The sequence below is a fragment of the Coregonus lavaretus genome, assembly GCF_964263955.1.
Source record: "Coregonus lavaretus genome assembly, chromosome: 30".
NCBI classification, from domain to species: Eukaryota; Metazoa; Chordata; class Actinopteri; order Salmoniformes; family Salmonidae; genus Coregonus; species Coregonus lavaretus.
Genome location: NC_140017.1, coordinates 39507896 through 39579984, shown reverse-complemented (window position 1 = coordinate 39579984; position 72089 = coordinate 39507896). Strand labels below are relative to the sequence as shown.

The following is a 72089-nucleotide window of genomic DNA, read 5'->3' as shown; positions in this document are numbered from 1 at the left end:
TTGAGTTTAACCACAATATTTGTTGCAATATTTGTTCTGTCATTTCTGGAGGATTAAATTGAAATTGCAACCAACTTTCTATGGCTTGATTTAGAAATAGTGATATTTGGAAGATGATTTCCTTTTCAAATAACTGAAAGTGAGAGGTTGTATTCTGAATAAAGGGAAAAAGTCCCTTCTTGAACATTGGGTGAGACAATCTTACTAATTTGCTAGAGAACCAGTTCAGATTTAAGTATAATTTTGTATGACTGAAGCTTTTAGTGATAGGTCTAATGCTTTAATATTTAATTGTTTCTGTCCTCCGAATTCATATTCATTATATAAATAGGCCCGTTTTATTTTGTCTGGCTTGCCGTTCCAAATAAAATGGAATATTTTTTTCTCATATAATTTAAAGAACTGTTCGATTGGCGTAGACAAGACCATAAGAAAATAGGTAAACCGGGATAATACTAAATAGTTAATCAGGGTGATTTTTCTACAAATTGACAGGTATATACCTTTCCATGGTAGAAATATCTAATCTATTTTTGCTAACTTTCTATTAAAATGTATTGGAGTGAGATCATGTATTTCATTTGGGATATGTATTCCTAGTATATCCACATCACCATCAGTCCATTTTATTGGTAAACTACATGGTAATGTAGAAATTGTATTTTTTAGTGATCCAGTACGTAATATAGTACATTTATCATAATTTGGTTGTAATCCAGAGAGGTTAGAAAATGTATCTAGATCCTCTATGAGGCTGTGGAGTGATTCAAGTTGTGGGTTTAAAAGAAAACATGAATCATCAGCGTTCAATGACACCTTTGTTTTTAAGCCCTGGATTTCTAATCCCTTGATATTATTGTTGGATCTGATTGTAATAGCTAAAATCTCGATGGCCATAATAAATAGATATGCTGATAGTGGACAATGTTGTTTCAATCCCCTTGACAGTTTAAAACTTTCTGAGAAATAGCCATTTTTTAAAATTTTACACCTAGGGTTACTATACATGATTTTAACCCAGTTTATAAGAGATTGTCCAAAATTGAAATGCTCCAGGCATTTATACAGTGGGGAGAACAAGTATTTAATACACTGCCGATTTTGCAGGTTTTCCTACTTACAAAGCATGTAGAGGTCTGTAATTTTTTATCATAGGTACACTTCAACTGTGAGAGACGGAATCTAAAACAAAGATCCAGAAAATCACATTGTATGATTTTTAAGTAATTAATTTGCATTTTATTGCATGACATAAGTATTTGATACATCAGAAAAGCAGAATATTTGGTACAGAAACCTTTGTTTGCAATTACAGAGATCATACGTTTCCTGTAGGTCTTGACCAGGTTTGCACACACTGCAGCAGGGATTTTGGCCCACTCCTCCATACAGGGCAATAAGGACATTCAGCTCCCTCCAAAGATTTTCTATTGGGTTCAGGTCTGGAGACTGGCTAGGCCACTCCAGGACCTTGAGATGCTTCTTACGGAGCCACTCCTTAGTTGCCCTGTCTGTGTGTTTCGGGTCGTTGTCATGCTGGAAGACACAGCCACGACCCATCTTCAATGCTCTTACTGAGGGAAGGAGGTTGTTGGCCAAGATCTCGCGATACATGGCCCCATCCATCCTCCCCTCAATACGGTGCAGTCGTCCTGTCCCCTTTGCAGAAAAACATCCCCAAAGAATGATGTTTTCACCTCCATGCTTCACGGTTGGGATGGTGTTCTTGGGGTTGTACTCATCCTTCTTCTTCCTCCAAACATGTCGAGTGGAGTTTAGACCAAAAAGCTCTATTTTTGTCTCATCAGACCACATGACCTTCTCCCATTCCTCCTCTGGATCATCCAGATGGTCATTGGCAAACTTCAGACGTGCCTGGACATGCGCTGGCTTGAGCAGGGGGACCTTGCGTGCGCTGCAGGATTTTAATCCATGACTGCGTAGTGTGTTACTAATGGTTTTCTTTGAGACTGTGGTCCCAGCTCTCGTAAGGTCATTGACCAGGTCCTGCTGTGTAGTTCTGGGCTGATCCCTCACCTTCCTCATGATCATTGATGCCCCACGAGGTGAGATCTTGCATGGAGCCACAGACCGAGGGTGATTTTCCGTCATCTTGAACTCCTTCCATTTTCTAATAATTGCGCCAACAGTTGTTGCCTTCTTACCAAGCTGCTTGCCTATTGTCCTGTAGCCCATCACAGCCTTGTCCAGCTCTACAATTTTATCCCTGATGTCCTTACACAGCTCTATGGTCTTGGCCATTGTGGAGAGGTTGGAGTCTGTTTGATTGAGTGTGTGGACAGGTGTCTTTTATACAGGTAACGAGTTCAAACACGTGCAGTTAATACAGGTAATGAGTGGAGAACAGGAGGGGTTCTTAAAGAAAAACTAACAGGTCTGTAAGAGCCGGAATTCTTACTGGTTGGTAGGTGATCAAATACTTATGTCATGCAATAAAATTCAAATTAATTACTTAAAAATCATACAATGTGATTTTCTGGATTTTTGTTTTAGATTCCGTCTCTCACAGTTGAAGTGTACCCATGATAAAAAGTACAGACCTCTACATGCTTTGTAAGTAGGAAAACCTGCAAAATCGGCAGTGTATCAAAAACTTGTTCTCCCCACTGTATATAAACCCCAGTCGTACTTTATCAAATACCTTTTTGAAGTCTGCTATGAATAGCAGGCCTGGTTTCCCAGATTGTTCATGGTGTTCTATTGTTTCCAGTACTTGCCTTATATTATCTCCAAGGTATCGCCCATGTAAAAAAACATGTCTGATTTGAATGAATAATGTCTGACAATACATTATTAATTCTATGCGCTATACATTTTGCTAGAATTTTTGCATCACAACACTGAAGTGTAATGGGCCTCCAATTTTTTTAATGGATTGGATCTTTATATTTTCCACTTGTATCCTGTTTCAGTAATAATGAAATCAGACCTTCTTCTTGAGTGGCTGATTATCTACCATTGACATAGGAGTGGTTAAAACATGCTAATAACGGTCCTTTGAGTATATCAAGAAAGGTTTTCCCCGTGTCGCTCAGTTGGTGGAGCATGGCGTTTGCAACGCCAGGGTTGTGGGTTTGCTTCCCCTGGGAGGCCAGTATGAAAAAAAAAAATATGAACTGGATAAGAGTGTCTGCTAAATGACTAAAATGTAATGTAAAATGGTATGCCATCCAACCCTGGAGTTTTCCCGGACTTAAAGTCTTTAATTGCATCCAGAAGTTACTCCTCTGTAATTTCACCTTCACATGAGTCTTTTAGTATGGCTGTTATTTTTACATTATCAATAGAAAATAATGTCTACAATTTGCTTCAGTTAGAGGAGATGTAGGCGACTGAAACAAAAAACATATGCTTAAAGTACTTTGTTTCCTCATTCAAAATATCATTTGGTGAATCATGGGTTACTCCGTCATTTGTAACCAGTTTCAGTAAATTCTTTTTGGTAGCATTCTTATGTTGAAGATTAAAAAATAATTTGGTGCATTTTTCCCAATATTCCATCCAGTTTGCTTTATTTTTACTAATATATTACACTTGATCTTTCTTGAATAAGTTTCTCCATTTCTTTTAGTTTTTCCTCCAATTTATTCTGAGCCTCTGTGTTACAGTTTTTATTGCTGTCTATCTGTTCTGTTAGACCTTCTATTTCCTTTGTTAGTGTGGACTCTTTTAACCTAAATTGCTTTTGTTTTCGAGATGAGTACTGAATTGCATGGCCTCTAAAGGCACATTTAAAGGTGTCCCATACAATAAGAGGATTTGCTGTACCTATGTTATGTCGGAAAAAGTCAGTTATAAATTCCTCTGTCCTAGTTAAAGACAAGTTATCATCCAATAGGCTTTGATTAAATTTCCAATATCCTCGCCCACAAGGAAATCTAGTAATGGTAATGTATATGCCAATTATATGAATGTCCGAGCCCATTTTGTCCCCTTTCAACACTTTTTAAACTTTTGGTGCCAACGAGAATGACGTAAGAAAGAAGTCAAGACGACTAGCTTGATTGTGTCTCCGCCATGTATATCTCACTAGATCAGGATATTTAAGCCTCCATATATCTACTACTTCTAATGTATCCATGACATTCACGATTTCCTTAAGAGCATGAGGGTGATTGTTTGTAGTGTGATTTCCTTTACGGTCCATTTAGCTATTTAAAACGGTATTATAATCTCCCACCATAATAATAGAGTCTTGAATTGCTTGCAAGGTTGACAATTTATTATAAATATTTTCAAAGAAGTGTGGATCATCATTATTTGTCCGTAAAGGTTAATGAGCCATATCTGTTTATGGTCCAATAACATATTTAAAATAATCCATCTTCCTAGCGTATCTGTTTGGACAATTTGCACATTCGGATCGAAATTACTGTTAATTAATATCATCACCCCTTTTGAGTTTCTTAGCCCATGGGAGAAGTATATTTAGCCCCCCCCCCCCCCCCAGCCCCCCCCCCCATTCCCTTTTCCACGCAACTTCATCTAGAATTGTTGAATGGGTTTCCTGTAAACAATAGATATTATATTCCTTCTCTTTGAGCCATGTAAATATTGTTCTTATTTTGTTATTATCTACTAATCCATTACAATTATAACTGGCTATACTTATTTCACCATACACCATAATGAGATATAAGTTTCAAATATATTTGTCATTATATATGTTTGTAAATTTACCAATAAAAAATACCATAGTGATTGAGTGTCCATATAGCTATACCATGATATTTGCATTGTTACTAAGTAACCCTCCAATTGTTCTCCACTAATTGCCCCGCTAAAGTCCCTCCCCATCCCAAGTTGGGCCGTCATCCCAGTGATCGGGTGACCACCGCCGTCCCCCGGATCCCTATGCCCCCGAGAGGCCAGGACCCATCCATCTAAAACAGCACACACTGCCACCCACAAAACAGAAGCAGGCAAACCGCCAAAAGCATTTCCAATAATCTCACCTCTCTCTCTATATAGCTATTTAAAAAATATCTATCTATTCAAATATCTTGCATATCTTATTATCCATTATTATCAATTGTTTTGCGTAATAATGTCGGCAGTTCATGCATATTATTTTAACCTACAACCCGAATTGCCATTGTATTACATTACATTTTTAACAAGCAATTATTATTTTGGCAAAGAATTATTGTTATTCATCCTATATTCTCCCTAACATCCTTACCCCCTTGCAACATATGTGGGATACACACACACACACACACACACACACACACACACACACACACACACACACACACACACACACACACACACACACACACACACACACACACACACACACACACACACACACACACACACACACACACACACACATACACACACATACACTTACACACTCAACCCCTTTCCTCCACAATCAACCATAAGCTTAGATGCTCAATGGTTGTTACATCCCAGAGCCCAAATCAAGAAAGGACCTGATTTACGAATGCATATACAGTTACAGCCGTTTGAGAAAGCATGCAAGATTGAGCAAGAATGGACAACAATGTGAGATTTGATTAATCTATTTAATCTATGTCATGTCCTAGGTGATGGAGATCAGATCCACCCTCTTCACCTGAGACACAAACAATCTGGTCCCCCGTTGTAACCATTTTCCCCAAGCATCTATGTGCAGTCAGACCTTTGAATTGTAAAGTGTTACTCCTAACAAATAACTCATTATGGTTGCTGTCCACTACATTGCACTAGAATGCAGCAACCATTTGGCTTCTTGTACAGTGTGTGTCCTAATTACTAAATCAACTGTTCTAGTAGTTGACGTTTGCATGAGAAGACTGCCCCTTACTGGACACTGGGTGGAAGTGTTTGGAATAATGTGATAAAGTTGGTTGTATGTGATCTGTAATTAATAAAATATAATGAATATATAAAACAAGGTATCTAACAAATGTGGATTGAAAGGCCAAGCAAATCATTGACAAGACACAGATGTATCTGAACATGTTTATTGTAGTATACTGTTATAATACATCATATGATGAATTAAAATAGCAATTGAACACATGCACTTCAATGTTATATCAAATCATAAAGGAATACATCTTTTTTTACAAACAACATGGAAGTGGTTCCACTCTGTAGGCTACTGCTAACCACATCATTTAGCTGGTCAAATTAGATTGAACACTCTAGATTTGAACAATATCTCAAAACATTGCAATATCCAAAGTGACCCTGTGTCATGTTTCTAGTTACAATGTTACCAATGATTATCTGCTAAATTCATGGTAATCTCTGTCAGAGTAGTGCTACCTAACTGTTTGATATACCGTATCACTGAATGTTACAATGTGTTCTTCCCCATAAGGTGTTTCTTGGTGTTCTTCTCCGGCCTGAACAGAATAATAAAGCATTTTGGAACAAATAATAAAAAGAACAACCCAAAGCTAGAGGCGATGATAGCAAATATCTCCACAGCTACAGTGAACTTCCCAGGAGAGCTGACATAAGCTGGGATAAAGGTGATCCAGACTGCACAGAATATGAGCATGCTGAAGGTGATGAATCTGGCCTCATTGAAGTTATCAGGCAGCTTTCGAGCCAGAAAAGCCAGCACAAAGCACAAGAGAGCCAGGAGTCCTATATACCCCAACACAGCCCAGAAACCAAGAGCTGAACCCACATCACACTCTAGAATGATCTTTTCCTTGTAGGTAGTGAGGTTTTTAACGGGGAAGGGAGGGGACAGGACCAACCACAGAGTGCATATCAAAGCCTGGACAAACGTGAAGGACACCACAGTCAATCTCTGCTGTGGAGGCCCAAACCATTTCATGACATTACTGTCTGGAATTGTAGCCCTGAAGGCCATCAACACCACTATTGTTTTCCCCAGAACACAAGAGATGCAGAGGACGAAGGTGATCCCAAACGCTGTGTGGCGCAGCATACAGGACCACTCAGAGGGCCGGCCAATGAAAGTAAGAGAACACAGAAAACACAGAGTCAAGGAGAAGAGCAGCAGGAAGCTCAGCTCAGAGTTGTTGGCCCTGACGATGGCCGAAGTTCGGTGGCGGTAGAAGACTGTTGCCGTGGAGATGGCCAGAAAAGCCCCGCCCACAGAGAAGGCGGTCAGGACAATTCCGAGAACCTCGTGGAAGGACAGGAATTCCACAGGCTTGAGGATGCAGCGGTCTCTCTCAGTGTTGGGCCTGTGGTCCTCTGGACAGATCAGACAGTCTGAAGAATCTGACCAGGACAAAACAACAGACATCAAATGTTAATAATAGCAGGTTCAGGTTTTATATATTTACACATACAAATACATGTCCCACAATGCTGCACATGGGCAGTTTACCTTAAAGAATGTTGAATTGCTGTGCAGCTTACATAAGATATTAAGAACATGAACGTGATTGATAGACACTACCTTTGTAGTGCTATTAATATGAATAAACCACTATATAGTAAACAATGACAGAAATGACCACACATTTTCTGCCAACTATTCCTATAGGCCTACCTGTGTTATTGCTGATCTCTCCCTCTGCACATGGGATACAGTCATAACAGCAGACAGGCTTTCCTTTCTGTGCAGCCTTACGAGTGCCTGGGGGACAGCTCTCACTGCACACTGACACAGGCACCTGTGTACTGTTCTTTACCCAGGTGATTTCCCTCTCCATGTGAAACCTCTGGTCAGGGGGCAGGGATGCATCATAGCGCCCCATTGTCACAAATTCCATCTTCCCACTCTCCCCTATCTGCCAGTTGACCAGCTCATAGGTGGCCACTGGGTCCCCGTTGGCATCGAAAGACACCTGGTACCCGTTACGGGAGAAATTCACCCTCCTCAATCTCTCCAGGACCTGAGGGTTGGAAGGGCAAGGGAGAAAGTATGAAGGAAAAAGAGGGAGAGATAGATGGAGAGAGAGATGAAGAGAGATGGAGAGAGGGAGAGATCGATGGAGAGAGGGGAAGAGAGGTGGAGAGAGAGAGAGAGAGATGGAGAGAAGGGAATAGAGAGATGGAGAGAGAGATGGAGAGAGGGGAAGAGAGATGGAGAGAGGGAGAGATAGATGGAGATAGAGATGGAGAGAGGGAAAGAGAGATGGAGAGAGGGAAAGAGAGATGGAGAGAGGGAGAGATAGATGGAGAGAGGGGAAGAGAGATGGAGAGAGGGAGAGATAGATGGAGATAGAGATGGAGAGAGGGGAAGCAAGATGGAGAGAGGGAGAGATAGATGGAGAGAGGGGAAGAGAGGTGGAGAGAGAGAGAGAGATGGAGAGAGAGAGAGCGAGAGAGAGGAAGAGAGAGATGGAGAGAGGGGAAGAGAGAGATGGAGAGAGAGGGAGAGAGAGATGGAGAGAGGGAGAGAGAGATGAAGAGAGGGGATGAGGGACGGAGAGAGGTATAGAGAGGGAGAGAGGGAAAGAGAGGGATGAATTGAGAGAGAGAGAAACAGAACCCTCATTTACCTGATGTATTTATCAGAGGTGTTACTTCAGAACCAGCTGTAATGTATAGTGAGAACTCCTTCATACATGTAGTCTAAATAAACATATCTATCAGGACATTTTACTTTAATCTAGTCATTCACCTGTGTTGGTTTCACATTGAGGTTTTTGTCACAGTGCACAGTGGAGTTTGCTCTCTCTTCACAAACGATGCTGTGGATGGCGTGTGCTATGGCGTAAACAGCTTTATACACCATGTTAGTGACACGCAGCTGGGATGTATCTGTGTAGGGGGTCTGTAGCTGACGTATATCCTCACTACCATCACAAACCTTCTCCTTAACCCCAACACCTGTAGTAGTCCCTACAGACAGACAGACAGAATGTTAGATAAGTAGATATATAGATATATAGATAGATAGATAGATAGATAGATAGATAGATAGATAGATAGATAGATAGATAGATAGATAGATAGATAGATAGATAGATAGATAGATAGATAGATAGATAGATAGATAGATAGATAGATAGATAGATAGATAGATAGATAGATAGATAGATAGATAGATAGATAGATAGATAGATAGATAGATAGATAGATAGATAGATAGATAGATAGATAGATAGATAGATAGATAGATAGATAGATAGATAGATAGATAGATAGATAGATAGATAGATAGATAGATAGGACACTGTAGATACCTATCTCCAGCCGACAGCCAAAGGCTCCCTCCCAGAACTCAGTGAGCAGGGGAGAGCTGGACACCTTCTGGGGGGAGAGGTCCAGGAGGAAGTCCCTGAGGCCGGGGATGACAGAGCGCTGGATGCCAAATCCGATGGCCCCGGCACACAGGCTGAAGCGCAACATATATGGGTCGGTGATCCAGGTCTCACTCCCGATCCACTGACGGGGCGGAGAGGGCAGACGGTCCAACTCTTTCAGCAGGATCCTCATGTCCCCAGAGGCTACGAATGCAACCACCACCCGGGCTGTGGAGCTGGGGAACATGATTAAAACATAAAACATGCTTGTCATTTTTTGTCATTTTTTGGAATGTCTCAGTGAAGTGAACATGAAGATCAGTATTAATCAACACTTTTGTCATGCTTGAAATATGCAAATCGTGTTGGTCTCACAGGTCAGCTTTGGGAAAACAGAGAAATTAATAACAATAGAATATTTTACAAATATGGTTTTGTGTGAATGAAAAGTTCACAAGTAATCATGGATGACCTGCGGATCACGTCGGCCACCCGTTGCACTCTGCTGAGTGGGTTGGTACGGAAGAAGGCTTCAGAGTACTCCACACAGATGCCCTGCTCTTGTGCCTCCTGTAGGAACGCCGCCATCCCGTTATTACCGTAGTCGGAGTCGGAACGGACCGCCCCAATCCAGGTCCAGCCGAAGTATCTGATGAGGCGGGCCAGAGCGGCAGCCTGGAACTGGTCACTGGGGATGGTTCTGAAGAAGGTTGGAAACTGTTTCTTATCACTCAGACACGCACAGGTGGAATAGTGGCTCACCTAGGTAAAAACAGACAGTCGAAAACATGAGAAAGAACATAATGTCGGCCAAACAAGTCTCATTTATAGGCTACTTCCTTATTTTTTCCCTTTAGCTATGTAATATGATGTTAGGGATACATTACTAATAATAACCCAATTTATTGTTTTTCATTAGGACAGAATGAAAAGGATACACATTTCTACCCAAGACCTTGGTCATTCTACTCATGTTGAAAATAGTTTAATAAGACATACTGGTGCTGAGAAATACATGAGTAAAAAGTGTGACACCAATCCCTGGTCTCCCATAACAACCTAGCCTATGAAAGATAGTCCTCAGATTGTTTAAATGCCTCCAGACGTTCTCCACACTTTCTCCAGATAATTTCACACAGAAATGTCTATTTCTGAAGGAGAGGTGAATACAGTTGGAATAGAGTAAGTTAAAAGTAGATTTCTTTCCTGAAAGAGAGGAGATTAATGTTGGAATACAGTAAGTTAAAAGAAGCTGAATGATTTCTTTCCACAGGAGTTTACCTGAGGAATGCCAAAAGGGCCGATGATGCGCGACATGCTGATGGTAGGTGTGGAGGCAGACTCGCCCACAATAGCTGTCACCGTAGCCGACCCCGAGCACTGTTCTCCGGTATCAAACATGGGGTCCAGGCCGTTAGCCAGCTGGAAGGCCACTTTCACGGCCATCAGGACTGAGGAGCACGAGTCGTGCACTTGATAACCAAGCGTGACACCCGGTAGCAGGTCCGAACTGTTGTTTATTTCCTCAACTGCGAAGACCATGGCGCGCGAGAAGCGCAACTCACGGGAATCCATACTGTAAATAGAAGATGGGTGAGTGAGCACCTCTTGACTAAATGGTAAACTAGCACGTAGAATGTATTTTTATTGAATACAGTTACCAGGGCAAATAGCCTAATATCTATCCTTATATTCCACACTGTCAATAGGCCGACACATTTGTTATCTCCAATTGAGGACATTGTAGGATAGCCTCCATTTTGAAAATGTGATCCTTTGTAACAGTAGGCTTTATCTACTCTCTATGACACAAACACTCGGTTTCTTTGTCTTTAAAACACTTTATCTGTCTTTAAAACACTGTTTATCTGTTTATATGTCTTTAAAACACTCTTTATTTGTCTTTAAACACACTGTTTCTCTGTCTTTCAAACACAGTTTATCTGTCTCCCCACACAGCCACAGTCCCTGTCCCCCACTCCCTCTTGCGCTCACTGACCTCCCGGTGCACTGCAGGGGTTCAGGCAGGCTGGTGTAGCTGTGTTCCACAGTGTTCATGTAGTAGTGGATGGAGAAAACACCCCCGATGACAAAGTCCCCGTCCTGGGAGAACGCCGGAGGACAAGGGGTGCCCTGGAGCCTGCATCTGACAGACTCCAGCCCAGAGGCAGAGGCAGAGGCAGACCAGAGCAAGGAAAGCCCACCAGCCACCACAGCCAGATGTAGAAGACCCAGACTACCAGCCAGACTTGGATCCAGAGCAGGAGCCGGAGAGAGACTCATTCCCCTGATGTGTAGAAGGTATGGGGTAACACAGCGCCACACAGACCCATGTCGGTCAGGTTGTCTCTCTACTCTGAGTTAAATACTATCCCACTGGCTTCCTTTGTGGGGATTCCTCTGGGGATCACATTGTGGGTATGGCCATGTCAGGGAGGGAGGGGCTAGAGGCTGCTCTGCTCACCCAGTCAGGTCCTGCTTCTTTAAGCTATAGAGAGTTTATGCATCAGTGTAATGTAGTGGTTTATTTAGACATAAACATACAGTAGACACACAATAACAATCTGCCTCTCTTATATTTCCCCTACAGTCTAGTCCTCTTGGCATGCTGGCTCTACACAGTATTTCCCCTACAGTCTAGTCCTCTTGGCACGCTGGCTCTACACAGTATTTCCCCTACAGTCTAGTCCTCTTGGCATGATGGCTCTACATAGTATTTCCCCTACAGTCTAGTCCTCTTGGCATGCTGGCTCTACACAGTATTTCCCCTACAGTCTAGTCCTCTTGGCAATGCTGGCTCTACACAGTATTTCCCCTACAGTCTAGTCCTCTTGGTATGCTGGCTCTACACAGTATTTCCCCTACAGTCTAGTCCTCTTGGCAATGCTGGCTCTACACAGTATTTCCCCTACAGTCTAGTCTACAGCACTTCACCCCAGCTGCCGTTTGCCATTCTTTTTGTAGGTCACTTGATGTCATCCTACAGTTGTTGAGTGACATTCGAATGAGTTGGCGGTCATCCCGGTCAGTAGGGAGTAGTTTTTGCCCTCTGCCGGTCTGTAGCTTTGTTGTCCCCAATGTCTGCTGCTTGACCTTGTTCTTATGAACCGCTGTCTTTGAAATTTTAAGGATGGAAGCAACCTGACGCTCACTGTATCCCTCTGCCTGTAAAGCCAGAATTGAACCCTTCTTTTCCTCACTCAAACCTTTCATTTTCAACTCTTTTGGAATGGTCAATAGTTATTTTTTTATCAATATTACTTTTGAGGTACTATTAGCACTGTTTTTGCCATCCAGCTGGTCCTGTTGCAAGAGGATAGTGATGACCACAGAAGTGGTTTTTATACTTTTCCTCGTTAAATAAGATTTGGTTAGAAATTGATTTGCATTTTATTGAGGGAAATAAGTATTTGACCCCCTCTCAATCAGAAAGATTTCTGGCTCCCAGGTGTCTTTTATACAGGTAACGAGCTGAGATTAGGAGCACACTCTTAAAGGGAGTGTTCCTAATCTCAGTTTGTTACCTGCGTAAAAGACACCTGTCCACAGAAGCAATCAATCAATCAGATTCCAAACTCTCCACCATGGCCAAGACCAGAGAGCTCTCCAAGGATGTCAGGGACAAGATTGTAGACCTACACAAGGCTGGAATGGGCTACAAGACAGCTTGGTGAGAAGGTGACAACAGTTGGTGAGATTATTCGCAAATGGAAGAAACACAAAAGAACTTCTGAGATGTGTGCAAACCTGGGGGCCAACTACAATAAACGTCTGACCTCTGTGATTGCCAACAAGGGTTTTGCCACCAAGTACTAAGTCATGTTTTGCAGAGGGGTCAAATACTTATTTCCCTCATTAAAATGCAAATCAATTTATAACATTTCTGACATACGTTTTTCTGGATTTTTTGTTTGTTATTCTGTCTCTCACTGTTCAAATAAACCTACCATTAAAATTATAGACTGATCATGTCTTTGTCAGTGGGTAAACGTACAAAATCAGCAGGGGATCAAATACTTTTTTCCCTCACTGTACATATACACATATACATACATATCCTTTTTCTAAATATATATTTCCCTTCATTACTTTCCAACCCCACCATCCCTTCCCTAATTGGAGTAAACTAGTGAACAGCAATGCTTAGGCCTCTACTTCCAGCTTATACATACTATATACATTTTATGGACACAGTCAATAATTATATTTTGTTTGTTTTTACTCCTGAACTTCCTCTAATCATTTTCATAATGTCCATCTGGTTTGCTTCTATATGCCATATCTTTCCAACTGTGCTCTTTCACAAAAGTTCACAATATATAACCTATATACTTATTATGGACACAGCATGCCTTACACTAGTTATCTTGTTGTTATTAGTTGTTGTTATTAGTCCCATCCTTCAGCTCCATTCAACACCTCCCATCTATCTCTTAACACCATCCATATTGGATTTCTATTCGCCATATACTTTTCATCTGTACTGTGATATTTTACAAATGTTCTGAACCTTTCTATTTTCATTGTTTCTACAGATTGTAAATTGAAAATAAACATTTTTGCTAAAAGTATTATTATATTATTGATCGATTGACTATGACTTTTCAGATCACCCAGTAGTGCTATCTGCAGGGTCAGCTCCATGCAAATATTGCAATCCTTCAGCCATTCCTGGACCTGTGTCCAGAAACAAGCTACAAATGGACAGTACCAAAACAATTGATCTAATGATTCTGTCTCTTCGCAGCAAAATCTGCAGAGCTGGGAAGATTGTATCCCCCATACAAATAACATTCTATTGGTAGCAAGAATTTTATATAATAATTTAAATTGAAAAATTCTAAGTTTTGAATCTGGTGTCGTTTAGCGTATCAGTTCATAAACACTATGCCATGGGATCGGTACGTCAAAAATCTCTTCTCAACTATTTTGCAATCTATATGGGACGGCTGTTAATCTTTTGGTCCTGAAATGAAACTGGTAAACTTTTTTATTTATCACAATTTTCTTTAACCAATTTTGTTCTTTAATGCAAGGCCGACAGACAAGTTCCTTACTTTTTCCTTCTTCCACTTTCCTCTTCCATTTTTGTGGTAATGGTGCAATTATTTGGTTGTAATTGTCACGCCCTGGCTCTGGGGACAATGTTATGTTGAGCCAGGGTGTGTATTCTATGTTTGATTTTCTATGTTGGGCTGAGTGACTCCCAATCAGAGGCAACGAGTGACAGCTGGTTGTCTCTGATTGGGAGCCATATTTAACTATCGGTCTTTTCACTTTGTGTTGTGGTTTCTTGTTCCTTTTGGTTTGTGTATCGAAGGACTTCACGTTTCGTTCATTGTTTTGATCGTGTGATCTAGTTAATAAATATAAATATGTTCACCCGCAACGCTGCGCCTTGGTCCTCCTCATTAGACGATCGTGACAGAAGAAACCACCAAGACCAGACCAAGCAGCGTGTCCAGGAGCCATCGCTAATAGATCTCCGTGGCAGCTTCGACTGGGTCAAGCCCATTGAGGAGCTGAGTGACAAGGGTTGGAGACAGAGGAGCGAGAGGTGGGCGAGAATGATGGAGGCCTGGCCCACGGGGAGGAGAGACCCCCAGAAATTTTTTAGGGGGGGGCTCACGACGTCGGGGCAGCAGGAGGCCGCTATGGAGCGGTCCAGCGGGGTTGCAGAGGAGGCCGCCAGGTTACGGGGGCCACTGGTAGAAGAGGGGATGGAAGGTGTAGAGGCACGGCGAGAGGTACTGGCGTGTGTTGCCAGTCCGGTCCGGCCCGTTCCAGATCCCGGTGTAGAGCCAGTGGTGTGTGTCCCCAGTACGGTCCGGTCTATTCCTGCTCCCCGCACCAAACCTACGGTGTGCGTCGACAGCCCAGCCCGGCCCGTTCCTGCGCTCCGCACCGAGTCTGTGGTGCGCGTCGCCAGCCCAGTCCGGCCCATCCAAGCTTCCCGCACCAGGCCAGTGGTGTGCGTCGTCAGTCCGGCACGGCCCGTTCCTGCTCTCCGCACCAAGTCTGTGGTGCGCGTCGCCAGCCCAGTCCGGCCCATCCAAGCTTCCCGCACCAAGCCAGTGGTGTGCGTCGTCAGTCCGGCACGGCCCGTTCCTGCTCTCCGCACCAAGTCTGTGGTGCGCGTCGCCAGCCCAGTCCGGCCCATCCAAGCTTCCCGCACCAAGCCAGTGGTGTGCGTCGTCAGTCCGGCACGGCCCGTGCCTGCTCTCCGCACCAAGTCTAAGGTGCGTTTCGTCAGCCCTGTCCGGCCCGTTCCTGCTCTCCGCACCAAGTCTGTGGTGCGCGTCGCCAGCCCGGTCCGGCCCGTCCAAGCTCCCCGCACCGGGTCAGTGGTGCGCGTCGTCAGCCCGGTCCGGCTCATTCCTGCTCCCCGCACCAAGTCAGGGGTGCGCTTCGTCGGCCCGGTCCGGCCCGTTCCTCCTCCACGCATCAAGCCAGGGGTGTGCGTCGTCAGTCCAGCACAACCCGTGCCTGGGTCATGTCCGGAGCCGGATCCGCCGCCGAGGCGGAGTGCCCACCCGGTACCTCCCCTGTTGTGGTTGTTTGGCGCGGCCGGAGTCCGCGCCTTTGGGGGGGGGTACTGTCACGCCCTGGCTCTGGGGACAATGTTATGTTGAGCCAGGGTGTGTATTCTATGTTTGATTTTCTATGTTGGGCTGAGTGACTCCCAATCAGAGGCAACGAGTGACAGCTGGTTGTCTCTGATTGGGAGCCATATTTAACTATCGGTCTTTTCACTTTGTGTTGTGGTTTCTTGTTCCTTTTGGTTTGTGTATCGAAGGACTTCACGTTTCGTTCATTGTTTTGATCGTGTGATCTAGTTAATAAATATAAATATGTTCACCCGCAACGCTGCGCCTTGGTCCTCCTCATTAGACGATTGTGACAGTAATGTTGGGTAGAGCAGACATTTCCATATGTTTTTGTTAGTTACATGTGCGATATAACTCCACCAGTCCTACCGATAATATCATTTACGAAGATTATACATTTTTTAAAATGTTGTCAAATAAAAAGGTTTATTTGATCATTTAGTATATTTGAGTTTAACCACAATATTTGTTGCAATATTTGTTCTGTCATTTCTGGAGGATTAAATTGAAATTGCAACCAACTTTCTATGGCTTGTTTTAGAAATAGTGATATTTGGAAGATGATTTCCTTTTCAAATAACTGAAAGTGAGAGGTTGTATTCTGAATAAAGGGAAAAAGTCCCTTCTTGAACATTGGGTGAGACAATCTTACTAATTTGCTAGAGAACCAGTTCAGATTTAAGTATAATTTTGTATGACTGAAGCTTTTAGTGATAGGTCTAATGCTTTAATATTTAATAGTTTCTGTCCTCCAAATTCATATTCATTTCATAAATAGGCCCGTTTAATTTTGTCTGGCTTGCAGTTCCAAATAAAATGGAATATTTTTTTTCTCATATAATTTAAAGAACTGTTCGCTAGGCGTAGACAAGACCATAAGAAAATAGGTAAACCGGGATAATACTAAAGAGTTAATCAGGGTGATTTTTCTACAAATTGACAGGTATTTACCTTTCCAAGGTAGAAAGATCTAATCTATTTTTGCTAACTTTCTATTAAAATGTATTGGAGTGAGATCATTTATTTCATTTGGGATATGTATTCCTAGTATATCCACATCACCATCAGTCCATTTTATTGGTAAACTACATGGTAATGTAGAAATTGTATTTGTTAGTGATCCAATACGTAATATAGTACATTTATCATAATTTGGTTGTAATCCAGAGAGGTTAGAACATTTATCTAGATCCTCTATGAGGCTGTGGAGTGATTCAAGTTGTGGGTTTAAAAGAAAACATGAATCATCAGCGTTCAATGACACCTTTGTTTTTAAGCCCTGGATTTCTAATCCCTTGATATTATTGTTGGATCTGATTGTAATAGCTAACATCTCGATGGTCATAATAAATAGATATGCTGATAGTGGACAATCTTGTTTCACTCCCCTTGACAGTTTAAAACTTTCTGAGAAATAGCCATTTTTTTACAATTTTACACCTAGGGTTACTATACATGATTTTAACCCAGTTTATAAGAGATTGTCCAAAATTGAAATGCTCCAGGCATTTATACAGTGGGGAGAACAAGTATTTAATACACTGCCGATTTTGCAGGTTTTCCTACTTACAAAGCATGTAGAGGTCTGTAATTTTTTATCATAGGTACACTTCAACTGTGAGAGACGGAATCTAAAACAAAGATCCAGAAAATCACATTGAATGATTTATAAGTAATTAGTTTGCATTTTATCGCATGACATAAGTATTTGATACATCAGAAAAGCAGAACTTAATATTTGGTACAGAAACCTTTGTTTGCAATTACAGAGATCATACGTTTCCTGTAGGTCTTGACCAGGTTTGCACACACTGCAGCAGGGATTTTGGCCCACTCCTCCATCCAGGGCAATACGGACATTCAGCTCCCTCCAAAGAGTTTCTATTGGGTTCAGGTCTAGAGACTGGCTAGGCAACTCCAGGACCTTGAGATGCTTCTTACGGAGCTACTCCTTAGTTGCCCTGTCTGTGTGTTTTGGGTCGTTGTCATGCTGGAAGACACAGCCACGACCCATCTTCAATGCTCTTACTGAGGGAAGGAGGTTGTTGGCCAAGATCTCATGATACATGGCCCCATCCATCCTCCCCTCAATACGGTGCAGTCGTCCTGTCCCCTTTGCAGAAAAACATCCCCAAAGAATGATGTTTCCACCTCCATGCTTCACGGTTGGGATGGTGTTCTTGGGGTTGTACTCATCCTTCTTCTTCCTCCAAACATGTCGAGTGGAGTTTAGACCAAAAAGCTCTATTTTTGTCTCATCAGACCACATGACCTTCTCCCATTCCTCCTCTGGATCATCCAGATGGTCTTGGCAAACTTCAGACGGGCCTGGACATGCGCTGGCTTGAGCAGGGGGACCTTGCTTGCGCTGCAGGATTTTTATCCATGACGGCGTTGTGTGTTACTAATGGTTTTCTTTGAGACTGTGGTCCCAGCTCTCGTCAGGTCATTGACCAGGTCCTGCTGTGTAGTTCTGGGCTGATCCCTCACCTTCCTCATGATCATTGATGCCCCACGAGGTGAGATCTTGCATGGAGCCCCAGACCGAGGGTGATTTTCCGTCATCTTGAACTTCTTCCATTTTCTAATAATTGCGCCAACAGTTGTTGCCTTCTTACCAAGCTGCTTGCCTATTGTCCTGTAGCCCATCCCAGCCTTGTGCAGGTCTACCATTTTATCCCTGATGTCCTTACACAGCTCTATGGTCTTGGCCATTGTGGAGAGGTTGGAGTCTGTTTGATTGAGTGTGTGGACAGGTGTCTTTTATACAGGTAATGAGTGGAGAACTGGAGGGCTTCTTAAAGAAAAACTAACAGGTCTGTAAGAGCCGGAATTCTTACTGGTTGGTAGGTGATCAAATACTTATGTCATGCAATAAAATTCAAATTAATTACTTAAAAATCATAATAATCATACAATGTGATTTTCTGGATTTTTGTTTTAGATTCCGTCTCTCACAGTTGAAATGTACCTATGATAAAAAGTACAGACCTCTACATGCTTTGTAAGTAGGAAAACCTGCAAAATCGGCAGTGTATCAAATGCTTGTTCTCCCCATTGTATATAAACCCCAGTCATACTTTATCAAATGCCTTTTTGAAGTCTGCTATGAATAGCAGGCCTGGTTTCCCAGATTGTTCATAGTGTTCTATTGTTTCCAGTACTTGCCTTATATTATCTCCAAGGTATCGCCCATGTAAAAAACCTGTCTGATTAGAATGAATAATGTCTGACAATACATTATTAATTCTATGCGCTATACATTTTGCTAGAATTTTTGCATCACAACACTGAAGTGTAATGGGCCTCCAATTTTTTTAATGGACTGGATCTTTATATTTTCCACTTGTATCCTGTTTCAGTAATAATGAAATCAGACCTTCTTCCTGAGTGGCTGATAATCTACCATTTACATAGGAGTGGTTAAAACATGCAAAATGCAGTCCTTTGAGTATATCAAGAAAGGTATGCCATCCAACCCTGGAGTTTTCCCGGACTTAAAGTCTTTAATTGCATCCAGAAGTTCCTCCTCTGTAATTTCACCTTCACATGAGTCTTTTAGTATGGCTGTTATTTTTACATTATCAATAGAAAAAAATGTCCACAATTTGCTTCAGTTAGAGGAGATGGAGGCGACTGAAACAAAAACATATGCTTAAAGTACTTTGTTTCCTCATTCAAAATATCATTTGGTGAATCATGAGTGACTTCGTCAATTGTAACCAGTTTCAGTAAATTATTTTTGGTAGCATTCTTATAATATAATAATTTGATGCATTTTTCCCAATATTCCAACCAGTTTGCTTTATTTTTACTAATATATTACACTTGATCTTTCTTGAATAAGTTTCTCCATTTCTTTTAGTTTTTCCTCCAATTTATTCTGAGCCTCTGTGTTACAGTTTTTATTGCTATCTATCAGTTCTGTTAGACCTTCTATTTCCTTTGTTAGTGTGGACTCTTTTGACCTAAATTGCTTTTGTTTTCGAGATGAAAACTGAATTGCATGGCCTCTAAAGGCACATTTAAAGGTGTCCCATACAATAAGAGGATTTGCTGTACCTATGTTATGTCGGAAAAAGTCAGTTATACATTCCTCTGTCCTAGTTAAAGAAAAGTTATCATCCAATAGGCTTTGATTAAATGTTCAATATCCTCGCCCACATGGAAATCCAGTAAGAGTAATGTATATGCCAATTATATGATGGTCCGAGCGCATTCTGTCCCCTTTCAACACTTTTTAAACTTTTGGTGCCAACGAGAATGACATAAGAAAGAAGTCAAGACGACTAGCTTGATTGTGTCTCCGCCATGTATATCTCACTAGATCAGGATATTTAAGCCTCCATATATCTACTAGTTCTAATGTATCCATGTCATTCACGATTTCCTTAAGAGCATGAGGGTGATTGTTTGTAGTGTGATTTCCTTTACGGTCCATTGAGCTATTTAAAACAGTATTATAATCTCCCACCATAATAATAGAGTCTTGAATTGCTTGCAAGGTTGACAATTTATTATATATATTTTCAAAGAAGTGTGGATCATCATTATTTGTCCGTAAAGGTTAATGAGCCATATCTGTTTATGGTCCAATAACATATTTAAAATAATCCATCTACCTTGCGTATCTGTTTGGACAATTTGCACATTCGGATCGAATTTACTGTTAATTAATATCATCACCCCTTTTGAGTTTCTTAGCCGATGGGAGAAGTATATTTTGCCCCCCCCCCCCCCCCCCCCCCATCCCTTTTTCCACGCAACTTCATCTAGAATTGTTGAATGAGTTTCCTGTAAACAATAGCTATTATATTCCTTCTCTTTGAGCCATGTAAATATTGTTCTTCTTTTGTTATTATCTGCTAAGCCATTACAATTATAACTGGCTATACTTATTTCACCACATACCATAATGAGATATAATTTTCAAATCTATTTGTCATTATATATGTTTGTAGATTTACCAATAAAAAATATCATAGTGATTGAATGTCCATATAGCTATACCATAATATTTGCATTGTTACTAAGTAACCCTCCAATTGTTCTCCACTAATTGCCCCGCTAAAGTCCCTCCCCATCCCAAGTTGGGCCGTCTTCCCAGTAATCGGGTGACCACCCCCGTCCCCCGGATCCCTATGCCCCCGAGAGACCAGGACCCATCCATCGAAAACAGCACACACTGCCACCCACAAAACAGAAGCAGGTCAACCGCCAAAAGCATTTCCAATACTCTCACCTCTCTCTATATATAGCTATTTAAAAAATATATATCTATTCAAATATCTTGCATATCTTATTATCCATTATTATCAATTATTATGCGTAATAATGTCGGCAGTTCATACGTATTATTTGAACCTATAACCTGAATTTTTGCAAACAATTATTGTGATTCATCCTATATTCTCCCTAACATCCTTACCCCCTTGCAACAGATGTGGGATACACACACACACACACACACACACACACACACACACACACATACGCTTACACACTCAACCCCTTTCCTCCACAATCAACCATAAGATTAGATGCTCAATGGTTGTTACATCCCAGAGCCCAAATCAAGAAAGGACCTGATTTACGAATGCATATACAGTTACAGCCGTTTGAGAAAGCATGCAAGATTGAGCAAGAATGGACAACAATGTGAGATTTGATTAATCTATTTAATCTATGTCATGTCCTAGGTGATGGAGATCAGATCTACCCTCTTCACCTGAGACACAAACACTCTGGTCCCCCGTTGTAACCATTTTCCCCAAGCATCTCTGTGCAGTCAGACCTTTGAATTGTAAAGTGTTACTCCTAACAAATAACTCATTATGGTTGCTGTCCACTACATTGCACTAGAATGCAGCAACCATTTGGCTTCTGGTACAGTGTGTGTCCTAATTACTAAATCAACTGTTCTAGTAGTTGACGTTTGCATGAGAAGACTGCCCCTTACTGGACACTGGGTTGAAGTGTCTGGAATAATGTGATAAAGTTGGTTGTATGTGATCTGTAATTAATAAAATATAATGAATATAAAAAACAAGGTATCTAACAAATGTGGATTGACAGGCCAAGCAAATCATTGACAAGACACAGATGTATCTGAACATGTTTATTGTAGTATACTGTTATAATACATCATATGATGAATTAAAATAGCAATTGAACACATGCACTTCAATGTTATATCAAATCATAAAGGAATACATATTTTTTTACAATGGAAGTGGTTCCACTCTGTAGGCTACTCCTAACCACATCATTTAGCTGGTCAAATTAGATTGAACACTCTAGATTTGAACACTATCTCAAAACATTGCAATATCCAAAGTGACCCTGTGTCATGTTTCTAGTTACAATGTTACCAATGATTATCTGCTAAATTCATGGTAATCTCTGTCAGAGTAGTGCTACCTAACTGTTTGATATACCATATCACTGAATGTTACAATGTGTTCTTCCCCATAAGGTGTTTCTTGGTGTTCTTCTCCGGCCTGAACAGAATAATAAAGCATTTTGGAACAAATAATAAAAAGAACAACCCAAAGCTAGAGGCGATGATAGCAAATATCTCCACAGCTACAGTGAACTTCCCAGGAGAGCTGACATAAGCTGGGATAAAGGTGATCCAGACTGCACAGAATATGAGCATGCTGAAGGTGATGAATTTGGCCTCATTGAAGTTATCAGGCAGCTTTCGAGCCAGAAAAGCCAGCACAAAGCACAAGAGAGCCAGGAGTCCTATATACCCCAACACAGCCCAGAAACCAATGGCTGAACCCACATCACACTCTAGAATGATCTTTTCCTTGTAGGTAGTGAGGTTTTTAACAGGGAAGGGAGGGGACAGGACCAACCACAGAGTGCATATCAAAGCCTGGACAAACGTGAAGGACACCACAGTCAATCTCTGCTGTGGAGGCCCAAACCATTTCATGACATTACTGTCTGGAATTGTAGCCCTGAAGGCCATCAACACCACTATTGTTTTCCCCAGAACACAAGAGATGCAGAGGACGAAGGTGATCCCAAACGCTGTGTGGCGCAGCATACAGGACCACTCAGAGGGCCGGCCAATGAAAGTAAGAGAACACAGAAAACACAGAGTCAAGGAGAAGAGCAGCAGGAAGCTCAGCTCAGAGTTGTTGGCCCTGACGATGGCCGAAGTTCGGTGGTGGTAGAAGACGGTTGCCGTGGAGATGGCCAGACAAGCCCCGCCCACAGAGAAGGCGGTCAGGATTATTCCGAGAACCTCGTGGAAGGACAGGAACTCCACAGGCTTGAGGACGCAGCGGTCTCTCTCAGTGTTGGGCCAGTGGTCCTCAGGACAGATCAGACAGTCTGAAGAATCTGACCAGGACAAAACAACATACATCAAATGTTAATAATAGCAGGTTCAGGTTTTATTTATTTACACATACAAATACATGTCCCACAATGCTGCACATGGGCAGTTTACAATAAAGAATGTTGAATTGCTGTGCAGCTTACATAAGATAATAAGAACATGAACGTGATTGATAGACACTACCTTTGTAGTGCTATTAATATGAATAAACCACTATATAGTAAACAATGACAGAAATGACCACACATTTTCTGCCAACTATTCCTATAGGCCTACCTGTGTTATTGCTGATCTCTCCCTCTGCACATGGGATACAGTCATAACAGCAGACAGGCTTTCCTTTCTGTGCAGCCTTACGAGTGCCTGGGGGACAGCTCTCACTGCACACTGACACAGGCACCTGTGTACTGTTCTTTACCCAGGTGATTTCCTTCTCGATGTGAAACCTCTGGTCAGGGGGCAGGGATGCATCATAGCGCCCCACTGTCACAAATTTCATCTTCCCACTCTCCCCTATCTGCCAGTTGACCAGCTCATAGGTGGCCACTGGGTCCCCGTTGGCATCGAAAGACACCTGGTACCCGTTACGGGAGAAGTTCACCCTTCTCAATCTCTCCAGGACCTGAGGGTTGGAAGGGCAAGGGAGAAAGTATGGAGGAAAGAGAGGGAGAGATAGATGGAGAGAGAGATGGAGAGAGGGGAAGAGAGATGGAGAGAGGGAGAGATCGATGGAGAGAGGGGAAGAGAGGTGGAGAGAGAGAGAGAGAGATGGAGAGAAGGGAAGAGAGAGATGGAGAGAGAGATGGAGAGAGGGGAAGAGAGATGGAGAGAGGGAGAGATAGATGGAGATAGAGATGGAGAGAGGAAGAGAGATGGAGAGAGGGAAAGAGAGGTGGAGAGAGAGAGAGATGGAGAGAAGGTAAGAGAGATATGGAGAGATAGATGGAGAGAGGGAAGAGAGATGGAGAGAGAGAGAGCGAGAGAGAGGAAGAGAGAGATGGAGAGAGGGGAAGAGCGAAATGGAGAGAGAGATGAAGAGAGGGGATGAGGGACGGAGAGAGGGAAAGAGAGGGAGAGAGTGAAAGAGAGGGATGGATTGAGGGAGAGAGAAACAGAACCCTCATTTACCTGATGTATTTATCAGAGGTGTTACTTCAGAACCAGCTGTAATGTATAGTGAGAACTCCTTCATACATGTAGTCTAAATAAACATATCTATCAGGACATTTTACTTTAATCTAGTCATTCACCTGTGTTGGTTTCACATTGAGGTTTTTGTCACAGTGCACAGTGGAGTTTGCTCTCTCTTCACAAACAATGCTGTGGATGGCGTGTGCTATGGCGTAAACAGCTTTATACACCATGTTAGTGACACGCAGCTGGGATGTATCTGTGTAGGGGGTCTCTAGCTGATGTATATCCTCACTACCATCACACACCTTCTCCTTAACCCCTACACCTGTAGTAGTCCCTACAGACAGACAGACAGAACGTTAGATAGATAGATAGATAGATAGATAGATAGATAGATAGATAGATAGATAGATAGATAGATAGATAGATAGATAGATAGATAGATAGATAGATAGATAGATAGATAGATAGATAGATAGATAGATAGATAGATAGATAGATAGATAGATAGATAGATAGATAGATAGATAGATAGATAGATAGATAGATAGATAGATAGATAGATAGATAGATAGATAGATAGATAGATAGACAGACAGACAGACAGACAGACAGACAGACAGACAGACAGACAGACAGACAGACAGACAGACAGACAGACAGACAGACAGACAGACAGACAGACAGACAGACAGACAGACAGACAGACAGACAGACAGACAGACAGACAGACAGACAGACAGACAGACAGACAGACAGACAGACAGACAGACAGACAGACAGACAGACAGACAGACAGACAGACAGATAGATAGATAGATAGATAGATAGATAGATAGATAGATAGATAGATAGATAGATAGATAGATAGATAGATAGATAGATAGATAGATAGATAGATAGATAGATAGATAGATAGATAGATAGATAGATAGATAGATAGATAGATAGATAGATAGATAGATAGATAGATAGATAGATAGATAGATAGATAGATAGATAGATAGATAGATAGATAGATAGATAGATAGATAGATAGATAGATAGATAGATAGATAGATAGATAGATAGATAGATAGATAGATAGATAGATAGATAGCTAGGACACTGTAGATACCTATCTCCAGCCGACAGCCAAAGGCTCCCTCCCAGAACTCAGTGAGCAGGGGAGAGCTGGACACCTTCTGGGGGGAGAGGTCCAGGAGGAAGTCCCTGAGGCCGGGGATGACAGAGCGCTGGATGCCAAATCCGATGGCCCCGGCACACAGGCTGAAAACATATCTGGTTCGGCTATCCAGGTCTCACTCCCGATCCACTGGCGGGGCGGAGAGGGCAGACGGTCCAACTCCTTCAGCAGGATCCTCATGTCCCCAGAGGCTACGAATGCAACCACCACCCGGGCTGTGGAGCTGTGGGGAACATGATTAAAACATAAAACATGCTTGTCATGTTTGTCATTCATTGGAATGTCTCAGTGAAGTGAACATGAAGATCAGTATTAATCAACACTTTTGTCATGCTTGAAATATGCAAATCGTGTTGGTCTCACAGGTCAGCTTTGGGAAAAGAGAGAAATTAATAACAATAGCAGCTTTTATAAATAAGGTTTTGCTTTTGTGTGAATGAAAAGTTCACAAGTAATCATGGATGACCTGCGGATCACGTCGGCCACCCGTTGCACTCTGCTGAGTGGGTTGGTACGGTAGAAGGCTTCAGAGTACTCCACACAGATGCCCTGCTCTTGTGCCGCCTTTAGGAACGCCGCCATGCCGTTATTACCGTAGTCGGAGTCGGAACGGACCGCCCCAATCCAGGTCCAGCCGAAGTATCTGATGAGGCGGGCCAGAGCGGCAGCCTGGAACTGGTCACTGGGGATGGTTCTGAAGAAGGTTGGAAACTGTTTCTTATCACTCAGACACGCACAGGTGGATGAGTGGCTCACCTAGGTAAAAACAGACAGTCGAAAACATGAAAAAGAACATAATGTCGGCCAAACAAGTCTCATTTATAGGCTACTTCCTTATTTTATTCCCTTTAGCTATGTAGTATGATGTTAGGGATACATTAATAATAATAACCCAATTTATTGTTTTTCATTAGGACAGAATGAAAAGGATACACATTTCTACCCAAGACCTTGGTCATTCTACTCATGTTGGAAATAGTTTTATAAGACATACTGGTGCTGAGAAATACATGAGTAAAAAGTGTGACACCAATCCCTGGTCTCCCATAACAACCTAGCCTATGAAAGATAGTCCTCAGATTGTTTAAATGCCTACAGACGTTCTCCAGACTTTCTCCACATAATTTCACACAGAAATGTCTATTTCTGAAGGAGAGAAGAATACAGTTGGAATACAGTAAGTTAAAAGAAGCTGAATGATTTCTTTCCACAGGAGTTTACCTGAGGAATGCCAAAAGGGCCGATGATGCGCGACATGCTGATGGTAGGTGTGGAGGCAGACTCGCCCACAATAGCTGTCACCGTAGCCGACCCCGAGCACTGTTCTCCGGTATCAAACATGGGGTCCTGGCCGTTAGCCAGCTGGAAGGCCACTTTCACGGCCATCAGGACTGAGGAGCACGAGTCGTGCACTTGATAACCAAGCGTGACACCCGGTAGCAGGTCCGAACTGTTGTTTATTTCCTCAACAGCGAAGACCATGGCGCGCGAGAGGCGCAACTCACGGGAATCCATACTGTAAATAGAAGATGTGTGAGTGAGCACCTCTTGACTAAATGGTAAACTAGCACGTAGAATGTATTTTTATTTAATAGAGTTACCAGGGCAAACAGCCTAATATCTATCCTTATATTCCACACTGTCTATAGGCCTACACATTTGTATTCTGCAATTGAGGACATTGTAGGATAGCCTCCATTTTGAAAATGTGATCCTTTGTAACAGTAGGCTTTACCTACTCTCTATGACACAAACACTCGGTTTCTTTGTCTTTAAAACACTGTTTATCTGTCTTTAAAACACAGTTTATCTGTCTTTAAAACACTGTTTATCTGTCTTTAAAACACTTTATCTGTCTTTAAAACACACTGTTTCTCTGTCTTTAAACAGACTCTTTCTCTGTCTTTAAACACATTGTTTATATGTCTTTAAAACACAGTTTATCTGTCTTTAAAACACTGTTTATCTGTCTTTAAAACACTTTATCTGTATTTAAAACACACTGTTTCTCTGTCTTTAAACAGAATCTTTCTCTGTCTTTAAACACATTGTTTATCTGTCTTTAAAACACAGTTTATCTGTCTCCCCACACAGCCACAGTCCCTGTCCCCTGGTCCCTCTTGCGCTCACTGACCTCCCGGTGCACTGCAGGGGTTCAGGCAGGCTGGTGTAGCTGTGTTCCATAGTGTTCATGTAGTAGTGGATGGAGAAAACACCCCCGATGACAAAGTCCCCGTCCTGGGAGAACGCCGGAGGACAAGGGGTGCCCTGGAGCCTGCATATGACAGACTCCAGCCCAGAGGCAGACGCAGACCAGAGCAAGGAAAGCCCACCAGCCACCACAGCCAGATGTAGAAGACCCAGACTACCAGCCAGACTTGGATCCAGAGCAGGAGCCGGAGAGAGACTCATTCCCCTGATGTGTAGAAGGTATGGGGTAACACAGCGCCACACAGACCCATGTCGGTCAGGTTGTCTCTCTACTCTGAGTTAAATACTATCCCACTGGCTTTTTCTGTGGGGATTCCTCTGGGGATCACATTGTGGGTATGGCCATGTCAGGGAGGGAGGGGCTAGAGGCTGCTCTGCTCACCCATTCAGGTCCTGCTTCTTTAAGCTATAGAGAGTTTATGCACCAGTGTAAGCCCTATGTTGACTGTAGTGGTATATTTAGACATAAACATACAGTAGACACACAATAACAATCTGCCTCTCTTATATTTCCCCTACAGTCTAGTCCTCTTGGCATGCTGGCTCTACACAGTATTTCCCCTACAGTCTAGTCCTCATGGCATGCTGGCTCTACACAGTATTTCCCCTACAGTCTAGTCCTCATGGCATGCTGGCTCTACACAGTATTTCCCCTACAGTCTAGTCCTCTTCGCATGCTGGCTCTACACAGTATTTCCCCTACAGTCTAGTCCTCTTCGCATGCTGGCTCTACACAGTATTTCCTCTACAGTCTAGTCCTCTTGGCATGCTGGCTCTACACAATATTTCCCCTACAGTCTAGTCCTCTTGGCATGCTGGCTCTACACAGTATTTCCCCTACAGTCTAGTCCTCATGGCATGCTGGCTCTACACAGTATTTCCCCTACAGTCTAGTCCTCATGGCTTGCTGGCTCTACACAGTATTTCCCCTACAGTCTAGTCCTCTTCGCATGCTGGCTCTACACAGTATTTCCCCTACAGTCTAGTCCTCTTCGCATGCTGGCTCTACACAGTATTTCCTCTACAGTCTAGTCCTCTTGGCATGCTGGCTCTACACAATATTTCCCCTACAGTCTAGTCCTCTTGGCATGCTGGCTCTACACAGTATTTCGCCTACAGTCTAGTCCTCTTGGCATGCTGGCTCTACACAGTATTTCCCCTACAGTCTAGTCCTCTTGACAATGCTGGCTCTACACAGTATTTCCCCTACAGTCTAGTCCTCTTGGCAATGCTGGCTCTACACAGTATTTCCCCTACAGTCTAGTCTACAGCACTTCACCCCAGCTGCCGTTTGCCATTATTTTTGTAGGTCACTTGATGTCATCCTACGGTTGTTGAGTGACATTCGAATGAGTTGGCGGTCATCCCGGTCAGTAGGGAGTTGTTTTTGCCCTCTGCCGGTCTGTACCTTTGTTGTCCCCAATGTCTGCTGCTTGACCTTGTTTTATGAACCGCTGTCTTTGAAATTTTAAGGATGGAAGCAACCTGACGCTCACTATATCCCTCTGCCAGTAAAGGCAAAATTTAACTCTTCTTTTCCTCACTCAAAACTTTTCTTTTCAACTCTTTTGGCATGGTCAATAGTTATTTTTTGATTAATATAATTTTTGAGGTAATATTAGCACAGTTTTTGCCATCCAGCTGGTCCTATTGCAAGAGGATAGTGATGACCACAGAAGTGGTTTTTATACTTTTCCTCGTTAAATAAGATTTGGTTAAAAATGTATTTGCATTTTAATGAGGGAAATAAGTATTTGACCCCCTCTCAGTCAGAAAGATTTCAGGCTCCCAGGTGTCTTTTATACAGGTAACGAGCTGAGATTAGGAGCACACTCTTAAAGGGAGTGCTCCTAATCTCAGTTTGTTACCTGTATAAAAGACACCTGTCCACAGAAGCAATCAATCAATCAGATTCCAAACTCTCCACCATGGCCAAGACCAAAGAGCTCTCCAAGGATGTCAGGGACAAGATTGTAGACCTACAGAAGGCTGGAATGGGCTACAAGACAGCTTGGTGAGAAGGTGACAACAGTTGGTGCGATTATTCGCAAATGGAAGAAAAACAAAAGAACTGTCAATCTCCCTCGGCCTGGGGCTCCATGCAATATCTCACCTCGTGGAGTTGCAATGATCATGAGAACGGTGAGGAATCAGCCCAGAACTACATGGGAGGATCTTGTCAATGATCTCAAGGCAGCTGGGACCATAGTCACCAAGAAAACAATTGGTAACACATTACGCCGTGGAGGACTGAAATCCTGCTGCGCCCGCAATGTCCCCCTGCTCAAGATAGCACATATACAGGCCCGTCTGAAGTTTGCCAATGAACATCTGAATGATTCAGAGGAGAACTGGGTGAAAGTGTTGTGGTCAGATGAGACCAAAATCGAGCTCTTTGGCATCAACTCAACTCGCCGTGTTTGGAGGAGGAGGAATGCTGCCTATGACCCCAAGAACACCATCCCCACCATCAAACATGGAGGTGGAGATATTATGCTTTGGGGGTTGTTTTTCTACTAAGGGGACGGGACAACTTCACCGCATCAAAGGGATGATGGACGGCGCCATGTACCATCAAATCTTGGGTGAGAACCTCCTTCACTCAGCCAGGGCATTGAAAATGGGTCGTGGATGGGTATTCCAGCATGACAATGACCCAAAACACACGGCCAAGACAACAAAGGAGTGGCTCAAGAAGAAGCACATTAAGGTCCTGGAGTGGCCTAGCCAGTCTCCAGACCTTAATCCCATAGAAAATCTGTGGAGGGAGCTGAAGGTTCGAGTTGCCAAACGTCAGGCTCGAAACCTTAATGACTTGGAGAAGATCTGCAAAGAGGAGTGGGACAAAATCCCTCCTGAGATGTGTGCAAACCTGGTGGCCAACTACAAGAAATGTCTGACCTCTGTGATTGCCAACAAGGGTTTTACCACCAAGTACTAAGTCATGTTTTGCAGAGGGGTCAAATACTTATTTCCCTCATTAAAATGCAAATCAATTTATAACATTTTTTACATGCATTTTTCTGGATTTTTGTTTTGTTTTTCTGTCTCTCACTGTTCAAATAAACCTACCATTAAAATTATAGACTGATCATGTCTTTGTCAGTGGGCAAACGTAGAAAATCAGCAATGGATCAAATACTTTTTTCCCTCATTGTACATATACACATATACAGTGGGGGAAAAAAGTATTTTGTCAGCCACCAATTGTGCAAGTTCTCCCACTTAAAAAGATGAGATAGGCCTGTAATTTTCATCATAGGTACACATCAAACTATTACAGACAAAATGAGAATTTTTTTTCCAGAAAATCACATTGTAGGATTTTTTATGAATTTATTTGCAAATTATGGTGGAAAATAAGTATTTGGTCAATAACAAAAGTTTCTCAATACTTTGTTATATACCCTTTGTTGGCAATGACACAGGTCAAACGTTTTCTGTAAGTCTTCACAAGGTTTTCACACACTGTTGCTGGTATTTTGGCCCATTCCTCCATGCAGATCTCCTCTAGAGCAGTGATGTTTTGGGGCTGTCGCTGGGCAACACAGACTTTCAACTCCCTCCAAAGATTTTCTATGGGGTTGAGATCTGGAGACTGGCTAGGCCACTCCAGGACCTTGAAATGCTTCTTACGAAGCCACTCCTTCGTTGCCCGGGCGGTGTGTTTGGAATCATTGTCATGCTGAAAGACCCAGCCACGTTTCATCTTCAATGCCCTTGCTGATGGAAGTTTTCACTCAAAATCTCACGATACATGGCCCCATTCATTCTTTCCTTTACACGGATAAGTCGTCCTGGTCCCTTTGCAGAAAAACAGCCCCAAAGCATGATGTTTCCACCCCCATGCTTCACAGTAGGTATGGTGTTCTTTGGATGAAACTCAGCATTCTTTGTCCTCCAAACACGACGAGTTGAGTTTTTACCAAAAAGTTATATTTTGGTTTCATCTGACCATATGACATTCTCCCAATTCTCTTCTGGATCATCCAAATGCACTCTAGCAAACTTCAGACGGGCCTGGACATGTACTGGCTTAAGCAGGGGGACACGTCTGGCACTGCAGGATTTGAGTCCCTGGCGGCGTAGTGTGTTACTGATGGTAGGCTTTGTTACTTTGGTCCCAGCTCTCTGCAGGTCATTCACTAGGTCCCCCCGTGTGGTTCTGGGATTTTTGCTCACCGTTCTTGTGATCATTTTGACCCCACGGGGTGAGATCTTGCGTGGAGCCCCAGATCGAGGGAGATTATCAGTGGTCTTGTATGTCTTCCATTTCCTAATAATTGCTCCCACAGTTGATTTCTTCAAACCAAGCTGCTTACCTATTGCAGATTCAGTCTTCCCAGCCTGGTGCAGGTCTACAATTTTGTTTCTGGTGTCCTTTGACAGCTCTTTTGTCTTGGCCATAGTGGAGTTTGGAGTGTGACTGTTTGAGGTTGTGGACAGGTGTCTTTTATACTGATAACAAGTTCAAACAGGTGCCATTAATACAGGTAACGAGTGGAGGACAGAGGAGCCTCTTAAAGAAGAAGTTACAGGTCTGTGAGAGCCAGAAATCTTGCTTGTTTGTAGGTGACCAAATACTTATTTTCCACCATAATTTGCAAATAAATTCATTAAAAATCCTACAATGTGATTTTCTGGAAAAAAAAATCTCATTTTGTCTGTCATAGTTGACGTGTACCTATGATGAAAATTACAGGCCTCTCTCATCTTTTTAAGTGGGAGAACTTGCACAATTGGTGGCTGACTAAATACTTTTTTTCCCCACTGTACATACATATTCTTTTTTTAAATATATATTTCCCTTAATTACTTTCCAACCCCACCATCCCTTCCCTAATTGGAGTAAACAAAGTGAACAACAATGCTTAGGCCTCAACTTCCAGCTTATACATACTATATACATTTTATGGACACAGTCAATAATTATATTTTGTTTGTTTTTACTCCTGAACTTCCTCTAATCATTTTCATAATGTCCATCTGGTTTGCTTCTATATGCCATATCTTTCCAACTGTGCTCTTTCACAAAAGCTCACAATATATAACCTATATACTTATTATGGACACAGCATGCCTTACACTAGTTATCTTGTTGTTATTAGTTGTTGTTATTAGTCCCATCCTTCAGCTCCATTCAACACCTCCCATCTATCTCTTAACACCATCCATATTGGATTTCTATTTGCCATATACTTTTCAACTGTACTGTGATGTTTTACAAAAGTTCTGAACCTTTCTATTCTCATTGTTTCTACAGATTGTAAATTGAAAATATTTTTTTTTGCTAAAAGTATTATTATATTATTGATTGATTGACTATGACTTTTCAGATCACCCAGTAGTGCTATCTGCAGGGTCAGCTCCATGCAAATATTGCAATCCTTCAGCCATTCCTGGACCTGTGTCCAGAAACAAGCTACAAATGGACAGTACCAAAACAATTGATCTAATGGTTTTGTCTCTTCGCAGCAAAATCTGCAGAGCTGGGAAGATTGTATCCCCCATACAAATAACATTCTATTGGTAGCAAGAATTTTATATAATAATTTAAATTGAAAATTCTACGTTTTGAATCCGGTGTTGTTTTGCGTATCAGTTCATAAACACTATGCCATGGGATCGGTACGTCAAAAATCTCTTCCCAACTATTTTGCAATCTATATGGGTGTCATGGTGTCAGTGTAATGCGGTAGACGAAGTCAGGCGCAGGACACAGAACTCAATGAAAACGTAACTTTACTGAACACGTAAAGAAACAAGAAAACCTCCACACAGGGAGGAACAAACCCGCTCACTAACGACACCCAAAACAATAAACAAACACGCACAGAACACAATGGAAGCCTCAGGGTTAAATAGGGACGGAGTAATTACAAGATGGGAAACAGGTGTGAAACAATCTGACAACAACACGTAGAACATAGAAACATAGAACATTGATCGGCAGCAGCTAGTACTCCGGTGATGACGAACGCCGAAGCCTGCCCGAGCAAGGAGGAAGGGCAGTCTCGGCAGAATCCGTGACAGTATCCCCCCCCGACGCGCGGCTCCAGCCGTGCGTCGACACCGGCCTCAGGGACGGCCAGGAGGACGTGGCGTGGGGCGAGTGGGATGATTGCGGTGGAAATCCCTCAACATGGAGGGATCGAGGATGTCTCTCCTAGGAACCCAGCACCGTTCCTCCGGACCGTACCCCTCCCACTCCACGAGATACTGCATGCCCCCCATCCGACGCCTCGAATCCAATATGGAACGAACCGAGTACGCCGGTGCCCCCTCGATGTCCAGTGGGGGCGGAGGAACCTCCTATATCTCCGACTCCTGGAGTGGACCAGCTACCACCGGCCTGAGGAGAGACACATGGAACGAGGGGTTAATACGATAATTAGTAGGAAGTTGTAACCTATAACATACCTCGTACAATCTCCTCAGGACTTTGAATGGCCCCACAAACCACCGACCCAGCTTCCGGCAGGGCAGGCGAAGGGGCAGGTTTCGGGTCGAGAGCCAGACCCGGTCCCCCGGTGCATACACCGGGGCCTCACTGCGGTGGCGGTCGGCGCTCGCCTGATGGCCCGCTGCAGACGTAAATGAGCAGCGTTCCAGGTCTCCTGCGAGCGCCGAAACCACTCGTCCACCGCAGGTGCCTCGATCTGGCTCTGATGCCAAGGTGCCAGGACCGGCTGATAACCTAATACACATTGGAATGGAGAAAGGTTAGTGGAGGAGTGGCGGATGGAGTTCTTGGCTATCTCTGCCCAGTGGAGGAAAACCGACCACTCCCCCCGCTGGTCCTGGCAATACGACCTCAGAAACCTACCCACCTCCTGGTTGACTCTCTCCACCTGCCCGTTACTCTCGGGGTGAAACCCTGAGGTCAGACTGACCGTGACTCCCAGACGTTCCATGAACGCCCTCAAAACCCTTGAGGTGAACTGGGAACCCCGATCAGACGCTATATCCTCAGGTACCCCGTAGTGCCGGAAGACTTGTGTAAATAGGGCCTCAGCCGTCTGTAGGGCCGTAGGGAGGCCGGGCAGAGGAATGAGGCGGCAGGACTTAGAAAACTGATCCACAACGACCAGGATCGTGGTGTTCCCTTGTGAGGTGGGAAGATCCGTCACGAAGTCCACCGATAGGTGGGACCATGGTCGTGTGGAACGGGTAGGGGTTGCAATTTCCCTCTGGGCAGGTGTCTAGGAGCCTTACACTGGGCGCACACCGAGCAGGAGGAAACATAAACCCTCACGTCCTTAGCTAAGGTGGGACACCAGTACTTCCCACTAAGACAGTGCACTGTCCGACCTATGCCAGGATGCCCAGAGGAGGGTGACGTCTGAGCCCAATAGATCAAACGATCGCGGACATCCAGCGGTACGTACACACGACCCTCTGGACAGAGGGGAGGAATGGGTTCGTTACCCAACGCCCGCTCGATCTCCGCGTCAACCTCCCACACCACCGGTGCCACCAGACACGACGCCGGAAGTATGGGAGTGGGCTCCACGGAACTCCCCTCCGTGTCATACAGTCGGGACAGAGCATCTCCCTTAGCGTTCTGGGAACCTGGCCTGTAAGAAAGGGTGAAAAAAAAACGGGTGAGAAACATGGACCACCTTGCCTGGCGAGGGTTTAATCTCCTCGCTGCCCGGATGTAGTCCAGATTGAGGTTGTCAGTCAAAATGAGAAAAGGGTGTTTAGCCCCCTCAAGCCAATGTCTCCACGCTTTCAGAGCTTCGACCACAGCCAACAGTTCCCGGTCCCCCACATCATAGTTGCACTCCGCCGGGCTGAGCTTCTTCAAAAAGAAGGCACAGGGGCGGAGTTTAGGTGGTGTACCCGAGCGCTGAGACAGTACAGCGCCTATTCCAGCCTCGGAAGCGTCCACCTCAACCGTGAAGGCTAAGGAGGGGTCCGGATGAGCCAGCACTGGAGCCGAGGTAAACAGGTCCTTCAGATGACTAAAAGCCCTGTCCGCCTCAGCTGACCACCGCAGATGCACCGGCCCCCCCTTCAGAAATGAGGTAATGGGAGCTGCTACCTGACCAAAGCCCCAGATAAATCTCCGGTAGTAATTGGCAAAAAACAAAAATGGCTGCACCTCCTTTACCGTGGTTGGAGTCGCCCTATTAAGCACGGCCAAAATGCGGTCACACTCCATCCTCACCCCTGAGGTGGACATGTGGTACCCCAAGAAAGAGATGGACTCCTGGAAGAACAGGCATTTCTCTGCCTTAGCATACAGGTCATGCTCCAACAGTCGTCCAAGCACTTTACGCACCAGGGACACATGCTCGGCCCGTGTAGCAGAGTATATAAGGATGTCATCAATATACACCACTACCCCTTGTCCGTGCAGGTCCCTGAAAATCTCATCCACAAATGATTGGAAAACTGATGGAGCATTCATTAACCCGTATGGCATGACCAGATACTCATAATGTCCAGAGGTGGTACTAAATGCCGTCTTCCACTCATCTCCCTCACAGATACGCACTAGGTTGTACGCGCTCCTGAGATCCAATTTTGTGAAGAAGCGTGCCCCGTGCAATGATTCCGTTATACTAGCTATCAGGGGTAATGGATAGCTGTACTTGATGGTAATCTGATTTAGGCCACGGTAATCAATGCACGGGCGTAACCCACCATCTTTCTTCTTCACAAAAAAGAAACTCGAGGAGACAGGTGAAGTGGATGGCCGCATGTATCCCTGCCTCAGAGATTCGGTGACATATGTCTCCATAGCCGCCTTCTCCTCCTGAGACTAAGGATACACGTGACTCCGGGGAAGTGCAGCTCCTACCTGGAGATTTATCGCACAATCTCCCTGACGATGGGGTGGTAATTTAGTCGCCCTCTTTTTACTGAAGGCGATAGCCAAATCGGCATACTCGGAAGGAATGTGCATAGTGGAAACCTGGTTTGGACTTTCCACCGTAATTGCCCCCAAGGAAACTCCTAAACACCTCCCTGAACACTGACCGGACCATCCCTTGAGAGCACTCTGTTGCCATGAATTCGTGGGGTCATGAATGGTTAACCAGGGAAGTCCCAACATCACAGGATACGCAGGAGAATCAATCAGATAGAGGCTAATCCTCTCCTCATGACCCCCCTGCGTCATCATCAGCAGTGGAGCGGTGGTCTCCCTGATTATGCCTGACCCTAATGGGCGACTATCTAATGCGTGCACAGGGAAAGGTTTATCAACAGACACAGTAGGAATCCCTAAACTACGGGCATACTGGCGATCAATAAAATTCCCAGCCGCGCCTGAATCTACTAGCGCCTTATGCTGGGAATGGGGAGAAAATTCTGGAAACATAATATCAATACACATATTAGCAACAGGGAGCTCTGGGTTAGTCGGGTGCCTACTCACCTGAGACGGTCGACCAGTGCTCTGCCTGCTGCCTCGACCTCCTGAGAACCCTCCCCAGCATCGACCAGCAGTGTGTCCTCTGCGGCCACAGTTGGTGCAGGGGACGGTCCCTCTCCCAGTCTCCCTAACCGCAGCACCTCCGAGCTCCATGGGGGTAGGCTCGGAGGTGCTGGGGGATGGAATGGACGGCCCCCCATCAGAACGTCCGCGGGCTGCAAACAGGTTATCCAACCTGATGGACATGTCCACCAGTTGGTCCAGGTTGAGATTGGTGTCCTTGCAGGCCAGTTCACGACAGACGTCCTCCCTTAAGCTGCAACGATAGTGGTCGATCAGGGCCCGCTCATTCCATCCCACGCTGGCTGCTAAAGTTCTAAACTCCAGCGCAAAATCCTGCTTGCTCCTCATCTTCTGTCGTAGGTGGAACAGACGTTCTTCCGCCGCTCTCCCTTCAGGTGGATGATCGAATACCGCCCAAAAGCGGCGGGTGAAATCCTCGTAGCGGACAGTTCTCGAGTCTATTCCTCCCCACTCGTATCCCGAGGGCGCGGGGTGAATAGTGGTCAGGTAGAGCTCTACCTGGAGGAGAAATCCCTGGCACCCGGCAGGTGTACCGTCATATGCCCTCGGGAGCGAGAGCCGAATTCCACTGGACCCAGGTGGCGTAGTGGTAGCCAGTGTTGTAGGTGGTTGTGTGGTTGGAAATGGTGAAGGGATACCACCTCTCTCCAATCGTTCCATCATCTGGAACACTCGTTCCATTGTGGCACAGAGAGTCTGAATCATCGTCTCTTGACGTTGGACTCATTCCTCCATCGTCTCGGTAAATCCGGCTGTTCCTGCTGACTCCATATTGGTGCGTGTTTCTGTCACGGTGTCAGTGTAATGCGGTAGACGAAGTCAGGCGCAGGACACAGAACTCAATGAAAACGTAACTTTACTGAACACGTAAAGAAACAAGAAAACCTCCACGCAGGGAGGAACAAACCCGCTCACTAATGACACCCGAAACAATAAACAAACACGCACAGAACACAATGGGAGCCACAGGGTTAAATAGGGACGGAGTAATTACAAGATGGGAAACAGGTGTGAAACAATCTGACAACAACAGGTAGAACATAGAAACATAGAACATAGATCGGCAGCAGCTAGTACTCCAGTGATGACGAACACCGAAGCCTGCCTGAGCAAGGAGGAAGGGCAGCCTCGGCAGAATCTGTGACAATGGGACGGCTGTTAATCTTTTGGTCCTTAAATGAAACTGGTCAACTTTTTTATTTATCACAATTTTCTTTAACCAATTTTGTTCTTTAATTCAAGGCCGACAGACAGGTTCCTTACTTTTTTCCTTCTTCCTCTTTCCTCTTCCATTTTTGCGGTAATGGTGCAATTATTTGGTTGTAATTTTGGGTAGAGCAGAAATTTCCATATGTTTTTTTTAGTTACATGTGCGACATAACTCCACCAGTCCTACCGATAATATACTTTTTTCTCAAAGAAAAAGGTTTATTTGATCAATTAGTATATTTGAGTTTAACCACAATATTTTTTGCAATATTTGTTCTGTCATTTCTGGAGGATTAAATTGAAATTACAACCAACTTTCTATGGCTTCTTTTAGAAATAGTGATATTTGGAAGATGATTTCCTTATCAAATAACTGAAAGTGAGAGGTTGTAATCTGAATAAAGGGAAAAAGTCCCTTCTTGAACATTGGGTGAGACAATCTTACTAATTTGCTAGAGAACCAGTTTGGATTTAAGTATAACTTTTGTATGACTGAAGCTTTTAGTGATAGGTCTAATGCTTTAATATTTAATCATTTCTGTCCTCCGAATTCATATTCATTATATAAATAGGCCCGTTTAGTTTTGTCTGGCTTGCCGTTCCAAATAAAATTGAATATTTTTTTCTCATATAATTTAAAGAACTGTTCGCTAGGCGTAGACAAGACCATAAGCAAATAGGTAATTTGGGATAATACTAAAGAGTTAATCAGGGTGATTCTTCTACAAATTGACAGGTATTTACCTTTCCATGGTAGAAAGATCTAATCTATTTTTGCTAACTTTCTATTAAAAGTTATTGGAGAGAGATCATTTATTTCATTTGGGATATGTATTCCTAGTATAACCACATCACCATCAGTCCATTTTATTGGTAAACTACATGGTAATGTAAAAATTGTATTTTTTAGTGATCCAATACGTAATATAGTAAATTTATCATAATTAGGTTGTAATCCAGAGAGGTTAGAAAATGTATCTAGATCCTCTATGAGGCTGTGGAGTGATTCAAGTTGTGGGTTTAAAAGAAAACATGAATCATCAGCGTACAATGACACCTTTGTTTTTAAGCCCTGGATTTCTAATCCCTTGATATTATTGTTGGATCTGATTTTAATAGCTAACATCTCGATTGCCACAATAAATAGATATGCTGAAATTGGACAACCTTGTTTCACTCCCCTTGACAGTTTAACATTTTCTGAGAAATAGCCATTATTTACTATTTTACACCTAGGGTTACTATACATGATTTTAACCCAGTTTATAAGAGATTGTCCAAAATTGAAACGCTCCAGGCATTTATATATAAACCCCAGTTGTACTTTATCAAATGCCTTTTTGAAGTCTGCTATGAATAGCAGGCCTGGTTTCCCAGATTGTTCATGGTGTTCTATTGTTTCCAGTACTTGCCTTATATTATCTCCAAGGTATCGCCCATGTAAAAAACCTGTCTGATTTGAATGAATGATGTCTGACAATACATTTTTAATTCTATTCGCTATACATTTTGCTAGAATTTTTGCATCACAACACTGAAGTGTAATGGGCCTCCAATTTTTTTAATGGATTGGATCTTTATATTTTCCACTTTTATCCTGTTTCAGTAATAATGAAATCAGACCTTCTTCTTGAGTGGCTGATAATCTACCATTTACATAGGAGTGGTTAAAACATGCTAATAACGGTCCTCTTAGTATATCAAAAAAGGTATGCCATCCAACCCTGGAGTTTTCCCGGACTTAAAGTCTTTAATTGCATCCAGAAGTTCCTCCTCTGTAATTTCACCTTCACATGAGTCTTTCTGTATGGCTGTTCATTTTAAATTATCAATAGAATAAAATGTCTACAATTTGCTTCAGTTAGAGGAGATGGAGGCGACTGAAACGAAAACATATGCTTAAAGTACTTTGTTTCCTCCTTCAAAATATCATTTGGTGAATCATGGGTGACTCCGTCGTTTGTAACCAGTTTCAGTAAATTCTTTTTGGTAGCATTCTTATGTTGAAGATTAAAAGATAATTTGGTGCATTTTTCCCAATATTCCACCCAGTTTCCTTTTTTTTTACTAATATATTACACTTGATCTTTCTTGAATAAGTTTCTCAATTTCTTTTTGTTTTTCCTCCAATTTATTCTGAGCCTCTATGTTACAGTTTTTATTGCTGTCTATCTGTTCTGTTAGACCTTCTATTTCCTTTGTTAGTGTGGACTCTTTTGACCTAAATTGCTTTTGTTTTCGAGATGAGTACTGAATTGCATGGCCTCTAAAGGCACATTTAAAGGTGTCCCATATAATAAGAGGATTTGCTGTACCTATGTTATGTCGGAAAAAGTCAGTTAGAAATTCCTCTGTCCTAGTTAAAAACAAGTTATCATCCAATAGGCTTTGATAAAATGTCTAATATCCTCGCCCACGTGGTAATCCAGTAAGGGTAATGTATATGCCAATTACATGATGGTCCGAGTGCATTCTGTCCCCTTTCAACACTTTTTAAACTTTTGGTGCCAACGAGAATGACATAAGAAAGAAGTCAAGACGACTAGCTTGATTGATTCTCCGCCATGTATATCTCACTAGATCAGGATATTTAAGCCTCCATATATCTACTAGTTCTAATGTATCCATGACATTCACGATTTCCTTAAGAGCATGAGGGTGATTGTTTGTAGTGTGATTTCCTTTACGGTCCATTGAGCTATTTAAAACGATATTATCATCTTCCACCATAATAATAGAGTCTTGAATTGCTTGCAAGGTTGATAATTTATTATATATATTTCAAAGAAGTGTGGATCATCATTATTTGTCCTTAAAGGTTAATGAGCCATATCTGTTTATGGTCCAATAACATAGTTAAAATAATCCATCTACCTTGTGTATCTGTTAATTAATATCATCACCCCTTTTGAGTTTCTTAGCCGATGGGAGAAGTATATTCCCCCCCCCCCCCCATTCCATTTTCCACGCAACTTCATCTAGAATTGTTGAATGGGTTTCCTGTAAACAATAGATATTATATTCCTTCTCTTTGAGCCATGTAAATATTGTTCTTCTTTTGTTATTATCTACTAAGCCATTACAATTATGACTGGATATACTTATTTCACCACATACCATAATGAGATATAAGTTTCAAATCTATTTGTCATGATATATGTTTGTAAATTTACCAATAAAAAATACCATAGTGATTGAGTGTCCATATACAGTGAGGGAAAAAAGTATTTGATCCCCTGCTGATTCTGCTGATTCTGTACGTTTGCCCACTGACAAAGACATGATCAGTCTATAATTTTTATGGTAGGTTTATTTGAACAGTGAGAGAGAGAATAACAACAACAAAAAAATCCAGAAAAACGCATGTCAAAAATGTTATAAATTTATTTGCATTTTAATGAGGGAAATAAGTATTTGACCCCTCTGCAAAACATGACTTAGTACTTGGTGGCAAAACCCTTGTTGGCAATCACAGAGGTCGGACGTTTCTTGTAGTTGGCCACCAGGTTTGCACACATCTTAGGAGGGATTTTGTCCCACTCCTCTTTGCAGATCTTCTCCAAGTCATTAAGGTTTCGAGGCTGACGTTTGGCAACTCGAACCTTCAGCTCCCTACAACTGTTGTCACCTTCTCACCAAGCTGCTTGGCGATGGTCTTGTAGCCCATTCCAGCCTTGTGTAGGTCTACAATCTTGTCCCTGACATCCTTAGAGAGCTCTTTGGTCTTCGCCATGGTGGAGAGTTTGGAATCTGATTGATTGATTGCTTCTGTGGACGGGTGTCTTTTATACAGGTAACAAACTGAGATTAGGAGCACTCCCTTTAAGAGTGTGCTCCTAATCTCTGCTCGTTACCTGTATAAAAGACACCTGGGAGCCAGAAATCTTTCTGACTGAGAGGGGTTCAAATACTTATTTCCCTCATTAAAATGGAAATCAATTGATATCATTTTGACATGCGTTTTTCTGGATTTTGTTGTTGTTATTCTGTCTCTCACTGTGCAAATAAACCTACCATTAAAATTATAGACTGATCATTTCTTTGTCAGTGGGCAAATGTACAAAGTCAGCAGGGGATCAAATACTTTTTTCCCTCACTGTAGCTATACCATGATATTTGCATTGTTACTAAGTAATCCTCCAATTGTTCTCCACTAACTGCCCCGCTAAAGTCCCTCCCCATCCCAAGTTGGGACGTCATCCCAGTAATCGGGTGACCACCCCTGTCCCCCGGATCCCTATGCCCCCGAGAGGCAAGGACCCATCCATCTAAAACAGCGCACACTGCCACCCACAAAACAGAAGCAGGCAAACCGCCAAAAGCATTTCCAATGCTCTCACCTCTCTCTCTATATAGCTATTTAAAAAATATCTATCTATTCAAATATCTTGCATATCTTATTACCCATTATTATCAATTATTATGCGTAATAATGTCGGCAGTTCATGCGTATTATTTGAACCTATAACCCGAATTTTGGCAAACAATTATTGTGATTCATCCTATATTCTCCCTAACATCCTTACCCCCTTGCAACAGATGAGGGATACACACACACACACATACACGCACATACGCTTACACACTCAACCCCTTTCCTCCACAATCAACCATAAGATTAGATGCTCAATGGTTGTTACATCCCAGAGCCCAAATCAAGAAAGGAACTGATTTACGAATGCATATACAGTTACAGCCGTTTGAGAAAGCATGCAAAATTGAGCAAGAATGGACAACAATGTGAGATTTGATTAATCTATTTAATCTATGTCATGTCCTAGGTGATGGAGATCAGATCCACCCTCTTCACATGAGACACGAACGCTCTGGTCCCCCGTTGTAACCATTTTCCCCAAGCATCTATGTGCAGTCAGACCTTTGAATTGTAAAGTGTTACTCCTAACAAATAACTAATTATGGTTGCTGTCCACTACATTGCACTAGAATGCAGCAACCATTTGGCTTCTTGTACAGTGTGTGTCCTAATTACTAAATCAACTGTTCTAGTAGTTGACGTTTGCATGAGAAGACTGCCCCTCACTGGACACTGGGTTGAAGTGTTTGGAATAATGTGATAAAGTTGGTTGTATGTGATCTGTAATTAATAAAATATAATGAATATAAAAAACAAGGTATCTAACAAATGTGGATTGAAAGGCCAAGCAAATCATTGACAAGACACAGATGTATCTGAACATGTTTATTGTAGTATACTGTTATAATACATCATATGATGAATTAAAATAGCAATTGAACACATGCACTTCCATGTTATATCAATTCATAAAGGAATACATATTTTTTTACAATGGAAGTGGTTCCACTCTGTAGGCTACTTCTAACCACATCATTTAGCTGGTCAAATTAGATTGAACACTCTAGATTTGAACACTATCTCAAAACATTGCAATATCCAAAGTGACCCTGTGTCATGTTTCTAGTTACAATGTTACCAATGATTATCTGCTAAATTCATGGTAATCTCTGTCAGAGTAGTGCTACCTAACTGTTTGATATACCATATCACTGAATGTTACAATGTGTTCTTCCCCATAAGGTGTTTCTTGGTGTTCTTCTCCGGCCTGAACAGAATAATAAAGCATTTTGGAACAAATAATAAAAAGAACAACCCAAAGCTAGAGGCGATGATAGCAAATATCTCCACAGCTACAGTGAACTTCCCAGGAGAGCTGACATAAGCTGGGATAAAGGTGATCCAGACTGCACAGAATATGAGCATGCTGAAGGTGATGAATCTGGCCTCATTGAAGTTATCAGGCAGCTTTCGAGCCAGAAAAGCCAGCACAAAGCACAAGAGAGCCAGGAGTCCTATATACCCCAACACAGCCCAGAAACCAAGAGCTGAACCCACATCACACTCTAGAATGATCCTTTGCTTGTAGGTAGTGAGGTTTTTAACGGGGAAGGGAGGGGACAGGACCAACCACAGAGTGCATATCAAAGCCTGGACAAACGTGAAGGACACCACAGTCAATCTCTGCTGTGGAGGCCCAAACCATTTCATGACATTACTGTCTGGAATTGTAGCCCTGAAGGCCATCAACACCACTATTGTTTTCCCCAGAACACAAGAGATGCAGAGGACGAAGGTGATCCCAAACGCTGTGTGGCGCAGCATACAGGACCACTCAGAGGGCCGGCCAATGAAAGTAAGAGAACACAGAAAACACAGAGTCAAGGAGAAGAGCAGCAGGAAGCTCAGCTCAGAGTTGTTGGCCCTGACGATGGCCGAAGTTCGGTGGCGGTAGAAGACGGTTGCCGTGGAGATGGCCAGACAAGCCCCGCCCACAGAGAAGGCAGTCAGGATTATTCCGAGAACCTCGTGGAAGGACAGGAACTCCACAGGCTTGAGGACGCAGCGGTCTCTCTCAGTGTTGGGCCAGTGGTCCTCAGGACAGATCAGACAGTCTGAAGAATCTGACCAGGACAAAACAACAGACATCAAATGTTAATAATAGCAGGTTCAGGTTTCATTTATTTACACATACAAATACATGTCCCACAATGCTGCACATGGGCAGTTTACAATAAAGAATGGTGAATTGCTGTGCAGCTTACATAAGATATTAAGAACATGAACGTGATTGATAGACACTACCTTTGTAGTGCTAGTAATATGAATAAACCACTACGTAGTAAACAATAACAAAAATGACCACACATTTTCTGCCAACTATTCCTATAGGCCTACCTGTGTTATTGCTGATCTCTCCCTCTGCACATGGGATACAGTCATAACAGCAGACAGGCTTTCCTTTCTGTGCAGCCTTACGAGTGCCTGGGGGACAGCTCTCACTGCACACTGACACAGGCATCTGTGTACTGTTCTTTACCCAGGTGATTTCCTTCTCGATGTGAAACCTCTGGTCAGGGGGCAGGGATGCATCATAGCGCCCCACTGTCACAAAATCCATCTTCCCACTCTCCCCTATCTGCCAGTTGACCAGCTCATAGGTGGCCACTGGGTCCCCGTTGGCATCGAAAGACACCTGGTACCCGTTACGGGAGAAGTTCACCCTCCTCAATCTCTCCAGGACCTGGTGGTTGGAAGGGCAAGGGAGAAAGTATGGAGGAAAGAGAGGGAGAGAGGGAGAGATAGATGGAGAGAGAGATGGAGAGAGGGGAAGAGAGATGGAGAGAGGGAGAGAGGGAGAGAGAGAGTGAGAGAGAGAGAGAGAGAGAGAGAGAGAGAGAGAGAGAGAGAGAGAGAGATGGAGAGAAGGGAAAAGAGAGATGGAGAGAGAGATTGAGAGAGGGGAAGAGAGATGGAGAGAGGGAGAAATAGATGGAGATAGAGATGGAGAGAGGGGAAAAGAGATGGAGATAGATAGAGAGAGGGAAAGAGAGATGGAGAGAGGCAGAGATAAATGGAGAGAGGGGAAGAGAGGTGGAGAGAGAGAGAGATGGAGAGAAGGGAAGAGAGATATGGAGAGATAGATGGAGAGAGGAAGAGAGAGATGGAGAGAGAGGGAGAGAGAGATGAAGAGAGGGGATGAGGGACGGAGAGAGGGAAAGAGAGGGAGAGAGGGAAAGAGAGGGATGGATTGACGGAGAGAGAAACAGAACCCTCATTTACCTGATGTATTTATCAGAGGTGTTACTTCAGAACCAGCTATAATGTATAGTGAGAACTCTAAATAAACAGGACATAAAATATCAGGACATTTTACTTTTATCTAGTCATTCACCTGTGTTGGTTTCACATTGAGGTTTTTGTCACAGTGCACAGTGGAGTTTGCGCTCTCTTCACAAACAATGCTGTGGATGGCGTGTGCTATGGCGTAAACAGCTTTATACACCATGTTAGTGACACGCAGCTGGGATGTATCTGTGTAGGGTGTTTTCAGCTGATGTATATCCTCACTACCATCACACACCTTCTCCTTAACCCCTACACCTGTAGTAGTCCCTACAGACAGACAGACAGAATGTTAGATAAGTAGATATATAGATAGATAGATAGATAGATAGATAGATAGATAGATAGATAGATAGATAGATAGATAGATAGATAGATAGATAGATAGATAGATAGATAGATAGATAGATAGATAGATAGATAGATAGATAGATAGATAGATAGATAGATAGATAGATAGATAGATAGATAGATAGATAGATAGATAGATAGATAGATAGATAGATAGATAGATAGATAGATAGATAGATAGATAGATAGATAGATAGATAGATAGATAGATAGATAGATAGATAGATAGATAGATAGATAGATAGATAGATAGATAGATAGATAGATAGATAGATAGATAGATAGATAGATAGATAGATAGATAGATAGATAGATAGATAGATAGATAGATAGATAGATAGATAGATAGATAGATAGATAGATAGATAGATAGATAGATAGATAGATAGATAGATAGATAGATAGATAGATAGATAGATAGATAGATAGATAGATAGATAGATAGATAGATAGATAGCTAGGACACTGTAGATACCTATCTCCAGCCGACAGCCAAAGGCTCCCTCCCAGAACTCAGTGAGCAGGGGAGAGCTGGACACCTTCTGGGGGGAGAGGTCCAGGAGGAAGTCCCTGAGGCCGGGGATGACAGAGCGCTGGATGCCAAATCCGATGGCCCCGGCACACAGGCTGAAGTGCACCATATTTGGGTCGGTGATCCAGGCCTCACTCCCGATCCACTGGCGGGGCGGAGAGGGCAGACGGTCCAACTCCTTCAGCAGGATCCTCATGTCCGCAGTGGCTACGAATGCAACCACCACCCGGGCTGTGGAGCTGTGGGGAACATGATTAAAACATAAAACATGCTTGTCATGTTTGTCATTCATTGGAATGTCTCAGTGAAGTGAACATGAAGATCAGTATTAATCAACACTTTTGTCATGCTTGAAATATGCAAATCGTGTTGGTCTCACAGGTCAGCTTTGGGAAAACAGAGAAATTAATAACAATAGCAGCTTTTACAAATATGGTTTTGTGTGAATGAAAAGTTCACAAGTAATCATGGATGACCTGCGGATCACGTCGGCCACCCGTTGCACTCTGCTGAGTGGGTTGGTACGGTAGAAGGCTTCAGAGTACTCCACACAGATGCCCTGCTCTTGTGCCGCCTTTAGGAACGCCGCCATGCCGTTATTACCGTAGTCGGAGTCGGAACGGACCGCCCCAATCCAGGTCCAGCCGAAGTATCTGATGAGGCGGGCCAGAGCGGCAGCCTGGAACTGGTCACTGGGGATGGTTCTGAAGAAGGTTGGAAACTGTTTCTTATCACTCAGACACGCACAGGTGGAATAGTGGCTCACCTAGGTAAAAACAGACAGTCGAAAACATGAAAAAGAACATAATGTCGGCCAAACAAGTCTCATTTATAGGCTACTTCCTTATTTTTTCCCTTTAGCTATGTAGTATGATGTTAGGGATACATTAATAATAAAAAGTAAATGTATTGTTTTTCATTAGGCCAGAATGAAAAGGATACACATTTCTACCCAAGACCTTGGTCATTCTACTCATGTTGAAAATAGTTTAATAAGACATACTGGTGCTGAGAAATACATGAGTAAAAAGTGTGACACCAATCCCTGGTCTCCCATAACAACCTAGCCTATGAAAGATAGTCCTCAGATTGTTTAAATGCCTCCAGACGTTCTCCAGACTCATAGTCCTCAGTCTATGTTCAAATGCCTCCAAACGTTCTCCAGACTTCCTCCACATAATTTCACACAGAAATGTATATTCCTGAAGGAGAGGAGAATACAGTTGGAATACAATAAGTTAAAAGTAGATTTCTTTCCTGAAAGAGAGGAGATTAAAGTTGGAATAGAGTAAGTTAAAAGTTGAACTCTTTCCTGAAAGAGAGGAGATTAATGTTGGAATACAGTAAGTTAAAAGAAGCTGAATGATTTCTTTCCACAGGAGTTTACCTGAGGAATGCCAAAAGGGCCGATGATGCGCGACATGCTGATGGTAGGTGTGGAGGCAGACTCGCCCACAATAGCTGTCACCGTAGCCGACCCCGAGCACTGTTCTCCGGTATCAAACATGGGGTCCAGGCCGTTAGCCAGCTGGAAGGCCACTTTCACGGCCATCGGGACTGAGGCGCAAGAGTCGTGCACTTGATAACCAAGCGTGACACCCGGTAGCAGGTCCGAACTGTTGTTTATTTCCTCAACTGCGAAGACCATGGCGCGCGAGAAGCGCAACTCACGGGAATCCATACTGTAAATAGAAGATGGGTGAGTGAGCACCTCTTGACTAAATGGTAAACTAGCACGTAGAATGTATTTTTATTGAATAGAGTTACCAGGGCAAACAGCCTAATATCTATTCTCATATTCCACACTGTCTATAGGCCTACACATTTGTTATCTGCAATTGAGGACATTGTAGGATAGCCTCCATTTTGAAAATATGATCCTTTGTAACAGTAGGCTTCACCTACTCTCTATGACACAAACACATGGTTTCTCTGTCTTTAAACACACTGTTTATCTCTCTTTAAAACAAAGTTTATCTGTCTTTAAAACACTGTTCATCTGTCTTTAAAACACTTTATATGTCTTTAAAACACTGTTTATATGTTTATCTGTCTTTAAAACACTGTTTATCTGTCTTTAAAACACTCTTTATCTGTCTTTAAACCACTGTTTATTTGATTTTAAAACACCGTTTATCTGTAATTAAACACATTGTTTATCTGTCTTTAAAACACTTTATCTGTTTTTAAAACATTGTTTATCTGTTTATCTGTCTTTAAAACACTGTTTATCTATATTTTAAACACTCTTTATTTGTCTTTAAACACACTGTTTCTCTGTCTTTAAACAGACTCTTTCTCTGTCTTTAAACACACTGTTTCTCTGTCTTTCAACCAAGCGTGACACCCGGTAGCAGGTCCGAACTGTTGTTTATTTCCTCAACTGCGAAGACCATGGCGCGCGAGAAGCGCAACTCACGGGAATCCATACTGTAAATAGAAGATGGGTGAGTGAGCACCTCTTGACTAAATGGTAAACTAGCACGTAGAATGTATTTTTATTGAATAGAGTTACCAGGGCAAACAGCCTAATATCTATCCTTATATTCCACGCTGTCTATAGGCCTACACATTTGTATTCTGCAATTGAGGACATTGTAGGATAGCCTCCATTTTGAAAATGTGATCCTTTGTAACAGTAGGCTTTACCTACTCTCTATGACACAAACACTCGGTTTCTTTGTCTTTAAAACATTGTTTCTCTGTCTATCATAAACAGTTTATCTGTCTCCCCACACAGCCACAGTCCCTGTCCCCCACTCCCTCTTGCGCTCACTGACCTCCCGGTGCACTGCAGGGGTTCAGGCAGGCTGGTGTAGCTGTGTTCCACAGTGTTCATGTCGTAGTGGATGGAGAAAGCACCCCCGATGACAAAGTCCCCGTCCTGGGAGAACGCCGGAGGACGAGGGGTGCCCTGGAGCCTGCATCTGACAGACTCCAGCCCAGAGCCAGAGGCAGAGGCAGACCAGAGCAAGGAAAGCCCACCAGCCACCACAGCCAGATGTAGAAGACCCAGACTACCAGCCAGACTTGGATCCAGAGCAGGAGCCGGAGAGAGACTCATTCCCCTGATGTGTAGAAGGTATGGGGTAACACAGCGCCACACAGACCCATGTCGGTCAGGTTGTCTCTCTACTCCGAGTTAAATACTATCCCACTGGCTTCTTCTGTGGGGATTCCTCTGGGGATCACATTGTGGGTATGGCCATGTCAGGGAGGGAGGGGCTAGAGGCTGCTCTGCTCACCCAGTCAGGTCCTGCTTCTTTAAGCTATAGAGAGTTTATGCACCAGTGTAAGCCCTATGTTGACTGTAGTGGTTTATATAGACATAAACATACAGTAGACACACAATAACAATCTGCCTCTCTTATATTTCCCCTACAGTCTAGTCCTCTTGGCATGCTGGCTCTACACAGTATTTCCCCTACAGTCTAGTCCTCTTGGCATGCTGGCTCTACACAGTATTTCCCCTACAGTCTAGTCCTCTTGGCATGCTGGCTCTACACAGTATTTCCACTACAGTCTAGTCCTCTTGGCATGCTGGCTCTACACAGTATTTCCACTACAGTCTAGTCCTCATGGCATGCTGGCTCTACACAGTATTTCCCCTACAGTCTAGTCCTCTTTGCATGCTGGCCTACACAGTATTTCCCCTACAGTCTAGTCCTCTTGGCATGCTGGCTCTACACAGTATTTCCCCTACAGTCTAGTCCTCTTGGCATGCTGGCTCTACACAGTATTTCCCCTACAGTCTAGTCCTCTTGGCAATGCTGGCTCTACACAGTATTTCCCCTACAGTCTAGTCTACAGCACTTCACCCCAGCTGCCATTTGCCATTATTTTTGTAGGTCACTTGATGTCATCCTACGGATGTTGAGTGACATTCAAATGAGTTGGCGGTCATCCCGGTCAGTAGGGAGTCGTTTTCGCCCTCTGCCGGTCTGTACCTTTGTTGTCCCCAATGTCTGCTGCTTGACCTTGTTTTATGAACCGCCGTCTTTGAAATTTTAAGGATGGAAGCAACCTGACGCTCACTGTATCCCTCTGCCAGTAAAGCCAGAATTGAACCCTTCTTTTCCTCACTCAAAACTTTTCTTTTCAACTCTTTTGGCATGGTCAATAGTTATTTTTTGATTAATATTATTTTTGAGGTAATATTAGCACTGTTTTTGCCATCCAGCTGGTCCTATTGCAAGAGGATAGTGATGACCACAGAAGTGTTTTTTATACTTTTCCTCGTTAAATAAGATTTGGTTAAAAATTGATTTGCATTTTAATGAGGGAATTAAGTATTTGACCCCCTCTCAGTCAGAAAGATTTCAGGCTCCCAGGTGTCTTTTATACAGGTAACGAGCTGAGATTAGGAGCACACTCTTAAAGGGAGTGCTCCTAATCTCAGTTTGTTACCTGTATAAAAGACACCTGTCCACAGAAGCAATCAATCAATCAGATTCCAAACTCTCCACCATGGCCAAGACCAAAGAGCTTTCCATGGATGTCAGAGACATGATTGTAGACCTACACAAGGCTGGAATGGGCTACAAGACACTTGGTAAGAAGGTGACAACAGTTGGTGCGATTATTCGCAAATGGAAGAAAAACAAAAGAACTGTCAATCTCCCTCGGCCTGGGGCTCCATGCAAGATCTCACCTCGTGGAAATGCAATGATCATGAGAACGGTGAGGAATCAGCCCAGAACTACATGGGAGGATCTTGTCAATGATCTCAAGGCAGCTGGGAACATAGTCACCAATAAAACAATTGGTAACACATTACGCCGTGGAGGACTGAAATCCTGCTGCGCCCGCAATGTCCCCCTGCTCAAGAAAGCACATATACAGGCCCGTCTGAAGTTTGCCAATGAACATCTGAATGATTCAGAGGAGAACTGGGTGAAAGTGTTGTGGTCAGATGAGACCAAAATCGAGCTCTTTGGCATCAACTCAATTCGCCGTGTTTGGAGGAGGAGGAATGCTGCCTATGACCCCAAGAACACCATCCCCACCATCAAACATGGAGGTGGAAATATTATGCTTTGGGGGTGTTTTTCTGCTAAGGGGACAGGACAACTTCACCACATCAAAGGGATGATGGACGGCGCCATGTACCATCAAATCTTGGGTGAGAACCTCCTTCACTCAGCCAGGGCATTGAAAATGGGTCGTGGATGTGTATTCCAGCATGACAATGACCCAAAACACACGGCCAAGGCAACAAAGGAGTGGCTCAAGAAGAAGCACATTAAGGTGCTGGAGTGGCCTAGCCAGTCTCCAGACCTTAATCCCATAAAAAATCTGTGGAGGGAGCTGAAGGTTCGAGTTGCCAAACGTCAGGCTCGAAACCTTAATGACTTGGAGAAGATCTGCAAAGAGGAGTGGGACAAAATCCCACCTGAGATGTGTGCAAACCTGGTGGCCAACTACAAGAAACGTCTGACCTCTGTGATTGCCAACAAGGGTTTTGCCACCAAGTACTAAGTCATGTTTTGCAGAGGGGTCAAATACTTATTTCCCTCATTAAAATGCAAATCAATTTATAACATTTTTGACATGCGTTTTTCTGGATTTTTTTGTTGTTCTTCTGTCTCTCACTGTTCAAATAAACCTACCATTAAAATTATAGACTGATCATGTCTTTGTCAGTGGGCAAACGTACAAAATCAGCAGGGGATCAAATACTTTTTTCCCTCACTGTAGCTATACCATGATATTTGCATTGTTACTAAGTAATCCTCCATTTGTTCTCCACTAATTGCCCCGCTAAAGTCCCTCCCCATCCCAAGTTGGGACGTCATCCCAGTGATCGGGTGACCACCCCTGTCCCCCGGATCCCTATGCCCCCGAGAGGCAAGGACCCATCCATCTAAAACAGCACACACTGCCACCCACAAAACAGAAGCAGGCAAACCGCCAAAAGCATTTCCAATGCTCTCACCTCTCTCTCTATATAGCTATTTAAAAAATATATGTCACACCCTGGCTCTGGGACTCTATATGTTGAGCCAGGGTGTGTTCATTCTATGTGTTATATTTCTATGTTGGGGGTTCTAGTTCTTCTGTTTCTTTGTTGGCCTGAGTGACTCCCAATCAGAGGCAACGAGTGTCAGCTGTGGCTGGTTGTCTCTGATTGGGAGCCATATTTAAACTGTCTGTTTTCCCTTGGTGTTTGTGGGTTTTTGTTCCAGTTGGTCATTGTTACCTAGGACGTTACGAGTCGTTTTGTTGTTTTGTATCGTGTGTGCAATTTAACTAATTAAAGTATGTTCGCTCAACACGCTGCGCCTTGGTCCTCCTCTATTAACGACGATCGTGACAGAAAAACCCACCATACAAGGACCAAGCAGCGTGTCCAGGAGCAGGCAGCCTGGACATGGAAGGAGATACAGGCCGGGACAAATCGGCGTCCGTGGGAAGAGACGGTGGAGGCGCGCCGGAGAGAGGAGCAGCGGCGCCAAACGGGTCAACGTCGGACAGGCGAGAGGCAACCCCAGAAATTTTTTAGGGGGGGGCACACGGCATGGACGACGGGGCTGACGGAGGCAGACAAGGGGCGTATTCAGAGGGCCACCAGGTTACGGGGGTCACTGGTAAAGGAAGGGAAGGAAGGTTTAGAGGCACGGCGAGAGGTACTGGGGTGTGTTACCAGTCCGGTCCGGCCCGTTCCAGATCCCGGTATAGAGCCAGTGGTGTGTGTCCCCAGTACGGTCCGGCCTGTCCCTGCTCCACGCACTAAGCCTACGGTGTGCGTCGCCAGCCCAGTCCGGCCTGTCCCTGCTCCACGCACCAAGCCTACGGTGTGCGTCGCCAGCCCGGTCCGGCCTGTCCCTGCTCCACGCACCAAGCCTACGGTGTGCGTCGTCAGCCCGGTCCGGCCTGTCCCTGCTCCTCGCACCAAGCCTACGGTGTGCGTCGCCAGCCCGGTCCGGCCTGTCCCTGCTCCACGCACCAAGCCTACGGTGTGCGTCGCCAGCCCGGTCCGGCCTGTTCCTACTCCACGCACCAAGCCAGGGGTGCGCATCGTCAGCCCGGCCCGGCCTGTTCCTGCCACTCGCACCAAGTCTACGGTGCGCGTCGCCAGCCCGGCCCGGCCTGTTCCTGCCACTCGCACCAAGCCAGGGGTGCGAGTCGTCAGCCTGGTCCGGCCCGTTCCTACTCCACGCACCAAGCCAGGGGTGCGAGTCGTCAGCCTGGTTCGGCCCGTTCCTACTCCACGCACCAAGCCAGGGGTGCGAGTCGTCAGCTCGGTCCGGCCCGTTCCGGCTCCACGCACCAAGCCAGGGGTGCGCGTCGTCAGTCCAGCACAACCCGTGCCTGGGTCACCGGTGCCTGGTAAGGTACCGGTCAACTGCTCCACTACGGAGCTGAAGCTAACCACTCCTGCTACGTCCAGTTCAGCTCCAGCCAGCGGGGCCAGACCGGACCAGGGGCGCTATGGGGGGTTTATTGGAGGGTGGTGGGCAAGGCAGGAGCCAGAACCGCCGCCGAGGAGGAATGCCCACCCAGCCCTCCCCTGTTTTGTTCTAGTGGAGGCGCGGTCGCAGTCCGCGCCTTTAGGGGGGGGTACTGTCACACCCTGGCTCTGGGAATCTATATGTTCAAATCAAATCAAATCAAATTTTATTGGTCACATGCGCCGAATACAACAGGTGCAGACATTACAGTGAAATGCTTACTTACAGCCCTTAACCAACAGTGCATTTATTTTAAACAAAAAAAGTAAGAATAAAACAACAACAAAAAAAGTGTTGAGAAAAAAAGAGCAGAAGTAAAATAAAGTGACAGTAGGGAGGCTATATATACAGTAAAATAAAGTGACAGTAGGGAGGCTATATATACAGGGGGGTACCGTTGCAGAGTCAATGTGCGGGGGCACCGGCTAGTTGAGGTAGTTGAGGTAATATGTACATGTGGGTAGAGTTAAAGTGACTATGCATAAATACTTAACAGAGTAGCAGCAGCGTAAAAAGGATGGGGTGGGGGGGCAGTGCAAATAGTCCGGGTAGCCATGATTAGCTGTTCAGGAGTCTTATGGCTTGGGGGTAGAAGCTGTTGAGAAGTCTTTTGGACCTAGACTTGGCACTCCGGTACCGCTTGCCGTGCGGTAGCAGAGAGAACAGTCTATGACTAGGGTGGCTGGAGTCTTTGACAATTTTGAGGGCCTTCCTCTGACACCGCCTGGTATAGAGGTCCTGGATGGCAGGGAGCTTTGCCCCAGTGATGTACTGGGCCGTACGCACTACCCTCTGTAGTGCCTTGCGGTCAGAGGCCAAGCAGTTGCCATACCAGGCGGTGATGCAACCAGTCAGGATGCTCTCGATGGTGCAGCTGTAGAATTTTTTGAGGATCTGAGGACCCATGCCAAATCTTTTTAGTCTCCTGAGGGGGAATAGGCTTTGTCGTGCCCTCTTCACGACTGTCTTGGTGTGTTTGGACCATGATAGTTCGTTGGTGATGTGGACACCAAGGAACTTGAAGCTCTCAACCTGTTCCACTACAGCCCCGTCGATGAGAATGGGGGCGTGCTCAGTCCTCTTTTTTTTCCTGTAGTCCACAATCATCTCCTTTGTCTTGGTCACGTTGAGGGAGAGGTTGTTGTCCTTGCACCACACGGCCAGATCTCTGACCTCCTCCCTATAGGCTGTCTCATCGTTGTCGGTGATCAGGCCTACCACTGTTGTGTCGTCGGCAAACTTAATGATGGTGTTGGAGTCGTGTCTGGCCATGCAGTCATGGGTGAACAGAGAGTACAGGAGGGGACTGAGCACGCACCCCTGAGGGGCCCCCGTGTTGAGGATCAGTGTGGCAGATGTGTTGTTACCTACCCTTACCACCTGGGGGCGGCCCGTCAGGAAGTCCAGGATCCAGTTGCAGAGGGAGGTGTTTAGTCCCATGATCCTTAGCTTAGTGATGAGCTTAGAGGGCACTATGGTGTTGAATGCTGAGCTGTAGTCAATGAATAGCATTCTCACGTAGGTGTTCCTCTTGTCCAGGTGGGAAAGGGCAGTGTGGAGTGCGATAGAGATTGCATCATCTGTGGATCTGTTGGGGCGGTATGCAAATTGGAGTGGGTCTAGGGTTTCTGGGATTATGCTGTTGATGTGAGCCATGACCAGTCTTTCAAAGCACTTCATGGCTACAGACGTCAGTGCTACGGGTCGGTAGTCATTTAGGCAGGTTATCTTAGAGTTCTTGGGCACGGGGACTATGGTGGTCTGCTTGAAACATGTTGGTATTACAGACTCAGTCAGGGACATGTTGAAAATGTCAGTGAAGACACTTGCCAGTTGGTCAGCACATGCTCGGAGTACACGTCCTGGTAATCCGTCTGGCCCTGCGGCCTTGTGAATGTTGACCTGCTTAAAAGTCTTACTCACATCGGCTACGGAGAGCGTGATCACATAGTCATCCGGAACAGCTGGTGCTCTCATGCATGCTTCAGTGTTGCTTGCCTCGAAGCGAGCATAGAAGTGGTTTAGCTTGTCTGGTAGGCTTGTGTCACTGGGCAGCTCGCGGCTGTGCTTCCCTTTGTAGTCTGTAATAGTTTTCAAGCCCTGCCACATCCGACGAGCATCAGAGCCAGTGTAGTATGATTCAATCTTAGACCTGTATTGACTCTTTGCCTGTTTGATGGTTCGTCGGAGGTCATAGCGGGATTTCTTATAAGCGTCCGGGTTAGAGTCCCGTTCCTTGAAAGCGGCAGCTCTACCCTTTAGCTCAGTGCGGATGTTTCCTGTAATCCATGGCTTCTGGTTGGGGTATGTACGTACGGTCACTGTGGGGACGACATCATCGATGCACTTATTGATGAAGCCAGTGACTGATGTGGTGTATTCCTCAATGCTGTCTGAAGAATCCCGGAACATGTTCCAGTCTGTGCTAGCAAAACGGTCCTGTAGCTTAGCATCTGCGTCATCTGACCACTTTTTTATTAACCGAATCACTGGTGCTTCCTGCTTCAGTTTTTGCTTATAAGCAGGAATCAGGAGGATAGAGTTATGGTCAGATTTGCCAAATGGAGGGCGAGGGAGAGCTTTGTATGCGTCTCTGTGTGTGGAGTAAAGGTGGTCTAGAGTTTTTTTCCCTCTGGTTGCACATTTAACATGCTGGTAGAAATTAGGTAGAACGGATTTAAGTTTCCCTGCATTAAAGTCCCCGGCCACTAGGAGCGCTGCATCTGGATGAGCGTTTTCCTGTTGATTAATGGCCTTGTACAACTCATTCAGTGCAATCTTAATGCCAGCATTGGTTTGTGGTGGTAAATAGACAGCTATGAAAAATATAGCTGAAAACTCTCTTGGTAAATAGTGTGGTCTACAGCTTATCATAAGATACTCTACCTCAGGCGAGCAAAACCTCGAGACTTCCTTAGTATTTGATTTTGTGCACCAGCTGTTGTTTACAAATATACAGAGACCGCCACCCCTTGTCTTACCAGAGTCAGACGTTCTGTCCTGCCGATGTAGCGTATAGCCTGCTAGCTGAATGTTATCATTGTTGTCGTTCAGCCACGACTCCGTGAAACATAAGATATTATAGTTTTTAATGTCCCGTTGGTAGGATAACCGTAATCTTAAATCGTCCATTTTATTCTCAAAAGCTTGAACGTTGGCTAATAGGATTGATGGAAGAGGCAGTTTACTCGTTCGCCGTCGGATCCTTACAAGGCACCCGGATCTGCGTCCGCGATATCTCCGTCTCTTCCTCACGCGAATGACGGGGATCTGGGCCTTGTCGGGTGTCTGTAGGATATCCTTCGCGGCCGCCTCGTTGAAGAAAAAATCTTAGTCCAATGCGAGGTGAGTAATCGCTGTCCTGATATCCAGAAGCTCTTTTTGGTTATAAGAGACGATGGCAGAAACATTATGTACAAAATAAATTACAAATAACGCGGAAAAACACACATAATAGTACAATTGGTTAGAGGGCTGTAAAACGGCAGCCATCTTCTCCGGCGCTGTTATTACATCTATGTATCTATATGTTGAGCCAGGGTGTGTTCATTCTATGTGTTATATTTCTATGTTGGGGGTTCTAGTTCTTCTGTTTCTTTGTTGGCCTGAGTGACTCCCAATCAGAGGCAACGAGTGTCAGCTGTGGCTGGTTGTCTCTGATTGGGAGCCATATTTAAACTGTCTGTTTTCCCTTGGTGTTTGTGGGTTTTTGTTCCAGTTGGTCATTGTTACCTAGGACGTTACGAGTCGTTTTGTTGTTTTGTATCGTGTGTGCACTTTAACTAATTAAAGTATGTTCGCTCAACACGCTGCGCCTTGGTCCTCCTCTATTAACGACGATCGTGACAATATATATCTATTCAAATATCTTGCATATCTTATTATCCATTATTATCAATTATTATGCGTAATAATGTCGGCAGTTCATGCGTATTATTTGAACCTATAACCCGAATTGCCATTGTATTACATTACATTTTTAACAAGCAATTATTATTTTGGCAAACAATTATTGTGATTCATCCTATATTCTCCCTAACATCCTTACCCCCTTGCAACAGATGAGGGATACACACACACACACATACACGCACATACGCTTACACACTCAACCCCTTTCCTCCACAATCAACCATAAGATTAGATGCTCAATGGTTGTTACATCCCAGAGCCCAAATCAAGAAAGGACCTGATTTACGAATGCATATACAGTTACAGCCGTTTGAGAAAGCATGCAAGATTGAGCAAGAATGGACAACAATGTGAGATTTGATTAATCTATTTAATCTATGTCATGTCCTAGGTGATGGAGATCAGATCCACCCTCTTCACATGAGACACAAACACTCTGGTCCCCCGTTGTAACCATTTTCCCCAAGCATCTATGTGCAGTCAGACCTTTGAATTGTAAAGTGTTACTCCTAACAAATAACTCATTATGGTTGCTGTCCACTACATTGCACTAGAATGCAGCAACCATTTGGCTTCTTGTACAGTGTGTGTCCTAATTACTAAATCAACTGTTCTAGTAGTTGACGTTTGCATGAGAAGACTGCCCCTCACTGGACACTGGGTTGAAGTGTTTGGAATAATGTGATAAAGTTGGTTGTATGTGATCTGTAATTAATAAAATATAATGAATATAAAAAACAAGGTATCTAACAAATGTGGATTGAAAGGCCAAGCAAATCATTGACAAGACACAGATGTATCTGAACATGTTTATTGTAGTATACTGTTATAATACATCATATGATGAATTAAAATAGCAATTGAACACATGCACTTCCATGTTATATCAATTCATGAAGGAATACATATTTTTTTACAATGGAAGTGGTTCCACTCTGTAGGCTACTGCTAACCACATCATTTAGCTGGTCAAATTAGATTGAACACTCTAGATTTGAACAATAACTCAAAACATTGCAATATCCAAAGTGACCCTGTGTCATGTTTCTAGTTACAATGTAACCAATGATTATCTGCTAAATTCATGGTAATCTCTGTCAGAGTAGTGCTACCTAACTGTTTGATATACCATATCACTGAATGTTACAATGTGTTCTTCCCCATAAGGTGTTTCTTGGTGTTCTTCTCCGGCCTGAACAGAATAATAAAGCATTTTGGAACAAATAATAAAAAGAACAACCCAAAGCTAGAGGCGATGATAGCAAATATCTCCACAGCTACAGTGAACTTCCCAGGAGAGCTGACATAAGCTGGGATAAAGGTGATCCAGACTGCACAGAATATGAGCATGCTGAAGGTGATGAATTTGGCCTCATTGAAGTTATCAGGCAGCTTTCGAGCCAGAAAAGCCAGCACAAAGCACAAGAGAGCCAGGAGTCCTATATACCCCAACACAGCCCAGAAACCAATGGCTGAACCCACATCACACTCTAGAATGATCTTTTCCTTGTAGGTAGTGAGGTTTTTAACAGGGAAGGGAGGGGACAGGACCAACCACAGAGTGCATATCAAAGCCTGGACAAACGTGAAGGACACCACAGTCAATCTCTGCTGTGGAGGCCCAAACCATTTCATGACATTACTGTCTGGAATTGTAGCCCTGAAGGCCATCAACACCACTATTGTTTTCCCCAGAACACAAGAGATGCAGAGGACGAAGGTGATCCCAAACGCTGTGTGGCGCAGCATACAGGACCACTCAGAGGGCCGGCCAATGAAAGTAAGAGAACACAGAAAACACAGAGTCAAGGAGAAGAGCAGCAGGAAGCTCAGCTCAGAGTTGTTGGCCCTGACGATGGCCGAAGTTCGGTGGTGGTAGAAGACGGTTGCCGTGGAGATGGCCAGACAAGCCCCGCCCACAGAGAAGGCGGTCAGGATTATTCCGAGAACCTCGTGGAAGGACAGGAACTCCACAGGCTTGAGGACGCAGCGGTCTCTCTCAGTGTTGGGCCAGTGGTCCTCAGGACAGATCAGACAGTCTGAAGAATCTGACCAGGACAAAACAACATACATCAAATGTTAATAATAGCAGGTTCAGGTTTTATTTATTTACACATACAAATACATGTCCCACAATGCTGCACATGGGCAGTTTACAATAAAGAATGTTGAATTGCTGTGCAGCTTACATAAGATAATAAGAACATGAACGTGATTGATAGACACTACCTTTGTAGTGCTATTAATATGAATAAACCACTATATAGTAAACAATGACAGAAATGACCACACATTTTCTGCCAACTATTCCTATAGGCCTACCTGTGTTATTGCTGATCTCTCCCTCTGCACATGGGATACAGTCATAACAGCAGACAGGCTTTCCTTTCTGTGCAGCCTTACGAGTGCCTGGGGGACAGCTCTCACTGCACACTGACACAGGCACCTGTGTACTGTTCTTTACCCAGGTGATTTCCTTCTCGATGTGAAACCTCTGGTCAGGGGGCAGGGATGCATCATAGCGCCCCACTGTCACAAATTTCATCTTCCCACTCTCCCCTATCTGCCAGTTGACCAGCTCATAGGTGGCCACTGGGTCCCCGTTGGCATCGAAAGACACCTGGTACCCGTTACGGGAGAAGTTCACCCTTCTCAATCTCTCCAGGACCTGAGGGTTGGAAGGGCAAGGGAGAAAGTATGGAGGAAAGAGAGGGAGAGATAGATGGAGAGAGAGATGGAGAGAGGGGAAGAGAGATGGAGAGAGGGAGAGATCGATGGAGAGAGGGGAAGAGAGGTGGAGAGAGAGAGAGAGAGATGGAGAGAAGGGAAGAGAGAGATGGAGAGAGAGATGGAGAGAGGGGAAGAGAGATGGAGAGAGGGAGAGATAGATGGAGATAGAGATGGAGAGAGGAAGAGAGATGGAGAGAGGGAAAGAGAGGTGGAGAGAGAGAGAGATGGAGAGAAGGTAAGAGAGATATGGAGAGATAGATGGAGAGAGGGAAGAGAGATGGAGAGAGAGAGAGCGAGAGAGAGGAAGAGAGAGATGGAGAGAGGGGAAGAGCGAAATGGAGAGAGAGATGAAGAGAGGGGATGAGGGACGGAGAGAGGGAAAGAGAGGGAGAGAGTGAAAGAGAGGGATGGATTGAGGGAGAGAGAAACAGAACCCTCATTTACCTGATGTATTTATCAGAGGTGTTACTTCAGAACCAGCTGTAATGTATAGTGAGAACTCCTTCATACATGTAGTCTAAATAAACATATCTATCAGGACATTTTACTTTAATCTAGTCATTCACCTGTGTTGGTTTCACATTGAGGTTTTTGTCACAGTGCACAGTGGAGTTTGCTCTCTCTTCACAAACAATGCTGTGGATGGCGTGTGCTATGGCGTAAACAGCTTTATACACCATGTTAGTGACACGCAGCTGGGATGTATCTGTGTAGGGGGTCTCTAGCTGATGTATATCCTCACTACCATCACACACCTTCTCCTTAACCCCTACACCTGTAGTAGTCCCTACAGACAGACAGACAGAACGTTAGATAGATAGATAGATAGATAGATAGATAGATAGATAGATAGATAGATAGATAGATAGATAGATAGATAGATAGATAGATAGATAGATAGATAGATAGACAGACAGACAGACAGACAGACAGACAGACAGACAGACAGACAGACAGACAGACAGACAGACAGACAGACAGACAGACAGACAGACAGACAGACAGACAGACAGACAGACAGACAGACAGACAGACAGACAGACAGACAGACAGACAGACAGACAGACAGACAGACAGACAGACAGACAGACAGACAGACAGACAGACAGACAGACAGACAGACAGACAGACAGATAGATAGATAGATAGATAGATAGATAGATAGATAGATAGATAGATAGATAGATAGATCGATAGATAGATAGATAGATAGATAGATAGATCGATAGATAGATAGATAGATAGATAGATAGATAGATAGATAGATAGATAGATAGATAGATAGATAGATAGATAGATAGATAGATAGATAGATAGATAGATAGATAGATAGATAGATAGATAGCTAGGACACTGTAGATACCTATCTCCAGCCGACAGCCAAAGGCTCCCTCCCAGAACTCAGTGAGCAGGGGAGAGCTGGACACCTTCTGGGGGGAGAGGTCCAGGAGGAAGTCCCTGAGGCCGGGGATGACAGAGCGCTGGATGCCAAATCCGATGGCCCCGGCACACAGGCTGAAGCGCAACATATCTGGTTCGGCTATCCAGGTCTCACTCCCGATCCACTGGCGGGGCGGAGAGGGCAGACGGTCCAACTCCTTCAGCAGGATCCTCATGTCCCCAGAGGCTACGAATGCAACCACCACCCGGGCTGTGGAGCTGTGGGGAACATGATTAAAACATAAAACATGCTTGTCATGTTTGTCATTCATTGGAATGTCTCAGTGAAGTGAACATGAAGATCAGTATTAATCAACACTTTTGTCATGCTTGAAATATGCAAATCGTGTTGGTCTCACAGGTCAGCTTTGGGAAAAGAGAGAAATTAATAACAATAGCAGCTTTTATAAATAAGGTTTTGCTTTTGTGTGAATGAAAAGTTCACAAGTAATCATGGATGACCTGCGGATCACGTCGGCCACCCGTTGCACTCTGCTGAGTGGGTTGGTACGGTAGAAGGCTTCAGAGTACTCCACACAGATGCCCTGCTCTTGTGCCGCCTTTAGGAACGCCGCCATGCCGTTATTACCGTAGTCGGAGTCGGAACGGACCGCCCCAATCCAGGTCCAGCCGAAGTATCTGATGAGGCGGGCCAGAGCGGCAGCCTGGAACTGGTCACTGGGGATGGTTCTGAAGAAGGTTGGAAACTGTTTCTTATCACTCAGACACGCACAGGTGGATGAGTGGCTCACCTAGGTAAAAACAGACAGTCGAAAACATGAAAAAGAACATAATGTCGGCCAAACAAGTCTCATTTATAGGCTACTTCCTTATTTTATTCCCTTTAGCTATGTAGTATGATGTTAGGGATACATTAATAATAATAACCCAATTTATTGTTTTTCATTAGGACAGAATGAAAAGGATACACATTTCTACCCAAGACCTTGGTCATTCTACTCATGTTGGAAATAGTTTTATAAGACATACTGGTGCTGAGAAATACATGAGTAAAAAGTGTGACACCAATCCCTGGTCTCCCATAACAACCTAGCCTATGAAAGATAGTCCTCAGATTGTTTAAATGCCTACAGACGTTCTCCAGACTTTCTCCACATAATTTCACACAGAAATGTCTATTTCTGAAGGAGAGAAGAATACAGTTGGAATACAGTAAGTTAAAAGAAGCTGAATGATTTCTTTCCACAGGAGTTTACCTGAGGAATGCCAAAAGGGCCGATGATGCGCGACATGCTGATGGTAGGTGTGGAGGCAGACTCGCCCACAATAGCTGTCACCGTAGCCGACCCCGAGCACTGTTCTCCGGTATCAAACATGGGGTCCTGGCCGTTAGCCAGCTGGAAGGCCACTTTCACGGCCATCAGGACTGAGGAGCACGAGTCGTGCACTTGATAACCAAGCGTGACACCCGGTAGCAGGTCCGAACTGTTGTTTATTTCCTCAACAGCGAAGACCATGGCGCGCGAGAGGCGCAACTCACGGGAATCCATACTGTAAATAGAAGATGTGTGAGTGAGCACCTCTTGACTAAATGGTAAACTAGCACGTAGAATGTATTTTTATTTAATAGAGTTACCAGGGCAAACAGCCTAATATCTATCCTTATATTCCACACTGTCTATAGGCCTACACATTTGTATTCTGCAATTGAGGACATTGTAGGATAGCCTCCATTTTGAAAATGTGATCCTTTGTAACAGTAGGCTTTACCTACTCTCTATGACACAAACACTCGGTTTCTTTGTCTTTAAAACACTGTTTATCTGTCTTTAAAACACAGTTTATCTGTCTTTAAAACACTGTTTATCTGTCTTTAAAACACTTTATCTGTCTTTAAAACACACTGTTTCTCTGTCTTTAAACAGACTCTTTCTCTGTCTTTAAACACATTGTTTATATGTCTTTAAAACACAGTTTATCTGTCTTTAAAACACTGTTTATCTGTCTTTAAAACACTTTATCTGTATTTAAAACACACTGTTTCTCTGTCTTTAAACAGAATCTTTCTCTGTCTTTAAACACATTGTTTATCTGTCTTTAAAACACAGTTTATCTGTCTCCCCACACAGCCACAGTCCCTGTCCCCTGGTCCCTCTTGCGCTCACTGACCTCCCGGTGCACTGCAGGGGTTCAGGCAGGCTGGTGTAGCTGTGTTCCATAGTGTTCATGTAGTAGTGGATGGAGAAAACACCCCCGATGACAAAGTCCCCGTCCTGGGAGAACGCCGGAGGACAAGGGGTGCCCTGGAGCCTGCATATGACAGACTCCAGCCCAGAGGCAGACGCAGACCAGAGCAAGGAAAGCCCACCAGCCACCACAGCCAGATGTAGAAGACCCAGACTACCAGCCAGACTTGGATCCAGAGCAGGAGCCGGAGAGAGACTCATTCCCCTGATGTGTAGAAGGTATGGGGTAACACAGCGCCACACAGACCCATGTCGGTCAGGTTGTCTCTCTACTCTGAGTTAAATACTATCCCACTGGCTTTTTCTGTGGGGATTCCTCTGGGGATCACATTGTGGGTATGGCCATGTCAGGGAGGGAGGGGCTAGAGGCTGCTCTGCTCACCCATTCAGGTCCTGCTTCTTTAAGCTATAGAGAGTTTATGCACCAGTGTAAGCCCTATGTTGACTGTAGTGGTATATTTAGACATAAACATACAGTAGACACACAATAACAATCTGCCTCTCTTATATTTCCCCTACAGTCTAGTCCTCTTGGCATGCTGGCTCTACACAGTATTTCCCCTACAGTCTAGTCCTCATGGCATGCTGGCTCTACACAGTATTTCCCCTACAGTCTAGTCCTCATGGCATGCTGGCTCTACACAGTATTTCCCCTACAGTCTAGTCCTCTTCGCATGCTGGCTCTACACAGTATTTCCCCTACAGTCTAGTCCTCTTCGCATGCTGGCTCTACACAGTATTTCCTCTACAGTCTAGTCCTCTTGGCATGCTGGCTCTACACAATATTTCCCCTACAGTCTAGTCCTCTTGGCATGCTGGCTCTACACAGTATTTCCCCTACAGTCTAGTCCTCATGGCATGCTGGCTCTACACAGTATTTCCCCTACAGTCTAGTCCTCATGGCTTGCTGGCTCTACACAGTATTTCCCCTACAGTCTAGTCCTCTTCGCATGCTGGCTCTACACAGTATTTCCCCTACAGTCTAGTCCTCTTCGCATGCTGGCTCTACACAGTATTTCCTCTACAGTCTAGTCCTCTTGGCATGCTGGCTCTACACAATATTTCCCCTACAGTCTAGTCCTCTTGGCATGCTGGCTCTACACAGTATTTCCCCTACAGTCTAGTCCTCTTGGCATGCTGGCTCTACACAGTATTTCCCCTACAGTCTAGTCCTCTTGACAATGCTGGCTCTACACAGTATTTCCCCTACAGTCTAGTCCTCTTGGCAATGCTGGCTCTACACAGTATTTCCCCTACAGTCTAGTCTACAGCACTTCACCCCAGCTGCCGTTTGCCATTATTTTTGTAGGTCACTTGATGTCATCCTACGGTTGTTGAGTGACATTCGAATGAGTTGGCGGTCATCCCGGTCAGTAGGGAGTTGTTTTTGCCCTCTGCCGGTCTGTACCTTTGTTGTCCCCAATGTCTGCTGCTTGACCTTGTTTTATGAACCGCTGTCTTTGAAATTTTAAGGATGGAAGCAACCTGACGCTCACTATATCCCTCTGCCAGTAAAGGCAAAATTTAACTCTTCTTTTCCTCACTCAAAACTTTTCTTTTCAACTCTTTTGGCATGGTCAATAGTTATTTTTTGATTAATATAATTTTTGAGGTAATATTAGCACAGTTTTTGCCATCCAGCTGGTCCTATTGCAAGAGGATAGTGATGACCACAGAAGTGGTTTTTATACTTTTCCTCGTTAAATAAGATTTGGTTAAAAATGTATTTGCATTTTAATGAGGGAAATAAGTATTTGACCCCCTCTCAGTCAGAAAGATTTCAGGCTCCCAGGTGTCTTTTATACAGGTAACAAGCTGAGATTAGGAGCACACTCTTAAAGGGAGTGCTCCTAATCTCAGTTTGTTACCTGTATAAAAGACACCTGTCCACAGAAGCAATCAATCAATCAGATTCCAAACTCTCCACCATGGCCAAGACCAAAGAGCTCTCCAAGGATGTCAGGGACAAGATTGTAGACCTACAGAAGGCTGGAATGGGCTACAAGACAGCTTGGTGAGAAGGTGACAACAGTTGGTGCGATTATTCGCAAATGGAAGAAAAACAAAAGAACTGTCAATCTCCCTCGGCCTGGGGCTCCATGCAATATCTCACCTCGTGGAGTTGCAATGATCATGAGAACGGTGAGGAATCAGCCCAGAACTACATGGGAGGATCTTGTCAATGATCTCAAGGCAGCTGGGACCATAGTCACCAAGAAAACAATTGGTAACACATTACGCCGTGGAGGACTGAAATCCTGCTGCGCCCGCAATGTCCCCCTGCTCAAGATAGCACATATACAGGCCCGTCTGAAGTTTGCCAATGAACATCTGAATGATTCAGAGGAGAACTGGGTGAAAGTGTTGTGGTCAGATGAGACCAAAATCGAGCTCTTTGGCATCAACTCAACTCGCCGTGTTTGGAGGAGGAGGAATGCTGCCTATGACCCCAAGAACACCATCCCCACCATCAAACATGGAGGTGGAGATATTATGCTTTGGGGGTTGTTTTTCTACTAAGGGGACGGGACAACTTCACCGCATCAAAGGGATGATGGACGGCGCCATGTACCATCAAATCTTGGGTGAGAACCTCCTTCACTCAGCCAGGGCATTGAAAATGGGTCGTGGATGGGTATTCCAGCATGACAATGACCCAAAACACACGGCCAAGACAACAAAGGAGTGGCTCAAGAAGAAGCACATTAAGGTCCTGGAGTGGCCTAGCCAGTCTCCAGACCTTAATCCCATAGAAAATCTGTGGAGGGAGCTGAAGGTTCGAGTTGCCAAACGTCAGGCTCGAAACCTTAATGACTTGGAGAAGATCTGCAAAGAGGAGTGGGACAAAATCCCTCCTGAGATGTGTGCAAACCTGGTGGCCAACTACAAGAAACGTCTGACCTCTGTGATTGCCAACAAGGGTTTTACCACCAAGTACTAAGTCATGTTTTGCAGAGGGGTCAAATACTTATTTCCCTCATTAAAATGCAAATCAATTTATAACATTTTTGACATGCATTTTTCTGGATTTTTGTTTTGTTTTTCTGTCTCTCACTGTTCAAATAAACCTACCATTAAAATTATAGACTGATCATGTCTTTGTCAGTGGGCAAACGTAGAAAATCAGCAATGGATCAAATACTTTTTTCCCTCATTGTACATATACACATATACAGTGGGGGAAAAAAGTATTTTGTCAGCCACCAATTGTGCAAGTTCTCCCACTTAAAAAGATGAGATAGGCCTGTAATTTTCATCATAGGTACACATCAAACTATTACAGACAAAATGAGAATTTTTTTTCCAGAAAATCACATTGTAGGATTTTTTATGAATTTATTTGCAAATTATGGTGGAAAATAAGTATTTGGTCAATAACAAAAGTTTCTCAATACTTTGTTATATACCCTTTGTTGGCAATGACACAGGTCAAACGTTTTCTGTAAGTCTTCACAAGGTTTTCACACACTGTTGCTGGTATTTTGGCCCATTCCTCCATGCAGATCTCCTCTAGAGCAGTGATGTTTTGGGGCTGTCGCTGGGCAACACAGACTTTCAACTCCCTCCAAAGATTTTCTATGGGGTTGAGATCTGGAGACTGGCTAGGCCACTCCAGGACCTTGAAATGCTTCTTACGAAGCCACTCCTTCGTTGCCCGGGCGGTGTGTTTGGAATCATTGTCATGCTGAAAGACCCAGCCACGTTTCATCTTCAATGCCCTTGCTGATGGAAGTTTTCACTCAAAATCTCACGATACATGGCCCCATTCATTCTTTCCTTTACACGGATAAGTCGTCCTGGTCCCTTTGCAGAAAAACAGCCCCAAAGCATGATGTTTCCACCCCCATGCTTCACAGTAGGTATGGTGTTCTTTGGATGAAACTCAGCATTCTTTGTCCTCCAAACACGACGAGTTGAGTTTTTACCAAAAAGTTATATTTTGGTTTCATCTGACCATATGACATTCTCCCAATTCTCTTCTGGATCATCCAAATGCACTCTAGCAAACTTCAGACGGGCCTGGACATGTACTGGCTTAAGCAGGGGGACACGTCTGGCACTGCAGGATTTGAGTCCCTGGCGGCGTAGTGTGTTACTGATGGTAGGCTTTGTTACTTTGGTCCCAGCTCTCTGCAGGTCATTCACTAGGTCCCCCCGTGTGGTTCTGGGATTTTTGCTCACCGTTCTTGTGATCATTTTGACCCCACGGGGTGAGATCTTGCGTGGAGCCCCAGATCGAGGGAGATTATCAGTGGTCTTGTATGTCTTCCATTTCCTAATAATTGCTCCCACAGTTGATTTCTTCAAACCAAGCTGCTTACCTATTGCAGATTCAGTCTTCCCAGCCTGGTGCAGGTCTACAATTTTGTTTCTGGTGTCCTTTGACAGCTCTTTTGTCTTGGCCATAGTGGAGTTTGGAGTGTGACTGTTTGAGGTTGTGGACAGGTGTCTTTTATACTGATAACAAGTTCAAACAGGTGCCATTAATACAGGTAACGAGTGGAGGACAGAGGAGCCTCTTAAAGAAGAAGTTACAGGTCTGTGAGAGCCAGAAATCTTGCTTGTTTGTAGGTGACCAAATACTTATTTTCCACCATAATTTGCAAATAAATTCATTAAAAATCCTACAATGTGATTTTCTGGAGAAAAAAAATCTCATTTTGTCTGTCATAGTTGACGTGTACCTATGATGAAAATTACAGGCCTCTCTCATCTTTTTAAGTGGGAGAACTTGCACAATTGGTGGCTGACTAAATACTTTTTTTCCCCACTGTACATACATATTCTTTTTTTAAATATATATTTCCCTTAATTACTTTCCAACCCCACCATCCCTTCCCTAATTGGAGTAAACAAAGTGAACAACAATGCTTAGGCCTCAACTTCCAGCTTATACATACTATATACATTTTATGGACACAGTCAATAATTATATTTTGTTTGTTTTTACTCCTGAACTTCCTCTAATCATTTTCATAATGTCCATCTGGTTTGCTTCTATATGCCATATCTTTCCAACTGTGCTCTTTCACGAAAGCTCACAATATATAACCTATATACTTATTATGGACACAGCATGCCTTACACTAGTTATCTTGTTGTTATTAGTTGTTGTTATTAGTCCCATCCTTCAGCTCCATTCAACACCTCCCATCTATCTCTTAACACCATCCATATTGGATTTCTATTTGCCATATACTTTTCAACTGTACTGTGATGTTTTACAAAAGTTCTGAACCTTTCTATTCTCATTGTTTCTACAGATTGTAAATTGAAAATATTTTTTTTTGCTAAAAGTATTATTATATTATTGATTGATTGACTATGACTTTTCAGATCACCCAGTAGTGCTATCTGCAGGGTCAGCTCCATGCAAATATTGCAATCCTTCAGCCATTCCTGGACCTGTGTCCAGAAACAAGCTACAAATGGACAGTACCAAAACAATTGATCTAATGGTTTTGTCTCTTCGCAGCAAAATCTGCAGAGCTGGGAAGATTGTATCCCCCATACAAATAACATTCTATTGGTAGCAAGAATTTTATATAATAATTTAAATTGAAAATTCTACGTTTTGAATCCGGTGTTGTTTTGCGTATCAGTTCATAAACACTATGCCATGGGATCGGTACGTCAAAAATCTCTTCCCAACTATTTTGCAATCTATATGGGTGTCATGGTGTCAGTGTAATGCGGTAGACGAAGTCAGGCGCAGGACACAGAACTCAATGAAAACGTAACTTTACTGAACACGTAAAGAAACAAGAAAACCTCCACACAGGGAGGAACAAACCCGCTCACTAACGACACCCAAAACAATAAACAAACACGCACAGAACACAATGGAAGCCTCAGGGTTAAATAGGGACGGAGTAATTACAAGATGGGAAACAGGTGTGAAACAATCTGACAACAACACGTAGAACATAGAAACATAGAACATTGATCGGCAGCAGCTAGTACTCCGGTGATGACGAACGCCGAAGCCTGCCCGAGCAAGGAGGAAGGGCAGTCTCGGCAGAATCCGTGACAGTATCCCCCCCCGACGCGCGGCTCCAGCCGTGCGTCGACACCGGCCTCAGGGACGGCCAGGAGGACGTGGCGTGGGGCGAGTGGGATGATTGCGGTGGAAATCCCTCAACATGGAGGGATCGAGGATGTCTCTCCTAGGAACCCAGCACCGTTCCTCCGGACCGTACCCCTCCCACTCCACGAGATACTGCATGCCCCCCATCCGACGCCTCGAATCCAATATGGAACGAACCGAGTACGCCGGTGCCCCCTCGATGTCCAGTGGGGGCGGAGGAACCTCCTATATCTCCGACTCCTGGAGTGGACCAGCTACCACCGGCCTGAGGAGAGACACATGGAACGAGGGGTTAATACGATAATTAGTAGGAAGTTGTAACCTATAACATACCTCGTACAATCTCCTCAGGACTTTGAATGGCCCCACAAACCACCGACCCAGCTTCCGGCAGGGCAGGCGAAGGGGCAGGTTTCGGGTCGAGAGCCAGACCCGGTCCCCCGGTGCATACACCGGGGCCTCACTGCGGTGGCGGTCGGCGCTCGCCTGATGGCCCGCTGCAGACGTAAATGAGCAGCGTTCCAGGTCTCCTGCGAGCGCCGAAACCACTCGTCCACCGCAGGTGCCTCGATCTGGCTCTGATGCCAAGGTGCCAGGACCGGCTGATAACCTAATACACATTGGAATGGAGAAAGGTTAGTGGAGGAGTGGCGGATGGAGTTCTTGGCTATCTCTGCCCAGTGGAGGAAAACCGACCACTCCCCCCGCTGGTCCTGGCAATACGACCTCAGAAACCTACCCACCTCCTGGTTGACTCTCTCCACCTGCCCGTTACTCTCGGGGTGAAACCCTGAGGTCAGACTGACCGTGACTCCCAGACGTTCCATGAACGCCCTCAAAACCCTTGAGGTGAACTGGGAACCCCGATCAGACGCTATATCCTCAGGTACCCCGTAGTGCCGGAAGACTTGTGTAAATAGGGCCTCAGCCGTCTGTAGGGCCGTAGGGAGGCCGGGCAGAGGAATGAGGCGGCAGGACTTAGAAAACTGATCCACAACGACCAGGATCGTGGTGTTCCCTTGTGAGGGGGGAAGATCCGTCACGAAGTCCACCGATAGGTGGGACCATGGTCGTGTGGAACGGGTAGGGGTTGCAATTTCCCTCTGGGCAGGTGTCTAGGAGCCTTACACTGGGCGCACACCGAGCAGGAGGAAACATAAACCCTCACGTCCTTAGCTAAGGTGGGACACCAGTACTTCCCACTAAGACAGTGCACTGTCCGACCTATGCCAGGATGCCCAGAGGAGGGTGACGTCTGAGCCCAATAGATCAAACGATCGCGGACATCCAGCGGTACGTACACACGACCCTCTGGACAGAGGGGAGGAATGG

At 44.1% G+C, this 72089-nt stretch overlaps 3 protein-coding genes and 1 pseudogene across 4 annotated transcripts; all 4 read right to left on the bottom strand.

Annotated features, from left to right (window-relative positions):
• Positions 1-6334: 6334 nt before the first annotated feature.
• LOC311105928 (extracellular calcium-sensing receptor-like) lies at positions 6335-11348 on the bottom strand (the record flags this gene model as incomplete). Its single annotated transcript, XM_084148163.1, has 7 exons — positions 11215-11348; positions 10497-10791; positions 9688-9977; positions 9147-9451; positions 8591-8811; positions 7514-7859; positions 6335-7239 (listed from the first exon to the last, which is right to left on the bottom strand). Exons 1-7 carry the CDS (start codon positions 11271-11273, stop codon positions 6335-6337), a joined length of 2421 nt encoding a protein of 806 aa, XP_084004289.1. The 5' UTR covers positions 11274-11348.
• Positions 11349-22274: 10926 nt separating this feature from the next.
• LOC311105929 (extracellular calcium-sensing receptor-like) lies at positions 22275-27765 on the bottom strand (annotated as a pseudogene). Its single transcript has 7 exons — positions 27632-27765; positions 26719-27013; positions 25964-26253; positions 25420-25720; positions 24428-24630; positions 23454-23799; positions 22275-23179 (listed from the first exon to the last, which is right to left on the bottom strand). The product of its transcript is annotated as an extracellular calcium-sensing receptor-like (transcript).
• A 16154-nt stretch (positions 27766-43919) lies between these two features.
• On the bottom strand, positions 43920-49843 carry LOC311105931 (extracellular calcium-sensing receptor-like; the record flags this gene model as incomplete). Its single annotated transcript, XM_084148165.1, has 7 exons — positions 49710-49843; positions 48317-48611; positions 47406-47695; positions 46873-47168; positions 46096-46316; positions 45099-45444; positions 43920-44824 (listed from the first exon to the last, which is right to left on the bottom strand). The coding sequence occupies exons 1-7, from the start codon at positions 49766-49768 to the stop codon at positions 43920-43922; spliced, it is 2412 nt and encodes an 803-aa protein (XP_084004291.1). The 5' UTR covers positions 49769-49843.
• Positions 49844-59435: 9592 nt separating this feature from the next.
• On the bottom strand, positions 59436-64726 carry LOC311105930 (extracellular calcium-sensing receptor-like; the record flags this gene model as incomplete). Its single annotated transcript, XM_084148164.1, has 7 exons — positions 64593-64726; positions 63680-63974; positions 62925-63214; positions 62386-62681; positions 61589-61809; positions 60615-60960; positions 59436-60340 (listed from the first exon to the last, which is right to left on the bottom strand). The coding sequence occupies exons 1-7, from the start codon at positions 64649-64651 to the stop codon at positions 59436-59438; spliced, it is 2412 nt and encodes an 803-aa protein (XP_084004290.1). The 5' UTR covers positions 64652-64726.
• Positions 64727-72089: the final 7363 nt, after the last annotated feature.